We start from the raw sequence: 72,089 nt of genomic DNA, 5'->3' as shown, positions 1-72,089 counted from the left end.
TGCTTTTCCTCTTAGAAATCTACATGGCTCACTGCCTTACTTTTTTCAGGTTTCCTGATCAAATGCCTTCATATCAGAGAGACTTCCCTGATTACTCTAAATAAAATAGCAACCCCCCTCACTCCCACCCCTAAACATCCCTTGTCCCCTTCACTCTGCTCTGTTTTTCTCTACAGCGCTTGTCTCCCCAGTGGAAGGTAAGCTTTGTTTTGTTGAGTGCTGCAGCTTTAGCACCTTGAACATACGGGGATATAGGTGCTCACTAAATACTTGTTGAATGACTAAATGTTTCCTGTCTCTTGCTGAGTGTAGTATGTAGACTGTCATAAATTCTCATCAACCTTACCTTCCGTACTCATCACCCTTCAGATTTAGACTGCAGATTGGGGTGGGGGGTGTTTTTATTTTTCTGTCTTGAACAGATTTCTTTTTTCAATTGTGGTAAAAAAATACATAACATGGAAGTTACCATCTTAACTACGTTCAAGCATACAGGTCAGCCGTGTTGAGCACACTCAAGCCGTGGAGATGCAGACCCCCAGGTTGGGTTCCGTCGCACCCTGCGACCTTGCCTGTGGCTCTTTTCTTGTCATTCTCCTCTCATCTGGCTCTGACTCCCCACCTCCCTGGCTCTTCTTCCTGTGCCTGGAGCACCCACAATTTAAGAGGAGTGCTTCAGATTTGTGTTTAGCAAAGGTCTGGGTCATCTGTTTTTTCCATGTGTTACCAGTTATCATTTAACTGCTTTAGCAGAAACTAGAATACCATGCCCTTTTTTTGTGATAGAACGTTTGTGTAGCTCTTTAAAAAAATAGTTTATATGTTAGTTTTCAATCAGTAGTGAAAATCAAGCATTGTGTTTTACATAGGATATTTTATTTCATTCTTATGAAATAAATATGATGGCCCCTGTATTAGAGAGATGGTAACTGCAGCATAAAGGATTTAAGCAAGAAGAAAGCCCAGGTCTGCCTAATTCAGAAAACCATGCTCTTTCTACTACATCATGTTGCATTTATTTAGATGAAGATTCTTGTTCCTTTATTTTTTTTTTCCCCTTAGCGTCTGTATATACATGACTTTTCCATATATACTTCTTAGTTTATTAACTGATTTCTCCAGCAGCAGAACACTGTGGTTAATAACAAGCCATGAATGAATGAGTGAATATAACAAAACAGAAGCAGACTCACAGATACAGACAACAAACTAGTGGTACTGGTGGGGAGAGGGGAGGGGGCAGGGCAAGAGGAGGGTAAGGAACTGAGAAGTACCAACTACTGTGTGTGACATAAATATCCATTACGAGGGTATACTGGACAGCACAGGAAATACAGCCAATATTTTATAACACCTTTAAATGGCATGTAATGTTTATATTGAATCATTATGTTGTATACCTAAAACTAATATAAAGCTGTAAATCAGCTGTACTGCAATAACTAGAGAAATAGCCCGACCTTTGGAGGAAAACCTGGATTTGAATCTCAGTTCTTCGTGCATTAATGTTGTCGGGGAGAAAAAGTATTTTCTTGGAGGGCTTGGGGTTAGTGACATGCCTACAGCATCCTGGGTCCTTTGCAGGATCCTGGGTCCTTTGCAGGAACGTGCCAATAAGCCCAAAAGTAAAATCTGGTTTTTTTCTCTCTTCCTCTTGGAGGTCCGTGATGATGTGTACCACAGCATTCTAACAAACAACCTCCCTAACCTTCTGGAATACTGGCAACATCACTGCTCTGACAAATTTGTGGTATGCTGGACAAATTACTAACTTCGAATACTTGACTCACTTGAACAAGCATGTCGACCGGTCCTTCAGTGACCTCATGCAGTACCCAGTGTTCCCATTCATCCTGGCTGACTGTGTCAGTGAGACCCTTGACCTCAGCGACCCTGCTGTCTTCAGGTGAGTGAGGACGTCAGCACCTTTTGGCTGCGTCAGTATGCCATATTTATTTCACTAAAGTTACTTATTGTGAGAATTTTCAAACATACACAAAAATGGAATGAATATATAATAAACCCCCGTATGTCCCTCACCCCAACTCAATTATGAAGACCCTTGCCAAACTTGCATCTTTTTTTTTCTTCTTAAGACAGATCACACATATCTTCTATGTCACTCATGTGTTCTTTAGTACACTAACTGTTAAGAAAAAAATAGAACATTTTCTTACCTAACCTCAGTGCCATTGTCATTGCTGATAACAGTGCCTGGCCCTGCAAGTGAAGATTTAGCCAGCAGGACAGTCCTCACGTCATTTTTTTAAAGTAGCCAAAATTTAGAGACAACCTAAATGCCCAGAACTAGGTTCGAGTAAATTGTTCCATGTTGCAGCCATTAAAAATGTTATTGTAGAAATGTATATTTGGGGGCAAAAGATGTTCTTTTTATTTAAAAAGTGAATATGCACACACAGATACGGGGAAGACGTCAGGAAAGGCTTATGCCCTTCCAGACACATTATGAGTATTAGAAGCAGTTTTGTGGTTGCCTTTTGGTTTTTTGCTCATCAGTAATTTCTGATTTTCCAACCACAACAATAAGGATTACTTATGTTTAAAAAAAAAAAAAGAAACTATTTACACTCTTTAGAAAAAAATTGCGAGCCAGAATCTGCAACGTGATTTCTCCGATTTTGAGATGTGAATTTGTATCTATTCCGTAAAACTATCTTTACTTTTTAACAAAGCGTTTAGGATTGTAAAAGTCTCAAAAATGAAATTAATGTGTTTGCTATTGCTAATTTTAATATCCCGAGGCAGTCATTTTCCCCCAAATAGATAGATCAGCATCCAACTAAACAGACCTGGTTTCACTTGCTGAAGTCTGAGCAAATCTCGATGTTGATCTGGGTACGGTGCCAGCTGTTGACACTGCAGGGGCCACATCCTGGTGCGGCTCAGATGGCGCCTCGGCCAGGGAAGCCTGCATCCCTCACTGAATCTTGTTCTGTCGCTCCTTCCGGGCCCCAGGGACCTGCTGCTTGAATCTGTAGCCTGTAAAAGCAGGGCCTCCTCCTCGAGCTCCCTGCCTCCCTGCCGAGTGCGAGCACCGGCGCGGGCTCGCATGCTCACTGCCTCCCTTCCAGGGCACCGCGCTGCCCCTCGCTGTCCACAAATTAGTTCAGTGCTCGGGCTACAGAGCTCAGCGTGGTCATTTGAAGCCTATGTTGTTTCTTCAGTTTTCCCTGAAAACCTGATAATTATGTAATATTTCCTCATGATCATATTTCCTGTCCAGACTGCCCTTCATTTTCACTGCCTTACTGGTGTGGAGTCTGGAGGTGCGGACAGGAACCCCCGGGCCTGGTGGGAATCAGCTGCCAAGCAAGCGCAGCAGCAGTTAGGATTTGGAGTGAGCGGAGGAGCCAGCGAGGGGAGGGAGAGCAGTAGCTCTGGGCTGGGTTACTCCTGAGTCTGGAGTCCCAACACCCGACTGCGTCTGCCCGAACAGTTATGAAAGCATCATTGTGAGCGGTGACTGTCAGTTGCAAAGCAGCACGTGTAAGCACTGTGCTGTTGGCCAGTGGCTCTCTTACTTACCTGCAAACATCTGGGGACCTAATCCTGACAGTGGCAACATGGGTCCTGTGCTTTCCATCGTCTCTTCCTCTGTAGAAACCTCTCCAAGCCCATCGTGGTGCAGTACAAAGAAAAGACCGGTACATGGACAGTTACAGGGTAGGTTTAGTTTTGCCTCATGTATTTCAATAAAGGAAAACAATTTTTGTTTCACAGGCTTGTGTTTTATCTAACTTTAAATTTATAAGATTGATTTTTCTGTTTCTCACTTCCTTGTGCTTTGGTTGACAGGCGACTGGAAATCATTAGACGATTTTAAGTATTAATCTGTCTTAATTCTCTGAAGACATTTTGCCCAGAAAAAGAAATACACTTATTGTTGCATAAGTTGGAAGCTAATAGTCCATTGTTATGTTGAAATATATAAATAATTGCATTCCTTATAAAAACCATAAAGATTTTCAGGGACTCACTCTTTGTATCCCCTACTATTATATGTAATAGCATCAATACGTTTATAATGTACCATAATCCCTTATTCATATTCAGCAGGTTACGCTTTGGCTTATTAATAAAAATACCAAATTTTAAAGTTTAAAAATAGAAAATAATTGTCCATTTCTGTGAAATTAGTATTAATGGAATCCTGTCAGAAATTCAGGAGGACTCGTTAGCTGTAGGATGTGTTCTTCACAACAGTATCAGGACGGGGCAGCTGAAGAAGTGTTCCCCTATTCCGTACATTTTCTTATGTCAGAATTCCAGAAAGATCCCTCCAGGCATCTTATGTGACAGTTATGTCACTGCTTGATTCTTCTGCAGCTGAGAATGAGACAGTGCTCGTGGGAGTCAAGAAGTGACTCCAGAAAATTCACTGTCACCTGACTTTGTTATTAGAGACAGAAGCTGTGGGAGGTGAGGATGGTGCCAGACATTCAAAGTTTGGTTGCGCTTCCTTCCTTATGATGGGAGATGGGAGTAGTTGAAAATACCTGAAGTATGTGTTATGTCTGTGTAACTCCACTGAGAAACAGCCATAAAGTGTTCTGTTAAAGAATTCCAGTAGTGCAATACCGTTTTCCTATTTCTGTGGCATTCCCACTGCTAGAGAAGCGTTTCTGTAAAGAATGTAGCATTACCTATTGAACCTTCTTAAAATGCAGCAGCCCCGGTGAGGGGGCAGCCCTCACGTGCTGAGCGCTCAGTCCGCTCAGACTTTATAGACCTTCAGCTGGGAGCCGGGGTGATGGAGGTGGGGTGCAGAACAGGTGAGTTTTCTCAGAGGGAAGGAAAGGGTCAAAGTGCAGACCTGGGGGAGGCTTCTCGAGCGCTCAGGCCTCAGCAGGGCACTGCGGAGGAGCCTCCAGGCCCTCAGGGTGGCTGAGGTCCAGACAGGGGTAGGGGGGCAAGACGTGGAGAACAGGTCTAAGGGGCCGCAGAGAGGGACGGAGAGGATTGGCAGGCTTCCACACCCCGCCAGTGCTCAGCGCCGTGACTTCTGACCCCTTCAGTACCTGGAGGAGGAGTACTGCAAAGGGGCCCGCGAGGACGACCCGATGCCCCTGGTACAGCCCTACCACTACGGCTCCCACTACTCCAACAGTGGAACTGGTGCTGCACTTCCTGGTCAGGATGCCTCCCTTCACCAAGATGTTCCTGGCCTACCAAGGTAAGCGGGGTCTACAGCCGCCCCCAAAGTCAGCTTGGTCATGAGGGGAGGTGGGGAAGCACTTGACCGGCAGCCTGAGCACGTGTTGAGACTAATCAAACCATGACAAAAAGAATTCCACTTACTCCTTCCATAGAACTCTCTCCAGGAAACCTGCAGGCAGCCAAACCATCTTGCCCTGTCTCAGACTTTAGCTTTAAATTAAACATGTCTGAGTTTGTAAAAATGCAGTTCACATTTTAAAAATTGAGGTAATTCCCATAGTTTAACATTTACCCTTTTTAACCCCCTTAAAGTGTCCTGCAGTTCACTTTTTTAACATGTTCAACTGAGTAGTCATTTCAGATCACCTAAGTGCTCTTTGGAGCCTAACGGGGAGTAGGTCGTTGTAAGTTAGAGTGCGTAACTGGTTACAGGAGAGTCACGCTGCCCCCTGCGCCACAGGGACTTCCCGGTTGATAATCTTCTACCTCAGCATGTTCGGGAGCAGACTGCAGGCCTGAAGATGACTTAGGCAGAGGGGGATCCTTGTACAAATAGGGACACACCTACTTAGTGGTGTCTAATGAGAGCCGTGGCAGTAGCCCTGTGGCTGTTCCTCCAGGTGCTCGGAATCCTTTGTGGACGTCATCCATTCATTTCTCCGACCCTTCTTGAATGTCCTTCTGTATTTCTGCTCACATGCAACTCCTTGGAGGAATGAGTTTTGTATCTGTACACTACTTGGTCTATAAAAGGGGCTTCCATAGATCTGCCCCTGTCTGAGTACACAGAGCACAGATTCCACATGACAGCTGTCCAGACACTGGAAGGTTACTGCCCTGCCCCTCCCTCCTCCCTGTCCTGTTTACTGCCAGGCTGCTTGTCCTCAGCCCTTAGGACATTGGGTTGAGAGCTTCCTATATGCAAGCCCTCCTCTGGCTGCTGTACGGAGCACACAATGAGAAGGACAGTTCTGTTCCCTGGTAAAGAGCTTTGAAACTCACAGCTGAGCTGGGCTCACTCTGCTTCACAAGCATGGTGCTGTGCTCATCTTTCTGGACATGATTTGCTAATGCCCTTATTAAAAAGGGGCCATAGGAATAAAAAAGAATATCCCCGAATGTGGTTTGGGGCAACTGCAGTGGATAAGAGAACCGTTACTGCCCTCATTTCTTTTAATGTAGCCCATGAACCTGTTAATATAAAACTCCCAATCAACCATTATGCTGGGTTTTCCTTCATTGTGTGTTGAAGAATGATTTTAAAACAAAACAGCAATGACCTCAGTCCCCATTCACTTTCTTCTGATTCATTTAAAATGATTTGCATTGGCTTTTGAATTTATTTCTAGACTTCTGGTTTAGTCTAAGTTTTCTCAGCTTGGCACTGTAGTCACTTTGAGCCACCTAGTTCTTTGTTACAGGGACTGACCTGTGCTTTGTAGGATGATTCACAGCATCCCTGGCCTCTCGCTGCCAGAAGCCAGTGGCATCCCCCTGCCCAGCTGTGAGAGCCAAGAATGTCTCCTGGCATTGCCAGATGTCCCCTGGGGGACAGAAGTGCTGGGGTGACAACTGCTAGTTGAATATATACATGTTCTAGATTATAGGAGTTTACAGTATTGCTTTTTTTTAAATTAAGAAATGACAGGGAATTTTAAAATCTGGACAGGACCCTCAGTGAGCTTGTCTCATTCCACAGTTCTGTGCTCTCGGGTCTGGGGTCTGGGGCCTGTGGCTCCACCGCAGCCTTACACAATTGCATTTATTTTTCTTGATTCCATTTAGATCAATAACTTTTCCTCCTGAATGAGTTCATAAATATTTCTTTAAGAGGCCCTCCCTACTTTCTGTGGGGAAAAAAAAGACATATTTATAAACCTCATTTCTTCCCAGATTTTATTTAGTGGCCAGCCAATACTAACGAACTGAACAGAAGGGAAGAGAAGGTAATAAAAGTGATAAAGAATATTGTTCCGCAAAGCAGGTCAGGCTGGGGGAGATTTAGTGCCTCCTTTAAAACTGAGCCTTGCTTGATGCTTAAATTAGTCTTTGACAGCCTCCTGATGAAAAGATGTGTTCCAATTCCAGCAAGTTCAAAGGAGTTTTAGCTGGTGCATCACGGTTCCTGAGGAGCAGTCTACACTGCTGGTGTTTTCAAGGGCGGGCCTGAGGAGATCATTTAGCATTCTAGGCTAGAAAGTTTGAGTAACTGTTGACAGAAAAGACAGGCTCAAAACTCAGTTCTTGATTAATTAGTAGTCTACACCAGATAAACTTAACAAAGTAGTAACTATTCTTAGTTTTATTTTCATTTATATGAAACTTTACTTAACTTTTTGGCATAGAGTTAGAACATCTAAAAAGCAGTGCCCCTCAACCCTGACAGGAAAAAAAAAAAAAGGGAAAGGAAAAGCAAGAAGAAGAGTAGTCTTACTGATCAGAGGTAAAGGAATAATTTCACTTCTTCATGGGGAAAAACTGGTTTTACCTGTTTGAACTGTTATTTTCCTTCCCTATTCATTCATTTGTTCATTCGGTAAACAAACCATTATCCAGTTCCTAGCATGTGCTGGGTGTGGCTGCTATCCCAGGGTTCTGCTTCTGTGGAACTTTCATTCTACTTGGGCAGACTGATCATAATCAGACAAACAATGTAAATGTATCTAGTTATTTGCACTGTGAAAGCATAATAACAGATTAAAAGTAATATAACGCAGTCCCAAATAGGTATAGAAATATTCATTTTCAAGAACGTGAATAAACTTTTAAATCACTGGACAAACAAAAGGAACATTATTTTAATCTTTTTGAAACAGTCAAAGTAAATTAACAGGTTTCAAAGGAATCACGTCTTTGTATCTTAATTGTGTAATTTGTGTTTCTTTTTAGATCAGAGTTTTGACATTCCAGACAGAACTTTTCATTCTACAAATACAACGTGGCATCTGTCATCTTTTGAGTCCATGACTGATGTGAAAGAACTTATCCCAGAGTTTTTCCATCTTCCAGAATTCTTAGTTAACTGTGAAGGTATAAGAATAAATCATTTCTAATTTATATTTCTGAGAGTTTGTACATATTTTATAATTTTCCAAAAAGAAAAATAGCTTTGGTAAATCCTAAAATTTGAGTCCCCAGGGAAGAGAAATACCTTTACTTATTAAATATATAGTTTTATTTCCAAGTGAGCTTGAGGATTTTAAGTCTTTTATAGGACTAGGTATATTTGAAAAACTGTAACTTATAACTATTCAAAGTATTTGCAAACACGTATTTTAGTTTTGTTACAGAAATAACTTAATTACTTTTTCTGACTACAAAAGTGATAATATGCTGTTTATAAAAAAAGAATTATGAATTTATTAAAGGCACAATATAAATTAACCAAAATCTTAATGATTTTATGAGGAATGACCAAGTTAGAAATGAAACACTCTAACCAGAATTATCTAACAAGGGTAAGGGGTACCTGGAGATAAAGTCACCTTTCCTGTGATGCCAGTGGCCAGCAAGCTTGGCCAGTCTTGCTTGTTCTTTAACGTGAGATCAGTTAACCCTTTGAGAGGTTACCTTTGGGTCATCTTCCTACATTACCGATTTCATATTTTTATGGGACCTTGAGGAGTATATGTATTGAGAGTTCTATCTTTAGAGAAGTTAGTGTTGGGCAACTTACTTTAGAATTTTTTCTGTCTTAACTGGCCTCTCAAGTTACTTCGGCACATCGTTGATAAATTCATCCTGCTGTTTACGCAGAGCAGGTGCTGTCGTGTTGCCCAAGTGAGAAACGCCTCAGTGAAACGTCAGCACCTGCAGTTTGGGGTCCCTGCCTCGTGGCTGTCAGTCTATGGACTCATTTAAATCTACCACTTGCTCTCTGTCCATGTTTCTTCTGTGTATGTTCCAAGTACCCACAGCTGCATGACAAATAACCCCAATACTAAGTGACTCCAAACAACGTTAACTATATTCTCCATTGGAGTTTTTGCAGGTCAGAAATTGAGGAACAGCTGTGGTTCTTTTAATTATATTCTGCTGAGGGGTGGGGAAGCAGTTCCTTTGTTCATTGCTTTATTCAGCATTTTTGAGCACTGACTTTGCATCAGGGCCTGGCTAGGTACTGGAAACAGAAAACAAGAAATGACCCTTTTCTGCAGGGGCTGGAAGCCTAGACCAAGAGCCAACGACTGCTTCTTGGCCAAGAACTGGCTGCAGACCTTCGAGAAGCTCCACGTGGCAGAGGAGCTGTGTGGCACCACTGCTCTACAACTCCCGGCTTTTCATCTTCGGTCTGCAGGGGGAGGTGGCTGAGCAGCCGTGCACCCACGTGGCCTTCTACCCCAGCTGCGAGGACCACGGGATGGTGGAGAAGAAGATCGAGGACTTTACTGAGTCACTCTTAATTGTGCTCAAGTCCAAGTGCCTGGACAGGGCCACCGACAAGTCTGGGGACAAGATCCCCCTCCTCTGCATCCTGTTTGAGAAGGAGGACTTCGTGGGACTGGACCCAGACAGCAGGTAAGTCTACCTGGAAGCCCGGCCGCCCTGGCTGTGTGCCGGGGTTGCTTCCCTACACCCAGAAAGGGATCAGCAAGGAGCAGGATTGCTTGAGGCCAAGGAGGGAGAGAGGTGCAGCCTGCTGGTTTTCAGACTTTAAAAAATGAGGCCACCTTTGGTTCAGAGAGATCTTTTTATGGTTAGTGTGGACACTTACTCCCCTTTTCAGCCAGGACCCCTGGTGGGACCCCTGGAGCTGCTGTCCAATATGGTAGCCACAGCCACTGATGCTGGGAGAGCTGGGGAGGAGGCTGGTCTGAGCTGAGATGTGCTGTAGGTCAGATGCACGTCGAATGCTGGGACTTAGTCTATAAAAAGAATGTAAACTATCTTGGTACTCTCTATATTGATTACATGTCAAAATGATAGTATTTTACATATAGTAAATTAAGTAAGATTTGTTCTTAAAATCAGTTTAATTTTTTTTTCACCTTCTTAAATGTGGCAACTGGAAAACTTTCTTTGCATGGCTCGCATTTCATTCCTGTTGGACAGCCTGCCCTGGGGCACAGTCTCATCCCTTTGATGTATAGGTGAGGTGCTGAATCCTGAGATGGAGCAGAACGAGGCACTAGTTGAGCTGGGGGTGGAGCCTGTGTCTCCTCTCCTGCCTCCCAGGCCCCTCTTCCCTCTAAAATACAGGATGAGGGAGGAGAACTGGCTGAGCTGCTTGCAGTGGGGAGTCTTCTTAGGTGACTCCCTCACCCTGACTCCTGCCACTCTCCCCCACTAGCCCTGCACAGGCAGTCCTGCCAAAGCAAGCATGCACTTTCCTCAGAAATTCACTGAATTTCTTTGTGCCTCTGTTTGTTGGCTTTTTTTTAAAGTACATCTTGCCCTTTGCTTTGAATGCCATTCTTGTTAGGCACCTCTTACACTCATTCTTCCAGACCTCATCCATACGTAGCTGCTGAGTGGATGGACAGAATATAGTATCTCCATGTAGTACAATATTATTCAGACATAAGAATGAATGAAAAAGAAAAAAATAAAATAAAGGGGAAGATGAGAAAGGCCACCTGCTCTGGGAAGTCCACCCTGACTGCTCAGCCTGCCGTTTTCCTTAGGAAACCCCACCCCTTATACTCCTCTCTATTTGATAGTACTTACCACCTTCTAATAAGAAAAAAAAGAGAGATGCTAATACCACTTTGACATGGAGGAGCCTTTTTAACAGCATGTTGAATAAAAGGAGCCAGACACAGAAGACCACATATTGTTGATTTCAATGATCTGAAATGCCCAGAAGAGGCACACACAGAAGCAGAGGGCAGATGATGGTTGCAGGGGGCTGGGTGAAGGGGGAATGGGGAGTGAATGCTAATGGGCAAGGAGTTTCTTTTGGGGTGCTGGAGTGTTCTGGAAATAGATGGTGGTGAGGGCTGCACAACTGTGAGTATACAGAAAGCTGCTGAATCGTACCCCTTTAAGCAGGTGAGTTTTATGGTATGTGAATTATCTCAATTAAAAAAAAACTAAAAAAACAAAAAACAAAAAAAACCCAAAAAAACCCCCACAAAAAAAACCCTCCGTCAAAAGACAGCCTCTCCTGAGCCCGCCCGGCAGTGGGGTCTGTCAGAGTCTCCCTCTGTGCTGGAGCTGCCTGTGGCATGATTTTCTCCTGCAGGGACTGTCTCCTGGAGGTGGGAGCGGAAGGCATGTTCTGTGTGTCCCCATCAATCTAGCATGTTGTAGATGTTTCCTAAATGCTTGTTAACAAATGCTGTGTAAGTAAGGACTAAAATGGGGCTCTTTCCTGGAAGAAGCTGACAGCTCAGAGAGCCTGCCAGCCACTTAACAATAAATACGGGTCAGAATGAAGCAATGAAGTTTTAACAACGCGCTGTAGTACACACCAAGTAGAAGAGATTCTTGAATGGACTTAAATTTCCTAATTTGGTTTCTTAAAGAGGAGAAAGAAATAAAAGTGGGAAAGAGAAAAAATCAATGCAAAAGAAAAGAGAAAACAGGTAAAAAAAATTAAGCTGAATGAGAAAGGGAAATGATGGGAACTTGAGATCATTGTGTTGAAAGAGAAAGCCTGTAAATCCTCTTGACTGATGGGCGGAGGGTAGCTGTGAGATGGGGCACTTCTCCAGGATGAGAACCCACCTGGGCCCCTGACCCACATGGTGGTGACGGGCTGTCAGCTTCCTGCAGAGGACGGTGCCCTGTGCTCTTGGCCTCTCACTTTCAGTCCATCGGAAACACACAGTGGAGCTTCCCTGGGGGCTTCACAACGTGTGACACCACAGCAGACAGAGCACAGAAGTGGCCGTGGGGAACTGGCTCACTTGTGTTGAGCCAGATGGCAAGGAAATTTGTAGAACTGTAAAACGATGCCATTCTTCTTGGCGTTTTGTTTTGGAAAATAGTTATCCTTCATAAAAATTTAACATGTAATGGGCTTATTATTATTTTAATAGGAATGAACACATACATTTTAAAATCCTTCTCTATTCTTCTTCTTCTTCTTTTTTAATGGAGGTACTGGGGATTGAGCCCAGGACCTCTTGCATGCTAAGCATGTGTCTACCCCTGAGCCATATCCCTCTCCCCTAGTTTTATTTTTGAATATGGTAAGTATCTGTAGGTGTAACCTGCACACACACACAGAAGCACTCTTTGAGATCCTCAGTGATTTTTCAGAGTGTCAGGGAGTTCTAAGACCAAAAAGTTGGAGGTGCGCAGGAGCTAATGAATACAGATGAAGACTGTAGCCCAGCTTGTCAGGTGTGTGGCTGCCGTAAGATTCTCAGGGTGGAACTGCCAGTGAGGCGAGAGCAAAAGTTTGCAGCCACTAACTGTGGCCACCTTTGAGAAGGAGGCAGGCCTGTTAGGTATTTATTCTAGGTGGGGCAGATGAATTTAGGGTGAAGGAGGTGGAAAGGTACTCTGGTCTTGCTTCAGATGGTATTATTTTAACACATTTTCAGTCCAGGGCCCTTCCTGCTCCATCCCTCATTCCTCTGCAGTGCCAGCACCTGGCCCAGAGCCTGCCTCACAGCATGCACTGGACTCTTGGTTAAATGAAGGACTGGATGGCCTGTTTCACGTGTGGGCTCAGTCCTTCAGTGGAACCCTGAGCATCGTGAGATTCTTCTGTGTTGCCAGCCTTGACACGGGCGTGCAGAGCAGAAAAGGTGGCGTGCTCCTGTTTGTAACAAAACCAGAGATCTGTGGGCTTGATCTTTGGGGGGAAAATCGGCATTTCCATGTAATCAGGCTGTCCAAATCATTCTTAGTCACTGCAGTCAGAGCTGAGGATGGCCCCTAACTTTATTCATTGTATTTTCATTTTAAAGCCCAGCTGACCCTGAGGGTTTGTGTTCAGCCTCTGTCATCTGTCACTATCCTGCTGGGACTAGTGGCCAAGCTGGAGCTCAGGAGGTTCCAGGGCAGCTCACTTCCTGCCGAGGCAGCCAGCAGACATCACCCAGGTAAACTCTGCCCATGCCTCTGTCCTGGGCTCGTTGGCAGTCCTTCAGCAAGCAGGAGTAATTTATTACTATCCCCTTTGAGTTAAGCTTGACTAATGTTTAAAAAAAGTATAAAATCCGTTGGGTGAAGAATCCTACACATGAGACATTTTCTTCTGATTTTTACTGAATATGCATTGATTTTATTGAGTCTTACTGAATGATATTAATGGATTGCAGTGATTGGTTGATTTCTGGAACAGGTGCATAACATTTCATGGTAGACCAACCTTGACCTTCTGGGTCCTTTTCATAATTCCTGTGTATTTGGCAAAGTTAATTCCAGATGTCAGTTTTAACAGCTAATTCAGGGCCTGGGGGCTGTTTCTGTTCTTTCTGGTTGATGATGTCTTACTGAGTGAAGTTGGATTTGGTTATGTTTATTAACAGCTGCAGAGAGTAAAGAACTTTGTTTGGAGGAGCTGACCCACAAATGATCGCTGAATGACTTTGACCCTTTTGGCCCCGAATGAATGAACTCACCTTAAATAATTCAGGACATAGCTGTCATATCTCATAGGTCGCAAAGGTAATAACAGAGTGCAGACATCCAGGTGGGGCACAGAGCTGCCAGGTGTTTTTTGATCCATGAGGTTTTTTTTTAATAGATTTTTTCACTCCATAGAGAAAGCCTATGATAGTAGTTGTGTGTTTGATGAGGAAATGCCTTAAATTTCCTTCCCCTGATTGATACCATCCCCCACCATCAATAAGTTATGCAGAGACCACTTTTATAAACCATCAGGGCAGCCGCGCGGTCTGAACCTGGGTGCACTCTTTGTAGACCTGCTTAGATGAATCTGATGGTTCTTAAAGACAGTTCATCATTCTTCCTCAGACCGTTCCAGTGGTTTCAGTGGGGCCTTGGCTACTGGAGAGGGAAGAGGCAGCCTGAGAAGTGATAGAGGAGATCAGGTCTAGAATGTCTCTGCTACCCCTTCCCTGGGCTTGATTCTGACCTGAGGCCCCTCCTGTCAGTGTCCCCCCATGTTTATCCCTTGTTTTCATCCCTGCTGTCCCTGGGAGGAGGTTCCAGCTTTCTAAGTCCCGCAGTCCTCTGCTCTCTCTGGGACTGCCTGTGGTTGGGGCTGCTTTATTTTGTTCTCACCCTGCAATGTGAACAGTCATCTTGTGCTGAGGCCGTTCTACTCGTGTGAGTGGTGAGGGTCAGAGACTTTGCTGAGTCATGTTTCTTTTTCCCCCTTGCTAAGTGTAGGCAGAAAAGGTTTAAGCCTGAGAAAGTGCTCCATCTGCAGAAATGTCTTTCAGTTTGTATGGTGTAAAAGACTTGAGAGCTTTTTAATCATTGAAGACAGTCTGTGGGGGGAAATAGCCCGTGAAGCCTGGGTGAGACCAGGAAGAGCCGCACTTCCCTCCCTGACACAGGGTGGGGATTTCACCCCCGTTCAGGCATTGAAGGGCCCTGACCCGTGAGCGGAGTTGACAATCGTGCATATTTACGTGTATTCTGCTGCTTCATCTTGGATATTAATTTCAAGCTGAGTCAGTTTGTGGTGGCAGCCTCATCCTACATCAGGAATTTATAGTATCTGCTCTTTGAGGTGAAGACCAGACAGACTTGACTATTTAACAGTCTCTCTTGAATTGATATCTCAGATTCCTTTGTCAATAGCAAAACAGCAGAAATACAGACGTCCTTTAATGCCAATATGACCTGGAATGGGTTTAGTCTCTGTGCCTCAGTGGCCTTATCTGCGGGTGGGGAAGATGATAACAGTGCTTCACTCAGAGGGGCTGGTGAGGGGGGAGTGAGAAGCACAAAGGGAGGACTTACACGAGATGCTCATGAATCACCGAATTTAGTGCTCTCAGCCTGGTGAGGCCTCAGGGGCAGAGATGTCAGAACAGAGCATTCCTAGCCGGAGCTCGATCCATGTTGGCAGCTGTTAATGATCAGTATCACCACTGTGGGTTATCAGGCAGTTTTAAGACTTGGTAATATGAATTCATGAATAATGTTAAAAGACTAGACATCTCAGATCCTGTTTACATAGTTCTCAAGATTTCCTCTGAGAAAAGGGTGTTTTTTTCCCCATCTTAAATCTGAGTTGAGTCTCCAAAAGAATTCTGTAGTTCTCCATCTTTTTGCTTTAATTCTCCATTTCTTCAAAAAAATGTTTTTAAATGGAGGTACTGGGGACTGAACTGAGGGCCTCATGCATGCTAAACGTGTGCTCTCCCAACTGAGGTATAATCTCCCCCCTAATTTTTTTTAACTTTACTTTCTTAGTATTCAGAGGTTAGAGGCCTCTAATTCTTTTTCTGGAGACTTGTCCATGAACCTTGGAAGTCTATAATTAATGGACAAAACTTGGTTTATTAAAACAATCAATAGAACAATCTGCAATCCATCCAAAAGGAAGTGCTCATTGACTTAAAATGTTTCTCCTTTATGGTGATTTCTATTTTCTGGTCTAGCTTAATTTATTAACAGCCATCCTCATCATCATAATGACCAAACTCGCTGTGAGTGGACACCTCCCTAAGGCTAAAATGCTTTCCTCATGTTTTACTTCATAGCAGGTGTTTGAGGGTAGGTATCAGTGTCTCCTTTTTTGCAGCTGAGGGATTGAGAGATGGGGCAGCTTGTCCCAAATCACAAGCAGCTGGCAGTGGCAGGCTCAGGGCTGGAACCCTGGCTGCACAGGATGCATTCTCAGTGGCTCCTCTAATCAGCCCCACGTTGAGAGGTTTCCCGAACTCCTGTGAGTCCATTAAGTGACCGATTTCAGCGATCTCAGCCTGATGAGGCCTTCAAAGGAGAGATACCAGTGAGAATGTGAGACAGAGTGGCATAAATTAAAATTGTACATTTTCACAAAAGTCTTACTCTCAGTTAATGACTTAAAAAGTTAATATTTTTTATTCTAGTGTTCTATAAGCACTAAAAACAAAACATTAAAAATGATTATAGTGCAAAGAGGAGTGGGCTTTGAAAGTCCAACCACTGCTAATGATGTTGCTTGTTTTTCTCTAGTGGTGCTTCTTGAGAGAAAAATTACAAAGTCTGAATTTGTTTTATGTAGTCTTAGGATAGAAGAAAAGATTGTCAGTGAATATTGAAAATAAAATCTTTACTCTTTTCTTTCCTGATGGTGAATATGTAAGTTGTTTTTCATGGCTTAAGTACATTTCCTCATTTGTGAAATTTGAGTGATGTCGTTTACTGCGTCTGACTGTGAGAGTTAGATGCCTCATATACAAAGCACCCAAGAGGTGCTCAATGAAAAATTTGCTGTCACAGTGACAGATAGTTTAGAAGGATCAATTCTGAATACTAAAGAGGGTGGCTTATTTCTGATGCATATTCAATATGTATATATGAATATGACTTAAAGTAATAAGGATTCAGTTTTTTTTTTTAGTGCAATAAGAAGTTTTTATGAAATCAGTGTCATTCTAGTAAGACAGGGACTACTTAAATTGCCTTAAGCAGACTGACCTTGAAGATTATTTATACAGAATGTGTATTTTTACAACTCAGAATTCATACTGCCATGTAACCATCCACTAGAACCTTGAAATTCATAGGAATCTGACCAGAACCATTAAGTTTAGAAAAAGCAACATTGATTATTTTCAGGGACTAAGCTTATCTCTTTTGTAATTGAAGGAAATTTTGATTTTTTTTCTGCACTCTTAATAGGTTTTAAAATATCAAAACATTGATTTGACATGTCACTTTTTTAATACAGAGAATAAAGCTCATGCTGCTTTAATATTTAAATAAATGTTATTGTGTTTCAACAAGATGGTATGATTTCCTGACTCTTTGGGGAGTATTTTGCAAGACACTTAGATTACCTACTGTTGGAAAAATACAGACTGTGACCTTTATGAATATAGGCCTAGTACAGATCTGTTGGTTTTTGATACAGTGCAAGACACGCAGACTAGGAGAGCTTTGCTGCTGATTGCCAGGACAGATCCTGGGTCTGAGTCTCCCCTTCTGTAAAATGAAGAGGCTGGACTGGATTCTTTCCTCTTCTAAGATGAGTTTCCATGAGCCTATGTCTTTTGTTTATATTCAGGAGTATTGACAATTTCAAATTAAATGCTGAATACCACTATCTTCCCTGAAGCAGAATTCAGAATGTGCTAGATAAGCTTTTGGTTATCTGATTCTTCTTTCTTCCTTTTTTTAATTTTATTGAGTTATAGTCAATTGATTATTTACAATGTGTCTCAATTTCCAGTGTAGAGCACAATTTTTCAGTTATACATGAACATACATAGATTCATTGTCACATACTTTTCCATCGTGAGCTACCACAAGATCTTCTATATATTTCCCTGTGCTATACAGTATAATCTTATTTATCTATTCTATATATACCTGTCAGTATCTACAAATTTCAAAATCCCGGTCTGTCCCTTTCCACCTGCTGTCCCCCCTTGGCAACCACAAGTTTGTATTCTATGTCTATGAGTCTGTTTCTGTTTTGTACTTATGTTCATTTGTCCTTTTCTTTTCTTTTTTAGATTTCACATACAAGTGATCTCGTATGGTATTTTTCTTTCTCTCTCTGGCTTATTCCACTTAGAATGACATTCTCCACGGACATCCATGTTGCTGCAAATGGTGTTATGTTGTCATTTTTTATGGCTGAATAGTATTCCATTGTATAAGTATACCATATCTTCTTTATCCAGTCATCTGCTGATGGACATTTAGGCTGTCTCCATGTCAGGGCTATTGTAAATAGTGCTGCTATGAACATTGGGGTGCAGGTGTCAATTTGAAGTAGGGCTCCTTCTGGATATATGCCCAGGAGCAGGATCCCTGGGTCATATGGTAAGTCTATTCCTAGTCTTTTGAGGAATCTCCATACTGTTTTCCACAGTGGCTGCACGAAACTGCATTCCCACCAGCAGTGTAGGGTCCCCTTTTCTCCACAGCCTCTCCAGCATTTATCGTTTGTACACTTTTGAATGATGGCCATTCTGATTGGTGTGAGGTGATACCTCATTGTAGTTTTGATTTGCATTTCTCTGATAATTAGTGATATTGAGCATTTTTTCTTCTGCCTATTGATCATTTGTATGTCTTCCTTGGAGAATTGCTTGTTTAGGTCTTTTGCCCATTTTTGGATTGGGTTGTTTTCTTTTTCTAAGTTGTAATGAGCTGTTCATATATTCTGGAGATTAGGCCCTTGTCAGTCTCATGTTTTGCAAATATTTTCTCCCATTCCATAGGTTGTCTTTTTGTTTTGCTTATGGTTTCCTTTGCTGTGTGAAAGCTTGTAAGTTTAATCAGGTCCCATTTGTTTATTTTTGCTTTGTTTTTCTATTGCCTGGGTAGACTGCCCAAGGAGAATATTGCTGAGATTTGTGTTGGAGAATGTTTTGCCTATGTTTTCTTCTAAGAGGTTTATAGTGTCTTGTCTTATGTTTAACCCTTTAAGCTATATTGAGTTTATTTTTGTGTATGGTGTGAGAGAGTGTTCTAACATCACTGATGTTCATACAGCTGTCCAGTTTTCCCAACACCATTTGCTGAAGAGACTGTCTTTACTCCACTGTATGTTTTTGACTCATTTGTCAAAGATTAATTGATCAAAAGTTTGTGGATTTTTTCTGGCCTCTCTCTTCTGTTCCATTTATCCATATGTCTGGTTTTGTACCAATGTCATGCTGTTTTGATTACTGTAGCTCTACAACATTGTCTGAAGTCTGGGAGGGTTATTCCTACAGCTTTGTTCTTTTTCTTCAGTATTGCCTTGGCAATTCTGGGTCTTTTGTGATTCCATTTAAATTTTAGGATAATTTATTGTAGTTCTGTGAAAAGTGTCCTGGGTTAATATGGATGGCATTAAAACTGTAGATTGCTTTGTGTAGTATGGCCATCTTAACAATATTAATTCATCCAATCTAAGAACATGGGATATCTTTCCATTTCTTTAAGTCATATTTAATTTCCTTAGTCAGTGTTTTGTACTTCTCCACATATGGCTTTCACTTCCTGGGTCAGATTTATTGCTAAGTATTTTATTTTTTTGGATGCAATTTTAAAAGGGATTGTTTCCTTACTTTCCTTTTCTGATATGTCATTGTTAGTGTAAAGAAATGTCACTGATTTCTGTATGTTACTCTTGTATCCTGCTACTTTGCTGAATTCTTTTATCAGCTCTAATAGTTTTTGTGTGGAGCCTTGAGGATTTTCTCTATATAGTATCATGTCATCTGCATATAATGACAATTTTACCCATCTCTTCCAATTTGGATCCCGTTCATTCCTTTTTTTGTTGTTGTTGTTGTTCTTGATGTTGTTGTTGTTGTCATCTAATGCTATGACTAGGACTTCCACTGCTTACTATGTTGAGTAGAAGTGGTGAGAGAGGCCATCCTTGTCTTGTTCCAGATTTTAGCGGAAAGGCTTTCAGCTTTTCACTGAAGAGTATCATGCTGGCTGTAGGTTTGTCATAAATAGCTTGTATTATGTTGAGTTATGTTCCCTCTGTACGCACTTTGGTTAGATTTTTTATCATAAATGGGTGTTCAATTTTATCAAATGGTTTTTTTGCACCTACTGAGATGACCATGTGATTTTTGTCCTTTCTCTGTGGTGTATCACATTGATTGATTCATGTATGTTGAAATATCCATGTGTCCCGGGGATGCACCCAACTTGATCGTGGTGTATGACCTTTTTTATGTGTTGTTGGATTCTGTTTGCTAATGTTTTAGTTGAGGATTTCTGCATCTATGCAAATCAACGATACTGCCCTATAGCTTTCTTTCTACTTGGTGTCTTGGTCTGGCTTTGGTATCAGGGTGATGGTGGCTTCATAGAATGAGTTTGGAAGCATTTTCTCCTTTTCAATCTTTTGGAAGCATTTGAGAAGGATTGGAATGAGCTCTTCTTGGTATGTTTGGTAAAATTGCCCAGTGAAGCCGTCTGGTCCTGGACTTTTATTTGCAGGGAGGTTTTTTTTATTGTTGATTCTATTTCACTTCTAGTGATCGGTCTGTTCAAATGATCTATATCTTCTTGGTTCAGTTCTGGTGGACTGTTTGTTTCTAGAAACTTGTCCATTTCTTCTAAGTTGTCCAGTTTTTTTTTCTTTATTGCCATACAGGTGTTCATCTGGGATCCTTCTGGCTACACAAGGACTGTGTCAGGCAGATGGGCAGGAAGAATGATGAGAACATTGCTTCAAGGCTTATTGCCAGGCCACTAAGTCCTGAGTCAGCTAAGCAGAAGAGGAGAAATGAGGCTCCAACTCCTGGAGGTGTGTGGACAACTTGGGGGAGGCTGACTTGGGTCCTTGGACAGAAGGGAGCAGTTTCAGGTGGGGTTGGGAGCTAGGAAGGTGGGGAGTGAGTTGGGCCCCTTCAGACAGGGGAGAGCAGGGCCATGAGGGCAGGTGAGGAAGGTGCTAGGAGTCAACTCTAGGAGCAGAGGTCTGTGGACTGCCAGCCTGAACCCCAGCTCTCAGCCTGGCCTCGGGCCTCCGCTGTCTGTTCCCACGCCGTCTCCCAGACCCCTTGCATTCAAGAGCCCTCTGTGCTGCAGGGTGGAGCCCTCTTCCTCACGGGCCGGGTCACGCACTCCAGTCCAGCTCAGTGGTCCTGCACCCTGGGAAGCTCCCTCTACCTCCATAGCAAGTTGTTCCTACTTTCGCTAAACACCAGGGGTAATGTTTCTTTACTGTGAGAAAGCTGTCACTCCTCTGCACTGTAGTCACCTGGAAAAATGTCCAACTTCCTGTTATGGGCTGAATTGTGTCCCCCCAAATTCATATTCTGAAGTCCTAACCCCCAGTACTTCAGAATGTGACTTTATTTGTAGTAGATAAACTGAGTTAAAATGAGGTCGCTTGGGTGGGCCCTAATCCATTATGACTGGTGTCCTTATAAAAGGGGGAAATTTGGACACAGAAATACACAGAGGGAAAATGATGTGAGGACACAGGGAGACGATGACCTATAAGCCAAGCAGAGAGGCCTCATGGGGAATCATCCATGCCTGCACCCTAATCTCAGACTTCTGTGCTCCATCTGGAACTATGAGATGGTAAATTCCTGTTGTTTAAGCCACATTGCCTGTGGTATTTGTTGTAGCGGCTGGAGCTGACTGATACACTTCCTCTGAAAACCTGTGCACTCCCATGGCAGGGGTGGAGTCTGCAAATGAACACATCCTTCTCCCTCCCCAGCTGGACTCCTTCAGTGTCCTCACCCCTGTCTTCCTCCTGGGACAGTCTCTCTGCCAGGTCCTGTTTCTTTGTCCAGGGAGCCAGACAACAGACCTCAAGGGAAGGGGTGAGTGCTGAAGGTCAGGAGGGGGCAGCAGGGCCCAAAGACAGGAGCAGGATGAGTCTTTCATTTGTTTTTATTTGACTTTTCAGGCTTGGTTTGGGGAGTGGCAGCTGTTGGACTGGAAAGCCAAGAAGGAACCTCTGAAAGCTGATGGGGCTGGGGGAGGGGAGGGGTGGAAAATTCCAGCAAGGAGACTGGGGTCTGAGACACAGGGAAGGAGCAGAGGGGCTTGGCAGGTCACCACAGGGCCTGCCGTGGGTCCTGGAGCAGAAACAGCAGCAGGGGCCAAGGCTGTGGGGACACAAAGCCTGTGCCAGGCCCCGGTGAGCCAGCAGCTTGCAGAGGCTGGTGTGGAAACTGGGTCTGAGGAGGCGCAGACATGGCATTACGGAGCGGTGTGAGCCTCTGGATCTCATCCATCCAGTCAATGAAGTAGGAGACATTGGTGAAGACGCTGGGGTAGATGGGATGTCGGCAGTCCAAGCCCCAGCTGGCCAGCCCCACCAGAACCCAGGCATCGGTGAGGTTGCAGACAAGGGGTCCCCCGGAATCACCCTAGGAAAGAGAGGGGAGTCAGTGTGGGCGGCTGGGCCAGCGCTGAGAAGACCAGGGAGCAAGGCTGGGCTCATGAGTGTCTAGCATCCAGACTCACTCAGGTGGACCTCTTTGAAAGTCCAAACACCAGTGTCCCCCTGCAGCCACAGTCATGCAGGCAGGCGCTGGCATCACCCTTCAGGAAGCTCTGACTGACCCCCAGGATGGCTGTGGATTGAAATCTACAACACATGGACACTTGTGCCCAGGGAGGCCCCGGTGGTCCAGGAGAAGGCACTGTCCAGGCCAAGAAGGGACAGCTGCCCCAACAGGGCCCAGGAGGACTGGTCTGTGAGTGGAGCCTGGTCAGGCCAAGCTGCTTCAGACCTCAGTTCTTGCAAAACCCTGAGCTGCGGCAGCACATCCCCACCTGGGTCCTCCCCCTTTTTCATTCATTTAGGCCTTTGGTTTTCTCTCAACCCCTTGGATGAGCATCCTCAGAAAATGTTCATACCCAGGCCTGGCAGGGGAAGCCTACATTGCTCAGGGAGCGGGAGGGGGTCCCCAGAAAGCTGCTGGGAATCACTGGAGTCCTGAAATACTGTCAGGGCAGGACCATCTGATTGAAAATCCTCTCACTTCGTCAGCCAAAGGGAGGGTCTCATCCTTGGGCGTGGGGGGAGTGGAGCGGGGCCACAGCCATGCCTGCCGCTCTTCCGCTCACCTGTCCACACGCACGTCAAGCATCCAGGGCAGCCTCCGCCCTCGGGCACAGGGGTGAAATGACACTGCTCCTCCCCCATGGTGTTTTGTCGATAAGCCAGCTAGCCTGCCGTGGTCAGATGTGATGTGTGGAAACAAGCCATGAAAAGAACAGGACAGGAAGGGTGGAGGCACAAAGGCTTCCTGAGCTGAGACTCTAAACAGGAAACAACCTAACCTTCTGATGCAGGAGCAGAGGGAGCAGTAAGTGCAGGCGAGGAGAAGAGGGATGGGCCAGATGCAAGACGCGGGGAGCGGGCTGTGGGGCTGGGAGGGCGAATGAGCTCTAGTCTGACTGCTCACTTTGATGTTTTAGGTGAAATAAGCAGCAAGACCTCTAGCTGAGAGGGAGGGTGGGGGAAGCGGTGGCTTGAAGGAGAGAGAGGGGTACGTGGTGTGGCCAGCTGAAAATAACCCTCAGAGATGCCCATCCTCATCCCTGGAACCTGTGTTTATGTCACCTTATGTGGCAAAAGGGACTCTGCAGATGTGGTGGAGTTGGGGATCTTGAAGTAGGAAGCTCATCTTGGATTACCTGGGTGGGCCTAAGGTAGTCACAAGGGCCCTCATGGGTAAGGAGGGAGGTGGGAGGCCAGAGTCACATGAGGAGATGCGATGATAGAAGTAGAGTTTGGAGCGATGTGCTTTGAGGATGGAGGAAGGGGCCATGAGCCAAGGAATGCAGGCAGCCCCTAAAAAGCCAGAAGAAGAAAGGGCACATTCTCCCCTAGAGCCTCCAGAAGGAACGTGCCTGGCCAGCACCTATGTTTTAGACCTTTGACCATCAGAAACCTAAGAATAAATTTCTGTAATTTTAGCCACCCAGTTTGAGGTGGTTTGTCTCAGCAGCCCCAAGAGGGTCATACATGGGGCTCCTTGGACATAGGGAATGTGCCATCATCCTCTCAGCTCCTCCCCTCTGTGGTCCCTGCCTGGAGATCCCTCGGCCCTCCCCACAGTGTTCCCACTCCTAGTTGCTCAAGGCCAGGGGAAGGCCTGGTCCTTGTCCACTCCAGGCCTCAAGGGATTCACGCAGATGAGCCATGTGGTTGCCAATATCATGATGGATTCTGGACCAATCTAGAGGAGATGAGAAGGGCTCCATTGGCCCCTGGCCCCTGGGGAGCTCTCAGAAGGCAGAGGGAACCCCAACACTAATATTTCCCATGCGAAGTGAGCTGTGGTTTGCACTGCTGTAGAGACACAGCCAACTGTGTGTGTGTGTTTGTGTGTGCATGGACACACTTGCACGTGTGTGTTGAGTGGGGCCAGGAAGTGAAATCCACCTTGAGTGAGAGGAAGGTCTAAGAAAGGCCCAGAAAAGGTACAATTAAGATAGAGGGGGGCAGACCAGGCCAGGAGAATGAAAGCCAGCACTTGTCAAGCACCTACTGAGTGCCAGGCACAGTACTCAAATTGTTATAGGAACCTTATTAAGTGGAGGCTGTTAGCGACCCCATTTCATGGGTGATGAAACTGAGGTGAGGCCACAATTCCAGTAAACAACAGATTAATGCCTGGAACCAGGTCTGTCCTGCCCCACAGTCTGAGTGCTGAGTGCCCCTGTGGCCGTTCTCTCCTCAGACCTGTTTCTGGGGGCCCTGTGCAGGGGGAGGGACACTTTGGGGGAAAGAAGAGAGCCCCGGGTTGGAGGGTGGGGGCCAGAGCAGGCGACGTGGCAGATGAATCTAGAAGGAATCTCTCAGATGGGCTTGGGTGATTGAAAGGCTGAGGGAGGCAGGAGGGGGTCATCTGCTGGGACTCCTAGGTGTCCAGCTCAGTGGTGTCCTCAAGCTAGGGGGCAGGGGGACTAGAGGTCAAGGGCCACTGCGTATGTCCAGAGGCAAGCAAAGGGCTCCAGCCCTGCACTCCATGGGCATGACATCTGCAGGGGAAGGCAGGTGGAGGACAAGGCTGGAAGTGGGGTCCAGGGTGACAGCCAGATGGGGACTTGGGAGGATGAGGGCTGAGCCCTTTGTTTCACCTCTGGGTGCAGCTGACTCTGTGAGAAGGACGGGCCAGGCCAGACAGTCAGAAAGTCCACACCATTGGTTAGGGCCTGAGACTCGGGAAACCTGGGCCCACCTCCTACCAAGGGGGCAGGTGGCCAAGCTTCCCCCCTCGGGCTCAGCAGCTCACTGGGCCATCATGGAACCTGCCATCAGCGAGGCCCTCCCACAGGCCAGGCACACCCCGTCCCTCCCATGCGGGTCTCCTGGGGCACCACAGCGTATCACCCCAAACTGAGTGACTCTGCAAACAACAGAAATGTGTCCTCTCACGGTTCTGGAAGCCAGAAGTCTGACACCGAGCGTCTCTGTGTCTCTCTCTCTTCCTATAAGAACACAAGTCATTGGGTTCAGGACCCACTGCAAATTCAGAGTGGTGTCATCTCGAGATTCTTATCTAGTCACATCTGCAAAGCCTCTATTTCCAATTAAGGTCATATTCTGAGATTCCAAGTGGATGCAAATTTAGGGGACACTATCCAGCCACTGCACCAGCCTTTCCACAACCCCGTGAAGGAGGCCTCAGAGTCCCACACTGCGAATGAGGACACAGGCTCCGGGGGTGAAAAGACCGCCGGAGGTCACAGGGCAGGGACACGTGGCAGGGCAGCGTCTCTAACTCCAGAGCCCAACACTCTCCCCTCCACCCCACGGTGCCATCTGTGCGAAAGATGTGATGCCGGCGTGGGAGGCTGGGCCCTGCGGGGAGGCAGTGGGCTTGCAGTCAGGTTGTACTGCCTTATTTTAGGGCACCACTTTCCCTCTCCGGGCCTGTCTGCCCGCTTACAACACGGGGCACAACAAAGAGCAGAAAGATATCTTCACACTCCAACAGCGGACTCATGTCTGGAATATAGAAAAATACACCAAGAGCCCCTCAAGGAAAAGACAGACAACCCAAGAGGAAGATGAGAGGGGAGAGAACTAGAAGGGCAGCTTTACAGAAGAAGAGATCCAATGACAATAAGCATATGAAAATATATTTAATGAAAATGAAGATTAAAACCACGATAAGATCAAAATGAGAAAAGATGGAAAGTGCCAAGTGTCGGTGAGGACACAGAGCCTGACCCGCTGCTGGAACGGGGGGGTGTGGTGGGCACTTTGGAGGCGTCTGGTAGCATCTGCCAGAGCTGAACCCACACATACCTTTCAATCCAACAGTTCTCCTCATGGGCTTGTATGAAATGGAATATGAAACATTTGGAAGCGAAATGAAATGGACAGCTTGGAAACTGCTAGAATACCCATCAGAAGCAGAACTGACCACAGAATTCAGTGCCTCCAGCAGAGTCCTGGAAGGCGACAAGAATGAACAAACTAACTACAGGCAGCAGCAGCAGGGACGCAGCTCACACACAGAATGTGAAGCCACGAAAGACTGACAACTGGAAATAAATTCTACTTACAGAAAACCCATAATCTAATCTGAGGGGTTGCAAGTGAAGGTGGCAGTTTCCCCTGAGTGCTGGTGGTGGGAAAGGGACACGAGTGGGGCCCCGGGGTGTTGGTCACATGTTGCATCACTGTGAAGATTCATCCACTACACACCTATGGCAACACTATGAATATACTTTTTTGTAAGTATGTTACACCTCAATCAAAACTGGAAAATATGCCTCAAAAACAGACGCTGTCTGAGGTCCTGCCAGTAACGCTCTCAGGGACAATGGGCTTAGGAAGGGGCAGCCGGGGGGACGCTGCCAAGGGCTGGAGCCCGGGAAGACACGGAGAGGGAGGAAGCAGGACGTCCCGGGGGGTCTCCACAAGGAGAGCAGAGGCAACACCACTCCCCCCCTCAGGGAAACTGAGGCCCTGAGAACACACAAGGGAGGAACAGAAATGGCCTCACTCACGCGGCAGATGGCTTTTTCTGTCGAGAAGTCCCCAGCACACAGCATCTCCTCGTGCACAGAGTAGTTCCTGCCTTGGCCAACTCTTTGTTCATATAACATATTGCAGAACTTGTTCTCAACGAGGCCCCCCTTTCCCTCCTGGAGACGGAAGGGCTCGAGCAGAGGCCCTGCGAGGACGAGGAGGAGTTCAGTGAAGTGCGCTGCAGCTCAGCTCCGGGCTGCTCCGCGCTCCCCGCTCCTCCGCCCTGCTCGCCCCTGCGCCCCGAGCCCGGGGTTGTCTCGGCACAGCTGGGCCTGCAGCACTGTTCCAGTCCTACCTCTGCCTAAGAAGCCCCCTCCTGTTTGCTGAACTCCTCCAAACTCATCCTATTCCCTCCACCTCTCTCATGGTAACAGACCACACCTCTTCTATTCCGCAAATCCCACCAACACATACCCTTCACGGGTGTTCAGCAACCATCCAGCAGCCTGCCTGCCCTTTCACAAACCATCCCATCCGTTCTCCGTTTGTCTATCACTAACCTTTCCTTCCACCCACCAATCCTCCCTCCATCTACCTAGCTCTCCTTTTGTCCCGTTCACCCACTCACCCTTCCATCCATTTGCCCATCCACCCATCTCTTGACCCATCTCTCCATTCCCCCCTCCACCTACTGATGTGTCCACTCACTCCATCCGTCTGCCCACCATCCTCTCACCTACGCACCCCCCATCTTCCCTTCCCCTCACTCATCCTCCTCCCTCCCCCTCCCCAATCCATCCTCCCATCTACTCACTCACTTATTCATTTGTCCTTGTGTTTAGTGTCTTTTAGACACTAGTGATACAGGGGAACATACTCAGTTGGGGGATACAGGGAAGTGAAGTGAATAGTAGAATGATTTTAGATCTAGTAAGTGATGTAAAGGCAACAGGGAGCTGTGGTGGTAGGGGTTGTCTATTTTTGCTCATGTGATCCAGTAAAACTCCTCAGAGGAGGAGCCGAGTTGTTCATGTAAAGGAATGAGTCCTGCCAAGATGAGCAAGTCGTGCCCAGGAGAGCAGGGAGAGCAATCGGGGCCGGGAGCCCAGCCACGGTGACGCCCTGATGGAGTGGCTGCAGCACATTCACAGCAGGAAGGAGGCCTGCAGCTGGGCAGTCACGAGTGCACGGGACGCAGCAGGAGATAAGCACAGAGGGATGGAGGCCGTTATGCAGAGCCGAGGTAGGGCGTCTGGACCTTTTTCGAAGCATAAGTGAGAAGGCACTGAGGGTAGTGAGCAGGGGACTGACACGACCCCTGCTCTGAAGCAAACATTCAGCTGGTGGGGACTAAAGCAGAGCCCACAGGGTGGAGCTGGAGACCGGTCTGGAGGTGCAGGCAAGAATGACGGTCTCTAGGACCTGGGGGCAGCAGCAGAGCACCTGCTAGGGCCAGGCCCTGGGCACAGGTTGGGACATTAAACCAGCAAGACAGGGTCCCTGCCCTCAAGGGGAAGCAGTCTCTGTGTGTGTATTTGTGGGTGTGAGCGTGGTGTGTTGTGTTGGTGTATTTCTGTTTGTGTGTGTGTGCGCGCGTGTGTATGGTGTGGGAATACTGGGGATCTGGTTGTCCTATGACAGGGAGAGTTACTGAAACACTAGCAGGTGCATCCTACCCAGTGAAGACAGGGTCCATCCAAAATGCCTGCAGCACCTCTGCCGAGAAACACCGTACCAAATAATTACAAATATATGTGCTTTTTCCACTTAATTTTGCACTGTAAGCATTTCCCAAACCATGAACATTCCTTTCTTTAATAAAGACTCTTGCTTATAAGTCTTTGCCTACACTTCTCCTTTTTCAATCCTAAAAAAACACCTTTTTCCTGCATTATTCAGTTCACTGAATAAGCCTACAAAGTAGATAGTTGACCTGTGTTGGAAGAACAGCACAGCGAGCTTCAGAGAGGTCAAACACTCTCAGGTCATAATTATTCTAACTTTATCCTGCAGGCTCAGAGGTCAGAGGTCAGAGTTCATAAATGTGTTTCCTCTCCAGTTTTCCCAAGTGCCTCCTATGGCAATGGGAAATAGGAGTGTTTGTCAGTGGCTTGGAATGGTCCAGGCCCCAACCATGACTTCTGAGTTGAATCAAGTCATCTGACATCCATGGTTGATTAAAATCTTGGAGTCAAGCCTTGGAAAGACTCCAAGAACACAATCCTTGAGTCCAAAAGTCAGATTCCCAGACTTGCGGAGATCTGGACTCAGGGAGCACTGAAGCTTTAGGATCACACACTTTCAGAACTAGAACTAGACTAGTCCGGTCCTCTGGAAATGAGGCACGGCAAGCCAAGGTCCAGCGGCCACTTTGCCTGGGGACCCCTCTGTCCTCCTCCCCTCCCTGCCCCTCCTCCCCGCCCTCATCTGCCCCCTGGTCTCTCCCATGCCCCCTTACGTTCCTCACTGAGCATGCCCCAGCCCGTTATCCAGCAGGACGAGTTACTGGGCAGCTGCATGCAAGGAGCTGGGAGGCAGGCGGGGATGATGTAGGAGGTGAAGTTCACAGGAAAGAGCAGCTGCAACATGGCTATGTCATTCCCAAAAGGGTGAAACTTATCAAAGTCTGGGTACACGATAATCTGGCTCACGGGTATCTTCTGGGTGTGCCTGGTGTGCTGGTACAGCTGGGTGTTTCCTAACAAGACCCGGTAGTTCTCCAGGAATTGAGATTTTCTGGAGGAGGAAGGGCGCATGGTCACCATCATGTCTGAATGTGAGCCAGCTCTCTTTCCCTGCATCCTCATCTAACTGCCCACCCCTCTACCCACCAGTATGCCACGTGGCTTTAGTCTCCCCATTTCTAATGGTCAGGAGCCCTTCTTTCTTGAGGCTAATTGATACTCTACTTACAACGTCAGCATATGGCTTCTCCATCACACCCATGAATTGGAGGAGCATTGAATCCTAGTGCTGGATGGTGGGGTGGGGGGCCATCAAATGAAGGCCTTGTGATTGTACACAGGAGGAGTTCTGGTTCAGTCCCAGCTCTAACTTCTCCCTTCCCAAGGCTCCCTACAGCCCACCTTCTGCCCCCACACTTTTCTCAACCCTCTTTTCTTTAAACATCTTCCTGCCCAAGGGCTGCTTGTCCACTTAGTTATAAGCGCTCACAAAAGATTGTTAAATGAGCAAATGAGCACAGGGAATGGAAACTTGCCTTGTTCCCTGAGTACGGGTGTTAAAACTTCCCTGACCTTGCATGCATGGCTCATCCACCCGGACACCCTCCCCCTGCCCCTCTCCTGCAAGCCCCTCCCTCTCCACACCCAATGGAGCACAGAGCTTCTCCTGACCTGCCCCCCCACCATGTGATCTGCTTTTCTCACCCATGTTGGGCTTTCTCTTCTGACAAGACGGAGACACAGTGAGGTGGGGTCTTACCACCCCAATGCCACAGAGGGGCGTGCATACAGCGTGGCACAGAGTAGGTGCTGACAGGACTCTGGGTTCTCAAAGCTCCAGCTCCTGGCCCTGGGCTGTGATGCCCCTGCTCCCTGCAGACCCCTCCTCATGCGTTCAGAAGCTAGGCACTGGGCCAGGCCCAGGAAGGGCAGTGAGTTAGGCTCCTCCACAGTCATGTCATTCTCCTAGGGAGCCCCATCTCCCACCTAAGCAGCCTGGCAACAGGGGTCCACCCACTCACACCAGTGACCACAGCTCCTCCTGGGAACTCAGTTTTGCACAAGCAAGCAGAATGGCCCAGAACAGTTCCAGTTTCTGCCTAGAGTCTGACACCCAGGAATGTGGGGACACTGAGAAGAAGCTGTGGTCTGAGGTTGGTCTACACCACATGGCAGCCAGGACCAACACTTCCACTCTCCTGGGGCACATCTGTGTTAGGGGACAGGCACAAGGGCTGAGGACAGAGCATGAGGAGGATCAGACAGGTGAGCGAGGAGGACAGTCCAGGTGGAGGGTACGCAGGTCAAAGGCAAGGATGATGTGGGTTTGAAGGCCACAGACCACCCCAGAGAAAAGCCCAGAGGACTGTTTTGGGATGCCCATCACCCCTTTTCTCCCCTTCCCCTGCACCCCTCTCCCCAGCACCCAAGGAAGGAGGACTCACTTGAGAAAGCAGTGGGCAGCAGAAACCAGCCAGCGGGAGTTGATGAGGGTGGCTCCACAGACATGCGACCCCTGGTACAGCAGGCTGGCTTGCCATGGCCACTGGCCCACCACCGTGTTCTGGCTGCCGTAGACCTTCCCTATCACCTTGGGTTTCCCACACACAGTGGAGACGCCCCTGCCTCCTATGACAGAGACACTGCTAGTGCCCCAGGTGCCACTACCAGGGAAGCCCCGTCCACTTCAGAGATGGAAAAACCAAGGCCAAGTGTCCAGAGGCCTACCAAAATGACAGGGTGCCAAGAATTGGACAGCAGAGCACAACTGAGCAAGCCCCGTGGGGATGAGACCTCAGTGGTCTGGTGGGCGGGAGGGGGACCAAGGGCACCCACAGCAGGTGACAGCAGCATCTCCAGGGTGATGGACATCCCTGAGTGAGCCTGCCAAGGGCTGGGCCATCACAGCCATTACCTCCCTCACTTAGCACTCCTCAGTGCCTGCTCTGCAGAGCCAAGAACTGCAGGCCTCAGAAGCTGCCAATATTACTTGCCCAAGATCATGGTTGCTAAGGGCTTGTGCCCCCTCCACGTCATCCTAGTATCTCAGGGAAATAGGCTCACAGTCAGAGATCTGTAGTGCTGTGTGACCTGAGGAAAGTCACTCCCCCTCTCTGACTCAGGATCCTCCATTTCTAAAGAGGGAGTGGGCTAATGAAGACAGCCCTGGCTCTAGGACCCACACTTGGGAGGGCAGGGGCGTGCCCTGGCCCCCTGAGAGTGGGCCTCCCGGCCTAGGGCCTGTGCTCCCAGGGCCTCAGGGAGGGAAATGAGACTCCTGGGCCCCAGACTAAGGGCCACTTATTCAGCAGTTCCGGTGCTTCCCTCCAGCCAGCCTCCCAGCCTCGGGGCCAGACCCTGCTACCTGCCCAGTCCACAGCCCCACAAAGGTCCTGGGGTGGTTCCCACCCAGAGGCCCCACAGTGGGGGCCTGTGACCCACCTGTGTTGAGGTGGTCTCTGGGCTGCCTGGCTGGAGGGAAGGGCGAGAGAAGATGAGGCCCCCAGGCCCTGGTTACAGCTGCGCCCCCCTGAGGCCCTCCTGTGTAACCAGCCCCAGACACACACTGAGGCCCCAATGCACCTGTGGCTCCTGGAGCCAGCCGCTGTGCGTCAGGGGTCAGAGGGCCGCCCTCCACCGGACCCCCAGCGCCTGGGGCCCGGCCAGGTGCCGCCGAGGCACTGGCGGAGGACCCCCGCAGCTCCGGGGTGGCCGCTGGCGGCAGCAGCAGCAGCAGCCAGAGGAAGGCCACAGGCCGGCCTCAGCCTTCGGGGAGCCATGCCCCCGTGCCCATTGTCAAGGTTGCTGACCCCCAGCAGGCCCCGCCTGACCCTGGCCTGACCCAGCCTTGAGCCTGGCCCCTGAGCCTTGGCCCTGACCCTGCCTGGGCCCATCCCCGATCCCACTCTGCCCTTATTAACTTTAAACAGCTCTACTGAGGTAAGATTTATATACCATGAATTTCACCTATTACAAAGGACAATTCACTGATTTTCAGTACATTTTTATTTCTTTATTTTTATTTAAATACACTTTTTATTTTAGAATAGTTTTAGATACATGAAAAAGTTGCAAAGAGTTCCCACATCCCTCTCACCCAGTTTCCCCTAATGTTAAGATCTTATATTACTACGGCCCATTGGTGAGCCAATAGTGACACATTAATATTAACCGAAGTCCATTCTTTCTTTTTCATTTTTTAAGGTTTGAAGTGTACATTGATGGAGCAATCAACAGCTTCACAGATAAACAAAAACTAAAATATTTCAGCACCACCAAACCAGCTTTACAACAAATGTTAAAGGACCTTCTCTAGTCATCAAGCCATAAAAAAAGGGAACAAAAAGAAGAAAGAGTGAAAAACAAGACCTACAAAAGATAGCTTTGGCTGCTTGGGATCTTTTGTGGCTCCTTATGTATTTTGGAATTGTTTGTTCTAGTTCTGTGAGGAATGTCGTGAGTATTTTGATGCGGGTTGCTTTGGATCTGTGGGTTGCTTTGGGTAGTGTGGCCATTATGATAGTGCTGATTCTTCCAATCCAAAAGCACAAGAAATCTTTCCATTTCTTTGTGTCATCTTGGTTTTTGGAGTATAGGTAACCTCCTTGGTTAAGTTTATTTCTAGGTATTTTGTTGTTTTCGATGTAATGGAAATGTTTATGCCAGTTTTAAAATTCTGGTTTTTGAAGTGAAAAAAAAATGTGAAAGAAGGGCTGCAAATGGCAAAATATCCTTCTTTCTTATGGGTGAGTTGTATTCCACTACATATATGTATGCTGCATCTTCATTATCTGTTCAACTATTGATATGCACTTAGGATGTGTCCATATCCTGGCAATTATAAATAATGTTGCTATTAATAACAGGGTGTATGTATATTTTTGAATTAATTCTTATTTTGTGGTTGGCTTTATTCCTTTGATAACTATGTAAGCTTAAAAAGTGAAAGCTCTAAACGTTCTTAGAAACAATGAACAGTACATATATGTAAATTTAAAAATATATGTGCAGTAAAAAAAAAAAGAAATGAGCTATCAAGTCATGAAAGACATGGAAGAAACTTTAAAGACGTATTACTGAATGAAAGAAGCCAGTCTGAAAAGGCTACAAACTGTACAATTCTGACCAAATGATGTTCTGGAAAAGCCACAGCTACAGAAACAATAAAAAGATCGTGGTTTTCAGGGGTTTGAGGAGGAGGAGGAGGAAGGAATGAATAGATGGAGCACAAGGGATTTTTAGGACAATGAAATTATTCTGTATGATATTGTAGTGGTGGCTAAATGTCATTATGCATTTGTCAAAACCCATAGAATGTACAACATCAAGAGTGAACCCTAGTGTAAACTATGGACTTTGGTTGATAATAATGTGCCTATGTTGGTTCATCAATTTTACCAAATATGCCACACTGATGAGAGATGCTGAGGGTAGGGGAGTATATATATATATATATAGAGAGAGAGAGAGAGAGAGAGAGGGGAGGACTATGTGAGAACTCTGTATTTTCTGCTCAATTCTGCTGTGAACCTAAAACTGCTCTAAAATAATATATTAATAAAAATTTTAAAAAGCTTAAGGGGTACAGCATAATGGGTTGACTTACATACATCATGAAATGATCATCACGATAAATTTAATGAACATCCATCAACATCCATCAATTAGATACAAAATTAAAGAAAGGGAAGAATTTTTTCCTTGTGATGAGAACTCGTAGGATTCACTCTGACAACTTTCATATGTAACATACAGTAGTATTAATGATATTTATCACGTTGTATGTTACATCTATTAATACTTACTTATCTTATAACTGGGAGTGTGTAGCTTTGACTGCCATCATCCAGTTCCCTGTCCCCCCAGCCCCTGCCTCTGGTAACCACAAATCTAATCCCTTTTTCTATGTATTTGTTTTTGAAGTATAATTGACCTACAATGCTACGTTAGTTCCTGTTACACAGCAGAGTGATCTGGTATTTCTGTACATTTCAAAATGGTAACTGCAATTATCATGTGTCACCACACAAATATATCACATAGTGATTGACTATACTCTGCACACTGTACATTTCATACTCATTTGTTTTGCAACTGGAAGTTTGTACCTCTTAATTCTTCCTCACCTGTTCCTTTCCTCCTCCCAAAACTCTCACTTCTGGCAACCATGTGTTTGTTCCCTGTATCTTTAACTCTGTTTCTGTTTTGTTATGTTTGTTCATTTGTTTTATTTTTTAGATTCCGCAAATATGTGTAATCACACAGTACGTCTTTTCTGTCTTATTTCACTTAGCATAATATCCTCTAGGTCTAGTCATGGTGTCGCAAACTACAAGATTTTATTCTTTACCAGATATGTGATTTGCAGTATTTTCTCCAAGTCTGTGGCTTGTCTCTTTCATTCTTTTAACAGGGGATTTTGAAGAGCAAGAGTTTTTAATTTTGATCTAGTCTAATTTGCCATTTTTTTCTTGTATACATCATACTTTTGATGTTATAGTAAGAGGTTATGAAGATTTTCTCCTATGTTTCCTTTGAGAAATGTTAAAAGTTGTTTTTTACATTTGGATCTATGATCAAGTTTTAGTTCATTTTTGTCTCTGATGTAAGTTTCTATTTCTTTGGGGTGTTTGTGTGTGTGTGTGTGTGTGTGTGTGTGTGTGTGTGTGTTGTTGTTGCTTTTCTTGTGGGTGTCCATTTACTCCAGTACCTTTTCTTGATTAAAAAAAAAAAAAGCCAAAAAACAAGGTTAGTCTTCTTCCCATTGAGCTGTCTTGGGACCGTTGTGAAAAACAAATTCATCATAAAAAGTAAGGTTCTATTTCTGGATTTTAATTCTTTGCCATTGAACTGTGTTCCTATCCTTTTCCAAGAAGCCCAATGTCTAGGTTAATATGTGTTACAGTAAAATTTGAAATCAGGTAGTGAAAGTTCTCCAGCTTTATTCTTTTGCCAAACTGTTTAGACTATTATGCATCCTTTGCATTTCCATATGAATTTTAGGATCGGTGGTCAGTTTCTACCCAAAAGAAGTCAGCTAGTTTTATACGGACTGCACTGAACTTTTAGATCAGTTTGAGGAAAGTTGCCTTCTTGATAATATGAAATCTCCTCATCCATGAAAATCTATTTCTCCATTTATTTAGATCTCTAATTTCTCTTAGCAATATTTTGTAGTTTTTGGTATATAGATCTTGCACATCTTTATTCAATTTATTTCTAAGTATTTTATTCTTTCCTAAGCTATTGTGAATGAAATTATTTTGTTAATTTCCTTTTCATTTTTTATACCTAGTATATAGAAATGCAATTGATTTTCTTAAGAAATACTGCTTCTTATTACCTTCCTAAACTTGTTTATTAGTTCTAGTCTGTTTTGCTATCTGCCTCACACAGGCTTTTATTCATATTTGTATACCCATGTCCAGTTTTCTATCAATATGTACTGAATAAAGGAGACACTTTGCAAGAGTTAAGGTCTGAGCAAATTCTGGATATTGCTGAATTTCAAACAGAAGGGATTGCCTTTGCAGACTTTTAACCAATTGAGTAATAATTCTTTCAGAGCTGGAAAAATGTCCCCCAACCCACTAGAAATACAAATTCTGAGGCTACAAGGAGTCGCCTATGGATATATTAAAAGGAAAATACCTAGATGATGTTCATCATGGTCTTCACACGTAATCACAAGAAAACTAGCAACAGATTAAGAGGCCAACATCGAAAGTATGACTTTAAAACTATTGTACACCCAAAAATGAACTCATCGACCTTTAACAACCATTAATGTATAAGAATGTTTATGATATAGTGTTAACTGGAAAAGAAATTCAACAGTTCAAAAATATAGATAAAACTTTGGAAAGATAGTCCTAAAAGTATTGAAAGTGATTGTTGTTGGTGTGTATTTCCTAATTCTTTTCTGTTTGTATTTTTTATTTTTCTAAAATGAACTTGGGTATTATCATATTGAGAAGACAATGTTAAAAAAGTTATTTCACCAAAAAAACTTGTGTGGAAGGGTAATCAGTACTATCTAGGGTAGTTGCAGACATATAGACACTCAGCAAATACTTAAGAATATTTATTCAGCATTGACATTGTTAAGTAGAAAGAATATAACACTTAAGTAATATTCAGAATATTTCTTCACTCTGTAATGATAGGTAAATAAATTGGGTTCTGGTTTGGAAACCCTAAAAATATATTGAATATATAAATGGATGAATCTTAAGTCTGATAACAGTTTAGGGAAAACAGTAAGTAGCAAGAAAAACAATAAATAAAATTGCCTCCAAAATGGCAACTCTCTTTTTTAACATACGTATTAATACTGTGAATGAGTCTGTCTTATGAGCGTGTGAAAGCTGCATGAGAATCTTGTAGGGAAAATTATAGAGGAAAGACACTTAGAGGAAAGGAGGGAGAGGAAGCAGAATGTCTGAATCCACTAATCCAACAGCAGGGACAGAGAAACAGATTTTGAGCAAGATCTAGAGGAGAGACAAGCTACAGAAAAGACAGGCTGCCTGGAAACTGAGCTGTGGGGACATTAGCTGGGTTAGGCAGGGAGCAGTGCTTAAATGATGGCCAAATGACAAAGGCCTGTTCTTCAAATACTAACAGGCTAAAATGAGCAGCTAGTTCTGCAATTGACGGCATAATGTAGGGTTAATGTACTGGTAAGGGAGTAAGTTGGAGACTCAGGCAAGCCTCGTGCAGGCTCAAGAACTTATTAGTCGTGTGAATGCAGGCAAGTTATCTAACTTCTTTGAAATCGGTTTTCTCATCTTTCTGTTATAATCTCAATTTTATATTTGTGTAATGTTCTTATAATGGTGTCATAAGAATTAAATGAGATAGTGCATGTAGGGTGTTTAATACAGTGCCTGACATATAGTGAGCTCTGCGTTCATGTGTTAGGTATTCTAATCTGGAAGAACATGAACCTAAGGGTCAGAGCCTCATTGGAGAAAGGGCAATCTAATGGCTTTTTAATAAGGAGGAGGACAAGGGGAGCAGAGTCAAGAACACACTAGAAGGAATTACCACTTTAACCATGTTCCCAGATACACAATGCTACAATGTAAAACCGTGTTAGTGTTATCGCTCAAATATGCCAATACATACCGTTTATACCTAAAATTCCCTCTCTTGGATTTGGCGTGCTAGAACAGGACATGCTATGCTGAATAGAGTGGAGAAAAGAGATGCTGCCAGAGGACAAAATATGCCAAAGAGACAGGACTCTCTCAACATTTGGGCCTTGAATGGGGGAAAGGGTTGGGAAGGGATAAATTGGGAGTTCAAGATTTGCATTTGCAGATACTAATATATATAAATTAGATAAACAACAAGTTTATACTGTATAGGCACAGGAAAGTATATTCACTATCTTGCAGTCACTTATGGTGACAAAGAATATGAAAACAAATATACGTATGTTCATTATGACTGAAGCATTGTGCTGTACACCAGAAATTGACACAACATTGTAAACTGACTACGCTTCAGTTTAAAAAAATTTATATATATCCACAAAAAATGAAAAGACATTTCACTGAAGAAGTTATACAGAAGGCAAATTAGCACATCAAAAGATGTTCAAAAGCATTAGCCCTTAGAGAAATACAGGTCAAAACTATGATGAGATATCACTTCATACCTGGCAGAATGGCTAAAATAACAAATAATGACAACACCAAATGCTGGTGAAGATACAGAGAAAACAAATCACCCATACATTGCTGGTGGAAATGTGGTACAGAGGAGTTTGTAGATCAAAAGCCCTGAGAATGGCTTGCATTAGGAATGAACTATTTTCCTTGAAAAACAAAAGCATGTGCATAGTAGTTGTATTTCTCTGAAACTATTGCTCCAAAGTATATGGCTGCAATCATTTGTATTAATAGCAACTTTTAACCAAAATAGCTTTTATTTCACAAAAAAACTAGAGGGTAATTGTGAATTTTATGATATACACTGACATTTTAGCAGATAAACAAAGCTTATGAATATATGTAACACAACTTTCTATAGCTGTCCACATCCTTTATAAGGCTTCTCAAAGTTGCAAAAATAAGCACATTCATTAACACACCAAAGAAATAGCCTCTTTTTAGCATTTAAAATATAAAACAAAAGCATATAAACTGAAAAGTATGCTTAGTAACCAATGTTTCATTGTCATATCTTAGAAATGATTTAGGCATCTGATGAATACCTGAGAATTAATTTAAGTCTAAGGTTTTAAGTTACCTAAATATAGTCTTCAAGCTAACAAACTATAAAATGCAACTACTCTTGGAATTCAGAATAATAATTCAATTTGGTTGAACACAAATTTACACTTTTTATAATCGTAAACATTAAATGGAAGTTAATACTAGCTTATTTGATCAATAAGCCAGAATACACTTAGGAAGAACATTCCCAACTAGAGTGAGATACAGGCTTAGCATTATTCTTAACACTGGGAAGTCGGGGCCACTAGTTCCCAGAACAGTTACCTAGGTCTACCTTTTGAGCAGGAGCCAGGATGGGAGTGGTGGATGCAAAACATACACTGGCATCTCCAGCACAGGTCTACGGTCTATTTACACAACAGAAAATAAAACTTTTTTATAGTAAAATCTATAAATGTTTCCATTCAAGCACCACAATCCTTTTACTTTTCAATCACACTTTAAATTTCATCAAAGGTGTCAATTCTAAGCTCAGTGGCACTGGAAATACATTCAGCTAAACTGTATTTGAAGTATGTTTTTCTGAGAGCTGGAGGTTAATTTCACCCATTTGAAAATTAGATTCTTACCTTTTAAGGTATGCAGTTATTTTTCTATAATAACTCATCATGAAAGAAGATAGGAACTTAGTATCTTATTAATTCTAAAAAAATTCTTTTCAGTTTTTGGCTTCTCTCCGAATAGACAGTTCTGTGCCAAGTGTTGAACTTAACTCTGTCTAGACTAAATGCCCCAGAGGGCATGTAATGGGGGATAACCTGTGACTCTGTTACTAGTCAGGAAGACCTACTGAATTGCATTTTTAAAATAGCACAACTTTTGTGTGTGTCCTAGGAAGATGGGCCACCTCAGGTCTAGCTAGTGGAAGGAAGTTGAGATTTTCTAAGTCTCATATTCAGACATAAAAAAGAAGGACAGAAATCAAAGGAGGCTTCCAATTACTTACTATTTTGTAAGAAAATCACGAATTAAAACACAGAGACCTGGAAATAAGAACTTTGTAAGACTTTGTAATCTTTGCAGGTCACTCCTGCTTGTCATTTTTGTTGCTCCTTAAAATCTTTTATTTAATAATTATTTTTGCGGCGTGGGAGTAGGTAATTAGGTTTATTTATTCTTTTTTTTGTCTGCCTAGTCTTTTTTTTTTTTTTGCTTTTTTAAATTGAGTTAAAGTCATTTTACAATGTGTCACATTCCAGTGTAGAGCACAATTTTTCAGTTATACATGAACATACATATGTTCATTGTTGCATTTTTTTTACTGTGAGCTACCACAAGATCTTGTATATATTTCCCTGTGCTATACAGTATAATCTTGTTTATCTATTCTACATATGTCTGCCAGTATCTACAAATATCGAACTCCCAGTCTGTCCCTTCCCACCCCACTGCCCCGTGGCAATCACAAGTTTGTATTCTATGTCTATGAGTCTGTTTCTACACATGAAAGTCCTGCAAACCTGGGGCAGCACAGGCTGCCCCCAAGCCAGGCCACTGGGGAGATGGGACTACACACAAGGGCTTGCACAGGACAGCCCCACTCCCACCACTGCTGCCCCTGCCCCCTGACCACACCACGCCAGCCTCCTGGGAGCAGACTGACCTAAAGACGTGGGTGCGGTGAACCTGGGGTGGCAGATGCCACCCCCAGGTCAGGCCACGGGGGAGATGGGAGCAAATGACTGGTTCCCAAGGGGCAGCCCCCCTCCTCCCACCACTGCTACTTCTACCTTCCTCCCAAGCCCCCTGACCACACTGAGCCCGTGGTCTTCCCAAAGTGGGTAGAGACGGAACATATCTCAACATAATACAAGCTATTTATGACAAACCTACAGCCAGCATGATACTCTTCAGTGAAAAGCTGAAAGCCTTTCTGCTAAAATCTGGAACAAGACAAGGATGGCCTCTCTCACCACTTCTATTCAACATAGTAAGCAGTGGAAGTCCTAGCCATAGCATTAGACAACAGAAGGAAAGAAAAGGGATCTAAATTGGAAGCGAAGAGGTTAAAATTGTCATTATATGCAGATGACATGAAACCATATATAGAAAACACTAAGGCCTCCGCATAAAAACAACTAGAGCTAATCAAACAATTCAGCCAGGTAGCAGAAGACAGTATCAACATACAGAAATCAGTGGCATTTCTTTACATGAAAGTAATAATCCCTTTTAAAACCACATCCAAAAAATAAAAGACTAGGAATAAATCTGCCCCAGAAAGTGAAAGACTTCTATGTGGAGACCTACAAAACCCTGACTAAGGAAATGAAATAGGACTTAAAGAAATGGAAAGACATCCCATGTTCTTGCACTGGAAGAATTAATAATGTCAAAGTGGCCACGCTGCCCAAAGCCATCTACAGATTTAATGTGATCCCTATCATAGTATCGAGGACATTTTTTCACAGAACTACAACAAACCATCCTAAAACTTATATGGAAACACAGAAGACCTGAAATTACCAAAGCATTATGGAAGAAAAAAAACGAAGCTGGAGGAATAACCCTCCCAGGCTTCAGACAATCCTACAGAGTTACAGTCAAAACAGCACAGCATTGGTACAAAAAAAGACCTACGGGATCAATGGAACAGGATAGAAAGTCCAGCAATAAACCCACACACGTGTGGTCAATTAACGCATGATGAAGGAGGCAAGAACACACAGTGGAGGAAAGACAGTCTCTTCAATAAGTGCTGCTGGGAAAGCTGGACAGCTACCTGTAACAGACTGAAATGAGAACATTCTCCAATAGCATGTACAAAAATAAACTCAAAATGGATTAAAGTCCTCAATGTAAGACCAGATACTGTGAAACTCCTAGGGGAAAACACAGGCCCAACACTCACAGACATACATTAATGCAATGTATTTTTGAACCAGCTCCTGGACTATTGGAAATAAAAGCAAAAATAAACAAGTGGGATCGAGTTAAACTCAAAGGATTTTGCACAACTAAGGATACCATCCACGAAATGAACAGACAACCTACAGAATGGGAGAAAACCTTTGCAAATGATGTGACTGACAGGAGACTAATTTCCAAAACACACAAACAGCACATACACCTTAATAGCAAAGACACAAGCAACCCAATCCAAAAATGGGCAGAAGACCTAAACAAACCATTCTCCACAGAAGATATTCAAATGGCCCATAGGGCACACGAAAAAAATGCTGAGCATCACTCATTGTCAGAGAAATGCAGATCAAACCTACAATGCGGTATCACCTTACACCAGCCAGAATGGCCATCTTCGAAAAGTCTACAAATGATAGATGCTGGAGGGGGTGTGGAGAAAAGGAAACCCTTCAACAGTGTGGGTGGGAGCGTAGACTGGTGCAGCCACGATGGAGGACAGTATGGAGGCTCCTTAAAACAATGAAATTAGACCTACCATGTGATCCAGAAATCCCACTCTTGGGAACGTATCCGGAGAAAAATAAAATTCAAAGACACATGAACCCCAGTGTTCACAGCAGCACTCTTTACGACAGCCAAGACATGGAAACAACCCAGATGTCCATCAACAGATGCCTAGATAAAGAAGATGTGGTACATCTATACAATGGAACAGTGCTCAGCCATAAAAGAAGAATAAAATCATGCCACTTGCAGCAATATGGATGGACCTGAAGATTGACATTCTAAGTGAAGTGGGCCGGAAAGAGAAAGAAAAACTGCCATATGATATCATTTATATGAGGAATCAAAACAATAACAACAATAATAATAAGGCCACAAGTGGACTAACTTTCATTTTGACTTCTTCAATATGTGTAAGCACATCTGACTGTCCTTTATGATCGTTAATACCGCATTCTGTTGATTCTTCTTTTGTAGTTGGCTTTAGCCCTTTGATAACTATGTAAGTTGAAAAACCTAATCTCTTCTTAGAAATGGTAAGTAGTACATATTATGTAAACTAAAAAAAAATGTGCACTATACTGCATATATGTATCTACACGCAATATAACGTGTATGTGCGGTCAAACTGTAATAATTCTACCTAATAAAACTGGAAACGTTGGGGGGGTGGTGAGGGAACAGATATACACATCAAGGGAACAGAATAGAGTCCAGAGAGAAACCCACAAAGTTCTGGTCAATCCTTCGACAAAGGAGGCAGGAACAACATACAGTGGAGGAAAGACAGTCTCTTCAGCAAATGACGCAGGGGAAACTGGACAGCTGCATGGAAATCAATGAAGTCACGATACTCCCTCACACCGTGCACAAAAATACATTCAATATCGCTTAAGGACTTAAACATAAGACAAGACACTACACGCCTCTCAGAAGAACACACAGGCAAAACATCTGACACACACGTCAGTAATGCTCTCCTCGGGCAGTGTACCCCAGCAAACAGACATGAAGCCGCAAATACACAAACAAATGGGACCAAACTGAATTTATCAGCTTTCTGCACAGCAAAGGAAACCATAAGCAACACAAAAGGACAACCTACAAGATAGGAGAAAATATTCGCAAAAGATGAGACTGACAATGGGTTAATTTCCTGAATATATAAACAGCTCATACAACTGAATAACCAAAAATCAACCCAATCCAAAAATGGTCAGAACTAAACACGCCATTCTCCAGTGAAGACATACAAATGATCAATAGACATATGAAAAAATCCTCAGTATCACTAATTATCAGAGAAATGCAAATCCAAATTACAATGAAGTATATCACCTCACACCAGTCAGAAAGGCCTTCATTGAAAAGTCCACAAAGGAGAAATGCTGGAGAGGTTGCGGAGAAAAGGGAACTCTCCTACACTGCTGGTAGTAATGCAGTTTGGTGCAGCCATTGTGGGAAACAGTAGGGACAGTCCTCAAAAGACTAAAAATAGACTTGCCAAAAGCTTTTGATCTCTGTGGCAGGGCGAACAGCTCCCAAAGGCCCAGGCCCACCCTTTATTGTGCCCCAGGTCAACTGTGAAGCAGAAGGTCCGGGGTGGCCTCCACTGGCCAGGCTGGTCCACCTACACAGGAAGGCCACGACCTGAGGGCCAGTGGGAGGTGGCTCCCTGGCTGTCCAGCTGCCTCCCACCTCCAGTAGTTGCACCTGCTATCCCAAACCCAGGGAATAAGCGGCAGAAAAGACTACTAATGAGGGGGCTGGGGCACCACAAACCAGGGTGGGCGATCGGACCCGCCTCAGGGTCCTAACAGGATGTGCGGCCTGGGCCTCACCCACACACCCCTCCCTGTGCGCCTCCCCAGCTGCACAGTCCAGGCCTCACCCGCCGTACTCCCTGACCTGTGCACCCCCACCAGGGCCCCCTTACCTGACTAGTGAAGGCAGCAGAGGTGACAGAAAGTGGCGGCCCAGACCCCAGGCCGCGTTCCTCCTTGGGTAGCTGGTCCAGGAGCACCGGGCTCTTGCCCAGCTTCCACTGCTCTGGGCGGGCTCAGACGTCCAGGCTTGCATACCTGCCCCGCCTCTGCTGGACCACAGGGGGAAGCTTCGGGCTGGGGTTCCTGCAGTGTGGGAAAAGGAGAATGGGGCTGGGTGGGGCCGGGCGGGGAGGGGTGTTGGGGAGGGCCTACCCTGTGGCCCGCCCCTCCATGTCCCCAGCCCCAAAGCCCCCACCCTGCCACCGACTGGGTCCTTGATACTCAACTAGTACCACCACAGGCCCTGGACCAGGCCACATTCCCCAGCTGCACCCCCTGCAGTGCAGTCCCCCACCCAGTCACTACCTCCCCACCTCTGGCCAGGCCTACTACCCGACCTGGACCCCCTAAGACAAAGCTCCTTCTCCTTACACTGAGGTCCCTGCCTTCACACTCCCCACAAACCAAGCTGACCCCTCATGCCCCACTTGGGGTCCCCCCTCACCATCTCAAGATGGTCCCCCTCACCCTTCACCCTGGGATTACCGCCCACCCCTCAGCAGGGTCCCCCCACTCCCGGCAGCCCTTCATCCTTCAGCCTTTCCCCCCTCACCCCGAGTGCACCCCTAACCCGAGGCTGACCCCCTCACCCCTCACCCCTCGTGGGCGGGGCAGTCCAGGCTCCAATCACCATGGTGACAGCCACCAGACAAGGATCCTGAGTGTGTGCGGGCATGCAGTCAGCTGTCCCAGGCTCAGGGCGCGGGCAGGCGGGGCTGGAGGCAGCTGCAAGTTCCTCAGCTTGCAAAGCACTTCTCCCTGTCAGCCTGCTCCTGGGAGGCAGGCGGGGGGCTATCTAGGGGACTCGGCAGTGGCAACAGCAGGACTGGGGCTGCCACGTGCTAGAGCAGGCATCTGCTCCCATTTTTCGCTGTCACTGCTGCAGTCCCCAAACACTGAATTCACAGTGTCCGCCTCTCAGGAGCAGCATGAACTGAGGACAAGCCTCCAGGGAACCTGGGGCAGCAGAGGCCACCACCAGGCCAGGCCCCTGGGAAGATGGGAGCAAACCCACAGGGAGGCACAGGGAAGCCCCCTTCTCCCACCACTGAAACTGCCACCTCTGCAAGTCTTCCTTGCTCCCTGACCAAACTTCACAGGCCTCCAGAGAGCAGGCTGACCTATACATGTGAGTCCTGCAAACCTGGGGCAGCAGAGGCCAGGCCACAGGGGAGATGGCACTAAATCCAAGGGCTTGCAGGGGGAAGCCACCCTCCTGCTGCCCCTGTCCCCTGACCACACCATACCAGCCTCCTAGGAGGCAACTGACCTAAAGACGAGGGTCCAGCGAACCTGGGGCAGCAGAGGCCGCTCCCAGCCCCAGCCACAGGGGAGATGGGAGCAAATGAATGGCTCCTGAGTGGCAGCCCCTCTCCTCCCTCTGCCGCCATTACCTCTGCTACCGTTATCCCAGCCCCCTGAACGCACTGAGCCATGGTCTTACTAAAGTGGGTACACAGGAAACATATCTCAACATAATAAAAGCTATTTATAATAAACCCACAGCCAGCATACTACTCTACCAAGAAAAGCTGAAAACCTTTCTACTAAAATCTGGAACAAGACAAAGATGCCCACTCTCACCACTTCTATTCAGTATAGTATTGGAAGTCCTAGCCAGAGCAATTAGACAACACAAAGAAATAAAAGGGATCTAAATTGGAAAAGAAGAGGTAAAACTGTCATATATGTGGATGACATGATACTATCTATAGAAAACCCTAAATGCTCCAAACAAAAATAACTAGAGCTAATAAAACAATTCAGCAAGGTAGCAGGACTCAACCTCAACATACAGAAACCGGTGACATTCCTTATACAAAAGGAATAATTCCTTTTAAAACTGCATCCAAAAAAATAAAATACTTAGGAATAAACCTGACCCAGGAAGTGAAAGACATATGCAGAGACCTACAAAACACTAAGGAAATTAAAGAAGAACTAAAGAAATGGAAAGATATCCCATGTTCTTGCATTGGAAGAATTAATACGGTTAAAATGGCCATACTACCCAAAGCAATCTACAGATTTAATGCGATCCCTATCAAATTACCCAGGACATTTTTCACAAAATTAGAACAAATCATCCTAAAATTTATATGGAATCACAAAAGACCCGGAATTACCAAAGCATTACTGAAGAAAAAGAATGAAGCTGGAGGAATAACCCTCTCAGACTTCAGATAACACTACAGAGCTACAATCAAAACAGCATGGTATTGGTACAAAAACAGACATACAGGATCAGTGGAACAGAATAGAGAGCCCAGAAGTAAACCCACAAGCTTTTGGTCAATTAATATTTGATGAAGGAGGCAAGAATATACAATGAAGTAAAGACAGTCTCTTCAGCAAACGGAGTAGGGAAAACTGGACAGCAGCATGTAAATCAATGAAGTTAGAATACCCCCTCACACCATACACAAAAATAAATTCAAAATGGCTTAAAGACTTAAACATGTAGACAAGATACTATAAACCTCTTAGAAGAAAACAAAGGCAAAACATTATCAGACAGACATCTCAGTAAGGTTCTCCTAGGGCAGTCTACCCAAGCAATAGAAATAAAAGCACAAATAAAGAAACAAATGGGAACTAACTGAGCTTATTTACAAGCTTTTGCAAAAGCAAAGGAAACCATAAGCAAAATAAAACGACAAACTACAGAACGGGAGAAAATATTTGTAAATGATTCAACTGACAAAGGCTTAATTTCCAGATTATATAATCAACTCATAAAGCTTAATAACAAAAAACAAAGAACCCAATCCAAAAACGGGCAGAAGATCTAAACAAGCATTTCTCCAATGAAGGCATACAAATGACCAATAGGCACATGAAAAAATGCTCAGTATCACTAATTATCAGAGAAATGCAAATCAAAACTACAATGAGGTATCTCCTCACACCAGTCAGAATGTCCATCACTCAAAAGTTCATGAAGATAAATGCTGGAGAGGGTGTGGAGAAAAGGGAACCCTCTTATACTGCTGATGGGAGTGTAGTTTGGAGTAGCCATTATGGGAAACAGTATGGAAATTCCTCAAAAAACTAAAAATTGACTTACCCTATGATTCAGCAATTCCATTTCTGCTATATATCCGGAGGGAACTCAAATACAAAAAGAGACCTGCACCACTATATACAATAGCCAAGACATGGAAGCGACCTTACTGAATTTTCAGCAACAGATGACTGGATAAAGATGTGGTATATTTATACAATGGAATACTACTCTGCCATTAAAAAGGATAAAATAATGCCATTTGCAGCAACATGGCTTGACCTAGAGATCATCATTCTAAGTGAAGTGAGCTAGAAACAGAAAGAAAAATACCATACGATATCAGTTGTATGTGCAATCTAAAAAAAAGACACTGTGAACTCACCTACAAAATAGGAGCAGACTTGTAGGCTTAGTAAACATTCTTACGGTTACCAGGGAAAGGGGCTGGGAAAGGATAAATGTGGAAGTTTGAGATTTACAAATGTTAGTCACAGAAACCTACGTTCAGTATCTGGTAATAGCCTCTAATGGAAAAGCCGCTACAGCCACTAACAGAGGAAGCAAGAGAAGAGAGGAGAATGAGCTATCCTGGGCTATAGCCCAGTCCTCCTAAAGTCCTGGCCTGCTGCTGACGCTGCCCCCTGACCACACGGCGCCCTCCTCCCAGGAGCAGACTGACGTGAAGACATGCGTCCTGCCAACCTGGGGCAGCACAGGCCGCCCCCAGGACAGGCCCCAGGGGAGATGGGAGCAAGTCCACCTGCCTCCCCCGGGGGCAGCCCCCCTCCCGGCCACCCCCTAGCCACACCGCGCCTGCTTCCTGGGAGCCCACTGTCCTGGAAACCAGTGTCCTGCGAACCTGGGGCAGCGGCGAGGAGAGGGGCGCTACCCCTGGTGAGCTGGGTGATTTGCCCCATCTCCCCTGCGGCATGGCCTGGGGGCGGCCTCTGCTGCCCCAGGCACATCCCCAGGTCAGCCTGCTCCCTGGAGGGGGGCGCGGTGTGGTCGGAGGCAGCGGCGGCGGCGGCGGTGGCGGAGGGTTAGGGGTCTGCCCCTGCCAGTTTGTGGACTTGCTTCAAACTCCCCAGCCACCAGCCCTGGGCTCAGCCTCTATTGCCCCAGGTCCACGGGACTCAGGTTACAGATCAGCCTGCTCCTGGAAGGCAGGCGCCATGCTGTCAGAGGGCTACTGAAGTGATGGCGGGATTGGGGCTGCCCAGTGCAAGCATGGGGATTTGCTCCCATTTCCCGCTGTCACTGCTGCCGCCCCCTCACACTGACCGCACCTCGCCCGCCTCCCAGGAGCAGACTGACCTGTCACCTGCGACCCGTGAACCTGGGGCAGCACAGGCCGCCCTCAGGACGCGGGGTAGATGGGAGCAAATCCACAGGATCCCAGGGACAGACCCCTCTCCCCGTTGTAGCCAATGATGTCGCCGCTGCCGCGGTCACCCCCGCACCCTGACAGCGCCGTGTCTGCCTCCCAGGGGCAGGCTGATCACCAGACGTGCACCCTGCGAATATGGGGAAGCAGAGGCCGCCCCAGTCCAGGCCGCGGGGGAATAGGAAAGAAAACCCAGGGGCTTGCATCGGGCAGCCCTCATGCCAACGAGGCCACCGCCGGGACCCGCGACAGCAACGCATCCGCCTCCCAGGAGCTGGCCTTGTCCTGAGAGCCCCTCGAAGATGCTCCCTGGCCGTCCAGAGACCTCTCACCTCCCGGAGCTGCACCTGCTTTCCCAAACCCGGGTGTAAGAGGCAGCGAAGATGCGGTGTTCAGGGACGACTAATGTGGGGAGGCGGGGGAGCACCATGAACCAGCGTGGCGGCCCCGGAGCCGCCTCACCTACACACCCCTCCCTCTGAACCTCCCCAGTTGCACAGCCCAGACCTCACCCGCCGACTCCCTGACCTGCGCGCCCCTACCAGCACCCGCTTACCTGCCTGGCGGCAGGAGCAGAGGCGACGGCTCCCGGCGGCCCACAACCCAGGCCGCGTTCCTCCTCCGGAGCTGGTCCAGGAGCGCCGGGCTCCTGCCCAGCTTCCCTGCGCTCTGGGCGCGCTCCCGCGTCCGTGCGCGTGCACGACCCTCCCCCTCCCGCCCTCAGCGCGGATGCCTGGCTGGGGCTCAGGCAGTAGGGACCCTGCGAGTGGGGCCGGGTACTGGGGCGGCGGGGCGGCAGGGCGGCGGGGCCGTGGGGCTGGCCAACTTCGTGGACCAGGCCAGCTGGGTCCCCAACTCCAACGCCCCCACCCTGCCACCCACAGGGTTCCGGCACCCAACTAGAACCACCACAGGAAGCTAATGAAGTTCCAATAACTAACACCAAATAAATGAAGATCTATCAACTTCAGGCAAAGAATTCAGAATAGGTGTCCACTTAAAGAAGTTCAGTGAACTACAAGAACACACAGGCAGACAGCTAAATAAATCAGGAAAACAATGCATAAATAAAATGAGACATTCAACAAAGTAATTTAAAAAACTAGAAAGAACTATTTGTAGAGTTATGTATATAACTATAGAATTCAAGAAAACAAGAAAAAGTAAAGCATAGAAAGTATATTTAAAGCAACAATGGCTCAAAACTTCTTGGGGAGAGAAATGGACATTTAGACCTATGAGGCCCAAATAGCTTGAACCCAGATAGGCCTACATCAAGACATCTTACAATGAAACTGTCAAAAGTAAAAGACAAGGAAAGAAATTTGAAAGCAGCAAGGAAAAACGTGAGAAACAACACGTGAAGAGACCCCATAAGACTATCAGTGGATTTCTCAAGGGAAACATTTTAGCCCAGGGGTGATATATTCAAAATATTGAAAGAAAAAAATAGCGAACCAAGAATATTACACCTGGCAAATCTGTCCTTCAGAAATGAAAGAGTAACAAGGCCCTTGTCGTTCTAAAACCATTAAAACTGAAGGAGTTTATCACAACAGACCTGCCTTACAAAAATTGCTGAGATTGTGTGGAGGTGAAAATATGGTAATAAAATTTGTGAAAATGTAAGAAAGGATAAAACTTACTGTCAATAGTAAATATATATTCAAAATTAGAATCTGTAATATAGTAATGGTGATGTGCAATTCACTAACAACTTGTTTAAAAGCTAAACACCAAACAGTAAAATATTCATAACTACAATGTTATTAGTTATCAAATATAAAATAATTATAACATCAATAACTAAAATGTGAGAACAAGAAGAAATAAAAGTATAAAGTTTAGTAATGCTATTGAAAAGTTAGGTTTTTATCAATTCAAAATAGAGTGTTATAATTTTAAGATATTTTATGTAATAACTAGGGGAAAACCTGTACTAATTAAACAAAAGAAGATGATACATCAGTCAAACAACATTAATACCTAAAGACATCAAAAGACAAAAAAAGACAATAGAATACAAACTAAGTAACATTTGCAAAGCAGCCAGAAATCATTTAATAAAATGACAGTAGTACGTCCTTACCTATCAACAATTATTTTAAATGTAAATAGATTAATTGTTTCAATCAAAAGTCATAAAATAGCTGAAAGGATTAAAGAAAAAAACAAGTTTTAATGATACACTCCCCACGAGAACTTGCTTTAGCCTTAAAGACATGCATAGGGTGAGAGGAAGGAAAAAGATATTTTAATCAAATGACACCTCAAGAAAAGTGGAAGTAGCTATACTTAACATCATACAAAATATATTTTAAACAAAAATCATGTGAAGAGAGAAGGCCATTGAATAATAACAAAGAGGTCAATCCGTCAAGAAGGTATCACACTTGTACATATTTATGCACCTAATGCTGAAGTGCCCCAACATATGCAGCAGAACTAACGGAGCTACAAGGAGAAATAACAGCAACACAACACCAGCTAAGAACTCTAATACCCCACCTCAGCATTGGACAGATCATCTGGACAGGTAATCAGTAAGAAAACAGCAGATTTCAACCGAAAAGACATATAAAGAACTTTCTCTCTGACAATGGCAGAATATACATTCTTCTTAAGCAACATGAAACATTATCTATGACAGACCATACACTGGGTCACGAAATAACTCTTGGCAAATTCAAGAGGGTTGAAATCATACCAAGTATCTTCTCTGACTACAATGGTGTGAAAGTAGAAATAAATATCTTAAGGAACTAAAAAAAGAAAAAAAAAACTGATTCCAAAGTAAGGGGAAGGAAGGAAATAATAAAAATTAGAGCACAAATAAGTGAAATAGAGAACAGGAAAACAATTTTAAAAGATTAACAAAACAAAGAATAGATTCTTCAAAAGTTAAACAAAATTGACAAATCTTTAGCTAGACTAAACTAACCAAGGAAAAAAGAGAGAGGGCCCAAATCATTATAAATGAAGGAGGAGATATTTCAACCAATATCATAAACATAAAAAGGATAATAAGAAGCTACTGTGAACAATGATATTCCAATAAACCGGACAACCTAGAAGAAGTGGAAAAATTCTTAGAAATACACATTTCAAAGCTGAATCAGGAAGAAATACAGCATCTATCCAGGCTAAATACTAGCAAGGAGACTGAATCAGTGATCAGAAATCTCCCAACGAAGGAAAGCCCAGGACCAAGTGGTTTCACGTGTTTTATTTTACAAAACATTAAAAGAAAAAGTTAATGTCAACTTTTGTCAAACTTTTCCCAAAAAAACCCGGAGGAGAGAAGACTTCAAAACTCATTTTACAAGGTCAGCACCTCCCTGATAGCAATGCCAGAGAAGGACTTTACCAGCAAGGCAAACACAGGCCAATATTCCTGATGATGGTAGATGCCAAAATTATCAATAAAATACTTTCAAACCAAATTCAGCAGCACATTAAAAAGATCACTTACCATGATCACGTGGGATTTATCCCAGAAAATCCAGGATGGTTCAACATATGCAAATCAATCTATGTGATAAATTACATTAATAAAATGAATTTAAAAATCATATAATCATCTCAATAGATACAGAAAAAGTAGCTGACAAAATTCAAAATCTGTTTAAATAAGCACTTTTAACAAACTAGGTATTGAAGGAGCACACCTAACTACAATAAAGGCCATAGTGACAAGCCTACAGCTAACATCATACTTAATGGTGAAAGGTTGAAATCTCTTCTTCTAAAGTCAGGAACAAGACAAAGATGTCCATTCTCACCACTCCTATTCAACACAGTACTTGAAGTTCCAGCTAGACCAATCAAGAAAGAAGAAATAAGCCCCAGAATTGGAAAGGAAGAAGTTGTCAATTACCTCTATTTGCAGAGGGCATAATTTAATATATAGAAAACCCTAAAGACCTACCAAAAAACTTAAATCTATTCAACAAATTTAGTAAAGTTGCAGGATACAAAATTAACATTCAAAAATCAGTAGCATTCCCATACACTAACAGTGAATTATCTCAAAAACAAATAAAACAATTTCATTTATATTGGCATCAAAACAAACAAAAAGACTCAAGAACAAACTGAATCAAGGAGGTGAAATAGCTCTACACTGAAAACTATAAGACATTGATGAAATACATTGGAAAAGACACAGATATATGCAAAAGTATCCTATGTTCATGGATTAGAAGAATTAGAGGCACTTTCAAATATTTATTCTACCAAAAGTAATCTGTAGAGTCAGTGCAAACCCTATCGAGGTTCTAATGAAATCTTTACATCCTAGCATGTATATGGAACTACAAAGACCTCAAATAGTTAAAGCAACCCTGGGAAAGGACAAAGTAGAAGACATCACATTTCCTGATTCCAGGCTAGTTTACAAAAATATAGTGATCAAAAGAGTATGGTACCTGCATGAAAACAGACATAGTCCAATGGAACAAAATTGAGAGCCTAGAAGTAAACCCATGCATACAGCCAACTAATATTTGACAAGGGAGCCAATAATACTCAATGGAGAAAAGACAGTATCTTCAATAAGTGGTGTTGGGAAAACTGAATCTTTACATGCAAAGCAATAAAACTAGACTGATATCTTATACCATGACCAAAACTTAACTTGAAATGGATTTAAAAATGTAAATGTAACATCAGAAGTCCTAGAGGAAAACAGAAGAGAACAAGCTCCTTGACATGGGTTGTGGCAATAATTTTTTGGATGTGACACCTAAAGCATGAGCAACAAAATTAAAAATAAACAAGTGTCAACTGAAAAAATTCTACAGAACAACAACAAAAAATCAATGAAATGAAAAGACAAAATATGGAATGGGAAATATGTGCAAACCATGTATCTCATAAGGGGTTAATATCTAAAATATATAAAGAACTCATCATACAAATCAATACCAAAACCTCACAAATAATCCCATTTAAAAATGGACAAAGGACCCACAAAGACATTTTTCTAAAAAAGTAATATGAATAGCTGACAGGTACACGAAAAACATCACTAATCCTTAGAGAAAGGCAAATTAAAACCACAGTAAGATATCACTTCATGCCTGTTGAAATGGCTAGTATCAAAAAGACATGACATAACAAATGCTGGTAAGAATGTGAAGAAAAAGGAACTGCTGTGCACTAGTGGTGGGACCATATACCAGCACAACCACTATGGAAAACAGTATAAAAGTTCCTCAAAAAATTAAAAATAGAAAAACCATATGATCTAGTTATTCCACTTCTGGAATATACATCTGAAGGAAATGAAAACACTATGTCAAAGAGATATCTGCACCCCATTGTAGCATTACTTACCATAGCCGAGACATGGAAATGACCTGTGTCCATCAAAAGATGAATGAATGAAGAAGTGGTGATATCTACCTACTACCTATCTATCTATCTATCTATCTATCTATCTATCTATCTATCTATCTATCTATGTAATGGAATATTAATCAACCATCAAAAAGGAGGAAATCCTGCCATTTCTGACAACATAGATGGGCATTGAGAGCACTGTGCTAAGTGAAATAGGTCAGATAGAAACTGACAAATACCACATTAATTTATGTACATGTGGAATCTAAAACAAATGAATTAACTCATTAAAAAAAAAAGAGAGAGAGCATACTACTGGTTACCAGAGGCCATGGGTGAAGGAAAGGAAGAAATGAATGAACTTGGTTAAAAATAAAAACTTTCAGTTATAAGATGAATAAGAACTAGGAATGTAATTTACAACATGAATATAGTTAACACTTTTGTTTGGTACGTATGAAAGTTTTTAAGATCATAAATCTTAAGAGTTCTCATCAAAAGGAAAATTATTTTTTTTCTTCTTTGTATCTATATGAGATGAAGGACATTAACTACATTTGCTGTGTTATTCCATGATATATGTGAGTCAAATCATTATGTTGTAGACCTTAAATTTATATAGTGGTGTTTCCCAATTGTACGTCAGTAAAACTGGGGGAAATATTTACATCAAAAAAAGAGTGAAAAGAAGCAGCAAATTTGGAGTACAACAATTTTGAACTCAGAATAAATAAAGAATTCTCATAAATCCATAAGAAAAGGACATCCAGTCCAATAGAAGAAAATGGCAGATGTCTATCAGTCATTGTCTACATAATACTGCAAAACAAGCAGGTGTCAGAGCTCAGGGGCACATAAGAATAAGTGTTTATTTCTCACTCATGTCTGCGGGTCAGCTGGGGCAACTCAACACTATGTGTTTCATTCTATGGGCCAAGCTGATAAATAGTATAAACAATGGCTACTTGGAGTTTTTATCTCATGGCTTGGCCAAATGCTCAAGTGGGCCAGCCCAGACACACAAGCACACTTCAAGTTGTTATTCACATTACTTTCATTCACATACCATTGGCCAAAACAAATGGCTGACCAAACCCACCAGCAAGAGGAAGGAAACCACACCCCTTCCAGCAAAATGCTGTACTCATCTAACAAGGACATCTGCAACAATATTACAGGGGAGTGAAAAAATCAGTCAGCTACGTACCAGAAAAGGAATTTTACAAATTAACAAACCAAATGATGAGGAAATACATGAAAATTTGCTCAAAACCATTAGCATCAGGAAAGAGGAAATTCAAAATCAAAATAAAGTATCAACTTACATGTATTAATTTAGCAAAAAATGAAAAGTTAAACGCCAACTGCTGGCAAGGATGAAGAACAATGGAAATTCTTGTAAAGTTTCTCAATGTTAGGAAAACAAATTGGCTTTATCTACTAAAGTTGAGCGGGCACATACTCTACATTCCAGCAGTTATACCTCTGGGTATAGAAGCTGGAAAGTCTTGGCACGTATCCCTGGAAACATATACTATAAGAAATGTTACAGTAGTTGTGTTTCTATCATACACACACACAAACACAAAGCAACCAGAAACACTGGGAACACACGAGGTGCTCATCATGGAAGAACAGGTGGATGGATAAGTATACTATGGAAGATTCATAAAACATTTCATTCAGGAAGTGAAAATGGAAAACTACTTCTACATATTTCAGCATGGACAGTAACTCACTAAGATAATGCTGAATAATGAAGTGATAAAACAACATAATTTCCAGCTACAGTTAAAACATAGAAAAGTAAAGAGTCTATCATTTAGGAGTATATGAAGTGAAATATTTCACATATATTTTTTTACACAGGGAGTAAAATATAATAAGATATATATATGACACTGAATACATAGAGCAATTCTTAGTCTAGGGGTAAGAAACACAGAAACCAAGAGGGAACTGAAACACAATCAGGAAGAGGCACGTGGTGGATGTGCCGGTGATGTTTATTTTCATTGATCAGGGGTATACATGCCTATCACCATTGCTATTATTGATACAATTATTTGTATCTTGTGTGTATATATGTCATAAATCTTCACTTGTATCTTATAATTTAAAATATATAAATAATATGAAATAGTGATTGAGGATGTTTAATTCATTTGTAACTTTAAAGGAAATCTAAAAGTTATTTTTTAAAGAGTTCTTTTGAATTTGTTTCTATTTTTACAAATCATTCCAGGTAAAATCAAATAGAAGTAGATTGAAATAGAAATACACAGTGAAATAAAATACAAATAGAAATATACTGATTGAAATGGAAGTATACATCTAATATAATAATAATCAGAGTTAAAATTCCACTCATAAATAATCTAACGCAATTATCAACTCAATTCATTATGTATTTCAAGTGACCCACTTCAATTCTGTAATTTAAGAAGTCCTGGTTATTCCTCTGTGCCCATTGCCACAGTCCCTGGTTACAGCCACCTCTTCCCTTTCTTTAATGGGCTCTGATTTCTTTAATGGGCTTTGGGCTTTAATTTAGGCTAGATGTGTCCTTCTATCCTTTCCCAGCATATCTTTAGTCCTGTGGGTAAGTTCCTTCTCTTGGGTGAACTACATTTTCAGAGGCCTCAATGCTCCTTAATGGGCTTGTAGGACCAGACATTTCATAAGAGGGCACCAAGCCCATGAGGGAAGGAGAATCGTTCCTACTGCTGGATTGATGCTCGAAATTTATAGTCTGCTTTACAGGTCACAGATCCATCATCTCATACACACACTATCCTCTCTCCCAGAGTTTGATTATCCTCCAGGGCATTTTGCTCAGAGCTTCAGTCTTCCGAAGTGCACCTGTCACATCAGGCCTTGGTCTATCAGCTTCAAACCAAAATACTGTGAGGTCTATCTCGCATTTCCTTTTTCTTCTTACTGTGTAATCACTATAAATAAACTTCCATGTGGAAAAGAAAATAATTAATGGTATAGTTTTCATTGCTAAGAAAGGAAAAAAAAATCTTCAAACAACACATTGGACATGCTTGTAGATGAATACCATACAAGCCAGAGACCAAAAGGTACTTCCAGAAAATTTCTTTCAGCACAGCTTTACATTGGAAAGAGTGAGCAATGCAAAAATGCATTTGCTTTGCTGTGCTCAAACTTTGAAGATTTATTGTTATATAAATGAACTAGAAGTTCTTGAACATGTGAGATCTCATGAAAACGCATTAATGAACATACATGCAATATTTTTGAAGTGAGAGTCACATTATACACTTCCAAGTTGCTCTAGGTCAACTTTTCCACTGAACCAGCAACTGGATCTTGAAAATTTGTTGAAAAGACTAGTAGAGGAATAAAGCTAATTCTGTACCCTAAAGAGAAAAAACAAAGGTGCTCTTCTACTAGGAACGTTCTGAGGGACCGATAAGCACATAGCCTGTTTTATCATGTTTATATTTTTAGTGATCGACAGATCAGTCATCGTCAAGGAATCTACAAAGGTTTTTCTGCTAATTAGTGAAACTGACTACCTTTCCCTAAGCACATTCTAGAGTTTTTCTCTTAGGATTCAACTAATCAGTAACAGTGCTTTGACTGTCACCCTGTCCTCAGAGTTCTCAGGAACAACATCTCTCATGTCCTTGTAAAGAGAAGACTACAGAATGCGGTTGGGGGAAACAGTCTCTTTAGATAAATGGTTCTAAACTTCAGTCCTGTGCTTAAAGAGGGGACACTAAGACAGATTACAAATCCATGTTCTTCAAGTTTGACTAGCAGAGGATAAGGTCAATTTAAATTTCCCCTTGGTGGGAAGTTCACATTTAGGGAAAGCACATATACTAAAACTGGAAAGATACATTAGCATGGCCCCTGAGCAAGACACACATATTCATGAAGTGATCCAACATCAGACCTAAATCATAAAAACTAGAAGAAAACTTAAGCATTAACAACTTGACTTCAGTCCTGATGATTATATTTAAGGTTTGACACTGCAAGCAAAGGCAACAAAAGTCAAAATAAACAGCTGGGGTTACATCAAACTAAAAAGCTTCTGTACAGCAAAGGAGACCATCAACAAGATAAAGGCAACCTAGTGAATGGGAGAAACTATTGGCAAATCCTACTTCTAACAAGGAGTTACTATTCAAAATACATAGAGAACTCATGCAACTTCACAGGGAAAACAAACAATCTGATTTACAAATTGACGGAAAATCTGAATACCCATTTTTCCAAAGGAGACATGCAGACAGATAACAGGGACAAGAAAAGGGACAAAACATCACTATCATCAGAGAAATGCAAATCAGAACCACAACGAGAGATCACCTGACACATGTCAGGACAGCTGTGAGCAAAAAGACAAGAAATAATAAGACTTGGCAAGGGTGTGGAGAAAAGGGAACTCTGGTGCACTATTGATAGGAATGTAAATTCGTGTAGCCACGATGGAAATATGGAGAGTTCTTAAAAAATTAAAATAGATTCATGTGATCCAGCAATTCCACTCCTGAGTATTTGTCGAAAGGACATAAAAACGCTATGAAGAGATAACTGCACCCCATGTTCATTGCAGCATTACTGACAATAGCCAAGATACAAAAACAACCTGAGTGTCCATCAGTGGATGAATGGATAACAAATGTGATACACACGCAGAGAGAGAGGAATATTATTCAGCTATAATAATTCAGCCACTTTCCCAAACCCGCACATGAGCTGCAGCAGAGAAAGACGCAGGATTCAGTGATTACCAATCTGGGGGAAGGTGGCACCCCAACCAGGGCAGCGGCCCGGGACCCGCCTCAGGGTCTGAACGGGACGTGTGGCCCGGACCTCACCCACACACCCCTCCCTGTGCGCCTCCCCAACGGCACAGCCCAGGCCTCACCCGCCGGCTCCCCGACCCGCGCGCCCCCACCAGCGCCCCTTATCTGCTCGGCGGCGGCAGCGGAGGCGACTGGCACGCAGCGGCCCAGACCCCAGGCCGCGTTCCTCCTCCGGGAGCTGGTCCAAGGGCACCAGGCTCCCACCCAGCTTCCCCGCGCTCTGTGCCTCTGTGCGCGCTCCCGCGTACGTGCGCGTGCGAGCCCCTCCCCTCCTGCCCGCAGCCCGGACGCCTGACTGGGACTCTTGCATTAGGGATGCTGCAAGCGGGGCCGGGTGCTGGGGCGGTGGAGCGGTGGGGCGGCGGGGCTGGCCAACCTCGTGGACGGGCCAGCCGGGTCCCCAGCCCCAACGCCCCCACCCTGCCACCCACAGGGTTCGGGCACCCAACTAGAACCACCACAGGCCCCGGGGCCAGGCCACACCCCCAGCCCCATTACCCCTGCTCGCCTCCTCCCACCCAGTCACTGCCTCTCCACCCCAGACCAGGCCTGGCCCCTGATTGATAGCACCCCCAACACATGGCTCTTTCTCCTCAGACAGAAGTCCCCGCCCCAACACTGCGCCCCACTAGGTCCTAAGCTATAGCCCCCACAAACCAAGCTGACCCCTCATGCCTCACCCCAGGTCCCCCCACCATTCAGAGATAGTCCCCTCACCCTTCACCCCGGAATTGCCCCCCCATTCCTCAGCTGGGTCTCCTCACTCCAAGTGGCCCTCACCCCGGGCCGGCCCCCCTCACCCCACATCTGGGTCACTTCCACTCCCAGTGACCCCCTCACCCCTCAGTCTGTCCTCCCATCACTGCGGGATCCCCCCACACCCAGATTGCAACCCTAACCCAGCTGACCCCCTCACCCCTCACTTCACAGGGGCAGGGCCATCCTGGCTCCGATCACCATGGCAAAAGCAGTGTGCAGGTGCAAAGCCCTGTGTCCCAGGCTCCCGGGCCAGGGTGGGCAGGGCTGGAGGCCATTCCAATTCCCGCCTGGGTGCCCTGCCCCACACCCCCCAACACTTCCACCCTGCACCACCACCACTCCCTCCCCACCCCAGCCCAGTGCCCAGTGCCTCATCTGAGCCTATGGAGCAGGGTGGTCCTTGGTTGCACAGTGCTTACCAGTGGGCTCTGGGTGGTTGATGGCGCTGCTGGGATGGACAGCAGGCAGCAGCACCTGTGGCATCGGCAGAGGAGGGGGGCTTCCCTGGGAGAGCCAGTGGACTTGCTCTAATCTCCACTGCTGCCTGGCCTGGGGGAAGCCTCTGCTGCGCAGGCTTCTTGCAAAGAATTTCTCCTTGTCAGCCTGCTCCTGGGAGGCAGGCGGAGTGTGGACAGGGGAGGATGATGGCAGCAGCAGCAACTGTAGGACTGGGGCTACCCCATGCTAGAGCTGGAATTTGCTCCCATTTCCCACTTTCACTGTCGCTTTCTCTGTCGCTGTCGCTGTCCCTGCCCCAGCACACTGACGGCACCAAGCTCGCCTCTCAGGAGCAGGCTGACCTGAAGACATGCCTCCAGTGAACCTGGGGCAGCAGAGGATGTCCCCAGGCCAGGCGGCCAGGAAGATGGGAGTAAATGCAAGGGCTTGCATACGGCAGCCTCACCTCCACCGTCACCACCGCCCTCGCCCCTGACTGCACCATATCAGCCTCCTGGTAGCAGACTGACCTAAGGACCTGGGTCCAGTCAACCTGGAGCAACAGAGACTACTCCCAGGGCCAGGCTGCAGGGGAGATGGGAGCAAATGACTGGCTCCCAAGGGGCAGCCCCCCTCCTCCCACCGCTGCTACTGCCGCTGCCACCCTCCTAGCCCCCTGACCGCACTGAGCCTGTGGCCTTACCAACGTGCGCATAGAGGGAACACACCCCAATGTAATCAAAGCTATTTATGATAAACCTACAACCAGCATCATACTCTACAAGAAAAGCTGAAAGCCTGTCTGCTAAAATCTGGAACAAGACAACGATGCCCACTCTCAACACTTCTATTCAATATAGTATTGGCAGTCCTAGTACAGCAACTGGACAAGAAAAAGAAAGAAAAATGATCCAAATTGGGAAAGAAGAGGTATAACTGTCATTATATCTGGAGGACATGATACTACATACAGAAAACCCTAAAGGCACCACATAAAAAACAGCTAGAGCTGACGAAAGATTCGGCAAGGTAGCAGGATACAACAGCAACATACAGAAATCAGTGGCATTTCTTTACATGAAAGTACTAATCGCTTTTAAATCCGCATCCCCCAAAATAAAATACTCAGGAGTAAATCTGACCCAGGAAGTGAAAGACTTCTATGCGGAGACCTACAAAACCCTGACTAAGGAAATTAAGGCGGACTTAGAGAAATGGAAGGACATCCCATGTTCTTGCATTGGAAGAATTAAGCATGTTCAAACGGCCATGCTGCCCAAGGCAGCCTACAGATTTAATGCAACCCCTATCTAATTACCCAGGATATTTTTCACAAAAATACATCAAATCATCCTAAAACTCATATGGAATCACCAAAGACCCAGAATTACCACAGCATTCCTGAAGACAAAGAACAATGCTGGAGGAATAACCCTCCGAGACTTCAAACAATACTACAGAGCTACAATTAAAACAGCACGGTGTCGGTACAAAAACAGACCTACAGGATCAATGGAACAGGATAGAAAGTCCAGGAATAAACCGACACACATATGGTCAATTGATCAATGACAAAGGAGGCAAGAGTATACAATGGAGAAAAGGCAGTCTCTTCAATAAATGCTGCTGGGAAAGCTGGACAGCTACCTGTAAAAGACTGAAATGAGAACATTCTCCAACATCATGTACAAAAATAAACTCAAAATGGATTAAAGACCTCAATGTGAGACCAGATACTATAAAACTCCTAGTGGAAAACACAGGCCCAACACTCACGGACATCCATTACAGCAATGCATTTTTTGAACCTGGAATATTGGAGATAAAAGCAAAAATAAACAGATGGGATCTAACTAAACTTCAAAGCTTTTGCAAAACTAAGGATGCCATCGACAAAACAAAAAAACAACCTACAGAATGGGAGAAAAATCTTTGCAAATGATGTGACTGACAGGAGACGAATTTCCAAAATATACAAACAGCTCATATACCTTCATAGCAAAAAAAAAAAACAAGCAACCCAATCCAAAAATAGGCAGAAGACCTAAACTAGCAATTCTCCAATAAAGACATACAAATGACCAACAGACACGTGAAAAAATGCTTAGCATCGCTAATCATCAGAGAAATGCAGATCAAAACTGCAATGCGTTATCACCTTACACCAGCCAGAATGGCCATCATTGAAAAGTGTACAGATGACAGATGCTGGAGGGGGTATGGAGAAAAGGGAACCCTCCCACACTGTTGGTGGGAGTGCAGACTGGTGCAGCCACTATGGAGGACAGTATGGAGGTTCCTTGAAAAACTGAAAATAGACCTACCATGTGATCCAACAATCCCACTCCTGGGTATATATCCAGAGAAAAATAAATTTCAAAAAACACATGCACCCCAATGCTCACAGCAGCACTCTTTACGACAGCCAAGACATGGAAACACCCCAAACGTCCATTGACAGATGACTGGAGAAAGAAGATGTGGTACATACATACATACATGTGGAACACTACTCAGCCACACAAAAACAAGAAAATAATGCCATTTGCAGCCATATGGATGGACCTGAAGATTGTCGTTCCAAGTGAAGTGGGCCAGAAAGAGAAAGAAAAATGCCATATGACATCATTTATATGAGGAATCTAAAAAGTAATAATAATAAGGCTGCAAATGGACTAGTAATCATTTTGATTTCTTGAGTATGTGTAAGCACATCTGACTGTCCTTTAGGATCGGATTCTTATTTCGTAGTTGGCTTTATTCCTTTGGTAACTATGTAAGTTTCAAAATGTAGTCTCTTCTTAGAATCGGTAAGTGGTACACATACGTAAACTAAAAGACAAAAAACGTGCAGTATACTGTGTATATGTCTCTACATGCAATAGAATGCGTATGTGCAGTCAGACTGTAGTAATTCGACCTAATAAAACTGGAAAAGGAGGGGAAAAAAGACAGACATATGGGTCAATGGAACAGAATACAGAGCCCAGAAAAAACCCCAAAACTTTTGGTCAATTAAGCTTTGAAAAAGGAGGCAAGAACATACAGTGGAGTAAAGACAGTCTCTTCAGCAAATGATGTAGGGAAAACTGGACAGCTGCAGGTAAATCAAGGAAGTTAGAATAGTCCCTCACACCCTACACAGAAATAAATGCAAAATGGCTTCAAGACTTAAACATAAGACAAGACACTGTATACCTCTTAGAAGAACACATAGGCAAAATATTATCTGACACACACATCAGCCAAGTTCTCCTAGGGCAGTCCACACAAGCAATAGAAACAAAAGCACAAAGAAACAAACAAATGGGACCAAACTGAATTTATCAGCTTTTGCACAGCAAAGGAAACCATAAGCAACACAAAACGACAACCTACCAGATGGGAGAAAATATTTGCAAAAGGTGAGACTGACAAGAGGTTAATTTCCAGAATACAGAAGCAGTTCACACAACTGAATAACCAAAAATCAACCCAAGTCCAAAAATGGGCAGAGGAGGAGCTAAAGAAGCAATTCTCCTATGAACACATACAAGTGGCCAGTAGTAGGCACATGAAAAGAGGCTCAATGCTGCTGTTCTTTTATCAAAGGAAACTAGTCAAAACTACAATGAGGTGTCACCTCACACCAGTCAGAATGGCCATTATCCAAAAGTCCACAAAGGAGAAATGCTGGATAGGCAGTGGAGAAAAGGGAAGCCTCCTGCACTGTTAGTGGGAATGTAGTTTCGTGCAGCCACTGTGGAAAACAGGACAGGAGGGAGATTCCCCAAAAGATGAAAAACACACTTGTCAAAAGCTTTTGATCTCAGGGGCAGGCCAACAAACTCCCAAAGGCCCAGGCCTCGCCCGTTATTCCGCCCCAGGACGCCTGTGCCCAGGACGGTCCGGGGCGGCCTCCGCTCCCAGGGCAGGTCCACCTGCGCGGGAAGGCCACAGCCTGAGGGCCAGCCGGGCGCCCTCCCATCTCCAGGAGCTGCTCCGACTTTCCCAAACCCGCATATGAGCTGCAGCAGAGAAAGACGTAGCATTCAGTGATTACTAAAGTGGCGGGGAGGGGGCGCCGCAACCGGGGCAGCGGGCCTGGACCCGCCTCAGGGTCCTGACGGGCCACGCGGCCTGGGCCTCACCTCCGCACCCCTCCCTCCCTGTGTGCCTCCCCAGCTGCACAGCCCTGGCCTCACCCGCCGGCTCCTCGACCCGCGCGCGCCCACCAGCGCCCCCTTACCTGCTCGGCGTTGGCAGCAGAAGCGACAGCAAGCGGTCGCCGAGGCCCCAGGCCGCGTTCCTCCTCCGGGAGCCGGTCCAGGAGCACCCGGCTCCCGCCCAGCGTCCGCGGGCTCCGGGCGCGCTCCCGCGTCCTACGACGAAGGAGGCAAGAATATACAATGGAGAAGAGACAGTCTCTTCAGCAAGTGGTGCTGGGAAAACTGGACAGCTGCCTGTAAATCAATGAAGTTAGAATACTCCCTCACACCCTACACAGAAATAAACTGAAAATGACTTAAAGACAAACATGCAGACAAGACACTATACACCGCTTAGAAGAAAACAGGCAAAACATTACCCAACATACATCTCAGCAATGTTCTCCTAGGGCAGTCTACCCCAGCAATAGAAATAAAAGCACAAATAAACAAATGGGATTTAACTGAACTTACAAGCTTTTGCACAGTAAAGGAAACCATAAGCAAAACAAAACGCAACCTGCGGAACGGGAAAAAATATCTGTAAATGTTTGACTGACAAAGGCTTAATTTCCCAAATATATAAACAGCTCTTAAAATTTAATAACAAAGAACAAACAACCCAATCCAAAAATGTCAGAAGACCTAAACAAGAATTTCTCCAATGAAGACTACAAATGGCCAATAGGCACTTGAAAAAAATGCTCAGTATCACTAATTATCAAAAGAAATGGAAATCAAAACTATAAAACACCAGTCAGAATGGCCATCACTCAAAAGTTCATGAATGATAAAAGCTGGAGAGGATGTGGAGAAAAGGGAACCCTCTTACCCCGCTGGTGGGAATGTAGTTTGGTGTAGCCATTATGGAAAACAGTATGGAAATTCCTGAAAAAACTGAAAATAGACTTACCCTATGATCCAGCAATCCCACTTTTGGACATATATCCAGAAGAAACTCTAATTCAAAGAGATACATGCACCCCAATGTTCATAGCAGCACTATTTACAATAACCAGGACATGGAAGCAACCAGCCATTGACATATCAATGGGTAAAGAAAATGTGGTATATATACACAATGGAATATTACTCAGGCATGAAAAGGAATGAAATAATGCCATTTATAGCAACATAGATGGACCTAGAGATTATCATACTAAGTGAATTAAATCAAAGAAAAATATCATATGACATCACTTATATGTGGAATCTAAAAGAATAACACAAATGAACTCATTTACAATACAGAAAGAGACTCACAGATGTAGAAAACAAACACGGTTATCAGGGGAAAGGTGGAGGGAGGGATAAACTGGCAGTTACACATAGGTGGTGTTACTAGACACAAGACAGTAATCTTAGGCACAGTGTTCTATCAGACAAATATTCTTATACTCAGAGGGTCGTGGATGTGGTAAATATTCAATAGACTTGTAAAACGCTGTTTTCTTAGGCTTCTTTAAGCTTGTCTATAACCACTGTTCTAAGACAAAATAGAGAATCCCTTTCACTATGCATGTAAAGTCTTGCTTCCATGTCAGAGATACATAAATACACATGGCTGTTGCTACCTGTTATGTGAAAGAAACTTTAAACTTTAGTCAGAGTGTTCTTGCACTCTGGAAAGTAAGCTATACTCAGTAAGTGAGGCATACAGTCAACTGATGAAAAGACCTGTAGAAGTAGTGTTTGCTGTGGAACTTAGACATTTGGCTGCACCTTGTATTCTAACAGTCCGTAGATGAGAAAGCCTGCCCAGATGCATGTAAACCCTTGTTCCCATGTAGATAGATAGATAGATAGATAGATAGATAGATAGATAGATAGATAGATAGATAGATAGATAAGACAGACAGACAGACAGACAGATAGACAGACAGATAGACAGATAGACAGACAGATAATCACACTTCTTAAAAGATACTATAAAAGTAATTTTAGGCACAGTGTTTTTTTTCAGTGACAGAAAGTTACACACAGTAAGTGAGGCTAGGATTAAGTAGTGTAACAGACCTGTAGAGGTAGGTTTTCTCAGCCTACTTGGAAGCTGAGTCATATCAAAACTTTTTAACAGTGAATGGATGTAAAGGTCTTTCATAGTATATATAAAAATTCCTGTTGAAATGTTGATTATATATAGATGTTGTCTTGAGCCCCATGATAGAAATGTCAGACAGTGTTTTTTCACAGCTATATTGTACAGAAAGAGTCATGCACCTGTGAATTAAGAAATCTCTGGACACTCCTTTCCAAGGCTTCTGTAAGCTTTGCTATACATAGTGTTCTAAGAAGCAGAGAATGAGAGCATCCTTCTCTCTGCATGAAAAGTCTGGTTTCCACATTAGGTATTATTAAGAGAGATACAGACATATAGCTTTTGTAACTAAACATATGAAAGAACATTTAGGCACAAGGTTCTTTCAGGGAGAAGCTGTACCCAGTAAGTGATGCATGTAGTTTTAACAGTGACTGGAGAGGAAAGTCTTCCTGTGTGAACGTAAAACAAGATAGACAGAAAACTTAGACACAACGTTCTTTTGGAGAAACACTGTTACACACAGTGAGTCATCCCCACGGTGAATCATTTAACATATTTATAGAATCTGATTTTACAGACGTCTCCAAGCTTTGCTATATACAGTGTTCTTACAGACAATAGATGTGAGCCCCATCACTCTGCATGTGAAGTCTGTCTTTCATGCTACATATACATGCATACCTGCTGTAACTAACTATATGAAAGAAATTTTAGGCGCAGTGTTCTTTTAGTGAATGAATCAAATAACCAGCGAGTGATACACACAGTCAAGTGAGTGAAGGACCGGTGGCCGTAGGTCTTCTCTTGCTACATAGAGGCTTTGCTACACTCAGGTTGTTAAGCAGCCTTGGATGACAAAGCCCTTCATCTGCATGTAAAAAATTGTACCTGGATTAGATACATAGCCTTAGTGGGACTTTATGAAAGAAGTTTAGACACAGTGTACTTTCAGCAGAACAAGATACAGTGAGTGATGCTGGTAGTGACGTGTTTAACAGACTTGTCAAACTACTGCTTCCTGGGTTTCTTGGAAGCTGAGTCAGAGCCAGGTTTTAACCATGAAGATATGTAAGAGCCTCTCAGGAAAGTCTTGCTTGAATGTACCTTATACACACATGCTGTCACTAGCTACGCAGTAAAAATACAGGCACAGTGTCCTTTCAGAGAGATGCTGTTGTATCCAGAGCGTCTCGCATGCAGTGAGTATTTAAACAGATTTATAGAAGCTGTTTTCCTGGGTTTCTTCACACTGCTATTCTGTGTTCTAACAAAAAATAGGTGAGAGCACCTTTCAACCTGCATCTAAAATCTTACTCCCGTATTAGATATAAATAGCTGTCTTTAATGTCTACATGAAACAGATCTTAGGCAGAGCTTTCTTTCAGTGGAAGGAAGTCTGCCCAGTGAGTGAGGCACGTAGTCAGGTGAATAAAGGGCCTGTAGCAGTATTTCTTTCCTTGCTACAAATGAGCTTCCCTCTGCCCAGGGCTCTAACAACCCTGACATGAGAAAGCCTTTCCATCTGCATGTAAAGCCTTGCTATCATATTCAGTATAAGTATAGAGTTGCTAATAGTCCAGGAAAGTAGGTTTAGACAGTCTTCTTTCGGTGAAAAAAAGGACAAAAATGCGCAGGCTGACAGCGAGTGGTTTAACAGGCCTGTGGGATCACTGATGCCCACACTAACTGGGTGCTGGCTCGTGCCTAGAACTCAGCCACTGGGTGGACGGCAGAGACGTTCTGAGTCCGTGTAAACTCCCGTTCCCATGTTCCTTATCCTTAGAGGTCCTTACCTGCTGGCTTGCAGAAGTCCTAGGCACAGTGTCCTTCCAGAGAACTACTGTTAAATCCAGAGTCATGAGGTAGCGAATCTTTTAACAGATTTAAATGCTGTTTTCTCAGGTTTCTTTAAGCGTCCCCATAGCCAGTGTCCTAAAAGGAAGTAGAGGAGGGAACCTTTCAGCCTGTATGCTGATGCGTGTAGTTTTTCATGTTTATACACTGATGTGTGCAAACTAACAAGCTTGTGTATATCTAATATGGGAACGAGCTTTTACACATACATGAGGAAGTTTTTCACTTGGGGGCTGGCTGAGCACAGTGAAGACATTTCTCTGTAGCAGGAAGAGCTCTGCTGCTCGAGGTCCTCTGTTCAGTTGAGCGTGCACATCACTCACTGGGTATAAGCTCCATTCACTGGAAGAGCACAGAGCCTACCATTTCCTTCACAGCGCTGCTAACAACAGCTGTCGGTCTCTAACACGGAATCAGGACCTTACGTGCAGAGCAAAAGCATTCATCTCTTGCCTGTAATAAAATGGTTTATACCACAGTGGAAGAAGTATCAGCAATAAGCTTCTATGAATCTGTTAAATGATTTACTACATGAATGACTCTCTGTGTATAAAAATGTTTCTCAGAAAGAAAAGTGGGCCAATGATTTCTATTCTGTGCCTAGTAACAGCATCTCTCTATATGTAATACGAGGATAAAACATTTACGCACTTGGAAAGCTTTCACATACCTTCTCTCTTAAAACCAAGATGTGAGTCATCTTTCAGGTAGCCCGGGAAACACTCTTTCTGTGGGTCTGATGCAGAGTTCACTGCCAGCTTCACTCACTGTGGGTACTTCCTGCCCCTGAAAACTCACAAAGTCAACACCCTCTTGCAAAGAGCAGTAACAAGAGCTGTACAGTAACTAATAATGCAACAAGCTGTTACATGCCGGTGAAAGGGATTTCTTGTCCATGAGCTGTTAGAACACTGGGTGCAGGGAAGCGTCTAAGTAGCAAGAAAAGCGCTACTTGGAGGTTCTTTATTCAACTGACTATGCGCATCACCCTCTGGGAATAACTTGTGCTCACTGGAAGAAATCTCTCCTAAAATGTCTTTCACACAGCTAGTAAAAACAACTATATACATGTACTATGGAAGCAAGATTCCCATACAGGCTGAAAGGTTGCCTCCTCTACTTCCTCTTAGGACACTGGCTATAGGGAAGTAAAGAAACCTGAGAAAACAGAATTTAAATCTGTTAAAAGATTTGCTACCTCATGACTCTGGATTTAACAGCAGTTCTCTGGAAGGACACTGTGCCTAAGATTTCTGCAAGCCAGCAGGTAAGAGCCTCCATTTAGACACTGAGTCATACTGAGAGTCCTAATGGTGCATGGATGCTGAAGCCTTTCTGACTGCATGTCATACGGTTTCCACATTCTTTATGTATGCAAGTTCTTACTAGCTACGTGGAGGGCATCTTAAACTCAGGGTTCTTTCACAGAAATGTTGTTATGCCCAGAGAGTCGTACATAATAGTGAATCTTTTAACAGGTTTCTAGAAACTGTTTTCTCAAGTTTCTTCAAGCTTCACTATACCCAGGAAACATGTGAGACCCTTTCACTCTGTGTAAATTTTGCTTCCACATTAGAGTTTCTGAGCTCTTGCTCCTAGCTATATGAAAGGAATTTCAGACGCGCGTTCTTTCAGTGAACTGACATTATGCCCGAGGAGAGGAGCATGATGCCAACTGCATAAGGACCTGGATCAGCATTGCCTCTCCTGCTCCTCAAAAGCTTCCCTGTACCCCATGTCTGAGAGCCCACAGGTGAGAAAGTCTTCCCCTAGTGGAAATTCTTGCTCCCATATTAGGTACATACGGACTTGGTTAAAACTAAACTAAAGACATTTTAGACATGGTGCTCCTTCAGGAGAAAAAAGTCACGTACGGTGTGAGGCTCGTGGTGAACTGTTGAACAGACCTGCCAAAGTGCTGTTCCTCAGGCCACTTGGATGCTGAGTCACGCCGAGACGTTTAACACTGAATGGATGAGAAAGACTTTCCAAGTCCTCTCCCCATGTCCCCAACATACAGATGTTCTTACTGACTACGCGGTAGGAATCTGAAGCTCAGAGTTCTTTCACAGAAAAGTTGATAGATTCAGAGTCATGCATGTAGTAAAAACTTTAACTATTTTCTTAGGTTTCTTCAAGCTTTGTTATACCCAGTGTTCTGACAGGAAATACATAGACATTTTTTCACTTTGCATGCAAAGTCCTCCGTGTTAGAAGCTGTTGTCACTACCTATAGGAGAGAAATTGTAGACATAATGTTCTTACAATGAAAAAAGTCATGCTCAGTGAGGGATGTATGTAGTCCAATGAATACGGGACCTGTAATCTTTCTCTAACAGAAGCCTAGTTACAGCCTGTGTTCTAAAGGCCATGGGTGAGAAAGCCTTTTTTCTGCATGTAAAAATTTGTTCCTATATCACACACATATAGACTTATTAGTACACTATGGAAGAAAGTTTAGACAATTCTGTCAGTCACAAAAAGTTAGACTGTGAGTGAAGCTAGCAGTGCGTAGATTAACAGCCCTGGACGGTTCATTTTCTCTGGCTGCTTGGGTGCTAGTCATACCTGATGCTTTTTCAGCGAATGGATGGGAAAGCCTTTTCCAGGGCATGTAAAATCCTGTTCTAGATTTTCAATATTTCGATGTTCTTGCTGGCTACATAATAGAAATCTTAAGCTCAGTTTTTTTCACAGAAATATTGTTATTTCCAGAGTTTAAAGCATGTAGTAAATAATTTAACAGGTGGAAAGAAGCTGTTTTCTCAGAATTCTGAAAGGCTCACCATGCCCAGTGCCCTTACGGGGAACAGATGAGACCAACTTCCGCACTGCATCGAAGCCTTGCTTTCATGGTGGGCAGAGCGCTGTTGTCACTAGCTGGGATGCAGGACATCTTAGACACAGTGTCTTTCAGGGGAAGAGCTGTACCCAGTGAGTGATGCACACGGCTAACTGAACGGAAGACCTGGGGCAGCAGGGCTCTTGCTCATGAGGAGTTTTGTTATAACGAGTGATTTCACACCCAATAAATGACAAAGCCAATCCGTCCTCATTTAAAAGAATGTCCCCACATTAGATATATGGAGACTTTTGAATAGCACTAGGAAAGAATGTTTAGACACTGTTCTTTCCTTGAAAAAAGTTACATGCAGTGAGTGAAGCTAGTGGTGACTAGTGCAAGAGACATCTAGAACTGCTGATTCCCAGGCTACTTGGATGCTGGGTCACAGCCAGTGTTTTAACAGTGAATGTTTAGCAAAGGCTTTCCTAGTGCTGTAATAGAGAACAAATCTGACTCTATATTGGATCTGTTCCTTTAATTTTAACCACTGTGCCCGCCCTGCTTTCCAGGCTTAGTCTTGCCAGCTCTGCACCTTTTGTGAAACAATGTTGCCTTTAGCCTGACATCTACAGGAGAGCCTATTCTAGGGGCTCTGACCTTTAAGGATGGTAGCTCTTCTGCATTTACATAGAGATAGCAAGTTGCAAACCAGAGAATAACCTTTGTTTTGTTGGAGGTTTACAAGGACAGCATGACCTGACCCACATGGATGGCTGAAAGAACAAAGAATGCCTGCAGCAAGAAGTTTGCAACAACCAACCACACCCCTTCCCCTGTTTTGTTCTGTTTTGTTTTTTGTATAAAATGAGCCTGCATTCTGACTGGAGCAGGATGGCTATCCAAGACAGTAGTCTGCCATCCTCTGGGTCTGCCGGTCTTTGCAAATAAAGTTGCTATTCCTTGCCCCAACACCTTGGCTGTCGTGTGGCAAGCAGAACAAGTTCCGATTGGGTAACGGTCCCCTGTTTGTTTGCAGCATCAACAAAGCTGATGACAGTGGAGTCCCTTCTACCCTGATAGGGGCAGCAGTTAATTCTGATGGGAATAGACACATTTTACAGATATAAGTTTGCCCACAGGACCTCAGCCAGCATCTCTAAACAATGTTGAAACCACCAATACAGGGTCACGCATGGTATCACCTCAGACCAAGGGACCCACTTTATGTCAAAAAGAGCAGGAGTGGGCAACATGGCCAGGGGACCCACCGGGTCTGATCACATGATCTGGCACCAAGCAGCTGTCAGGCCCACACCTCCATGAATGATCCAGTGTTGGCCCAGGACAAGCTGCCCTCCCCCAGGAAGCTGTGTGTATTCACGTCAGTCACATGTACGTAGCGCTCCATCACCGACAGAACTCAGGGCAGAGGAGCAGAAAGGTGAAAGGAGGCCCTACCCTGACCGAGCGACCCACGTGAG

At 44.3% G+C, this 72,089-nt stretch overlaps 1 protein-coding gene across 1 annotated transcript; it reads right to left on the bottom strand.

The window, feature by feature from the left end:
• Positions 1–21,552: 21,552 nt before the first annotated feature.
• Positions 21,553–68,585, bottom strand: LOC116659968 (putative serine protease 47). Its single transcript, XM_032468380.1, has 7 exons — positions 68,494–68,585; positions 63,970–64,102; positions 44,561–44,736; positions 43,855–44,047; positions 29,079–29,356; positions 26,659–26,825; positions 21,553–22,052 (listed from the first exon to the last, which is right to left on the bottom strand). Exons 3-7 carry the CDS (start codon positions 44,637–44,639, stop codon positions 21,735–21,737), a joined length of 1,035 nt encoding a protein of 344 aa, XP_032324271.1. The 5' UTR covers positions 44,640–44,736; positions 63,970–64,102; positions 68,494–68,585; the 3' UTR covers positions 21,553–21,734.
• Positions 68,586–72,089: the final 3,504 nt, after the last annotated feature.

This window comes from Camelus ferus, chromosome 26 (assembly GCF_009834535.1).
Source record: "Camelus ferus isolate YT-003-E chromosome 26, BCGSAC_Cfer_1.0, whole genome shotgun sequence".
NCBI classification, from domain to species: Eukaryota; Metazoa; Chordata; class Mammalia; order Artiodactyla; family Camelidae; genus Camelus; species Camelus ferus.
The sequence above is the reverse complement of the archived record's forward strand: the minus strand, read 5'-3'. Positions and strand labels throughout refer to the sequence as shown.

Coding starts and splice junctions, on each gene's coding strand:
- LOC116659968 (XM_032468380.1), bottom strand. CDS start 44,639: ATGCCCGCACACACTCAGGATCCTTGTCTGGTGGCTGTCACCATGGTG. Junction 29,357..43,854: donor CTGCTGCCTTCACTAGTCAG/GTAAGGGGGCCC, acceptor TTCCTCCTCCAG/AAAATCTCAATTCCTGGAGA. Junction 22,053..26,658: donor CAGAAAAAGCCATCTGCCGC/GTGAGTGAGGCC, acceptor TCTCTTTCCTAG/GGTGATTCCGGGGGACCCCT.